We start from the raw sequence: 72,089 nt of genomic DNA on the forward strand, positions 1-72,089 counted from the left end.
TGCTTTCTTTTATCTGGAGCCTAAATCCAACCTTGTTTAAGGGTTACAAGTTTTATCTTATAAGCCTGCACTTGGATGTGAAGGGGTTCTTGGGCTGCCTTTTTAGCAATTTGCATTGTGCCAGGTTGCACTTCAAGCTACATTTTTAAAGATGTGTGAAGGAGCTACTTAATAAACTAGTTCCTTGATAATGGGCTTTTACATAGAACCTGCTAACACAATTCTTTCAGGAAAACCTGAAAGGAATCTTATGTAAATTCCAGTGTATTGATTCACCTGAAAATTTCTGTTGTTTGCCCTAACCTCTCCAACCTGTGTGCATTGACATTGTCTTTCACCTTCATTTTCTGTACTGTAAGTGGTCAAATAGAAAAAACACTCCAGACTGTAGGTCTTCATGATCACCTCGGTCCAGACCTCGCCCCCTGCCTTTTAGCTTTATGTGGTCCCTGAGTTTCTATGTGTGTTGTGAGAGGGCTAGTACAAATCTCAGTCCCTGGGGGAAGGATCTTCTGAAATGCAAATCAGCTACAAAGACACAAAACTTCTGCGCTAAAAAATGGCAGGGAGTGAAAATGTACATTGCTCCTTCACCCCTCATCTTATAGCTTTCTGCCATAATACTTCCTCAAGAAAAGTGTCTACACATTGGCCTCCATCAGCACTGGCTCTACTCAGTGTTAAATTGTTTTAATCACTTTTACCTGTTGAAAGTTCCATTTGTTAGTAGCTTACTCAGTTCCATATTTAACAGGACTTTCACCCTCATGAAGAAAGGAACCATTATGGAGGCCCATACAAATATCAAGATGACTTTTTCAATGTTGTTTGTAATTACACTGTTGATCCGCTGTTATGCAGTGGGAGAGAAGAGGCCTCTGCACAGGTTATTGTAAGGTTGTCACTTGTTGGGATTTTTTTTTCCTCCTCCTTGGTGGCTCTGATATTTGTCTCAGAGTGAATTATCAGCTGATACCCAGTGCTCTATAAAAACTCTGTAAAGAAGCTCTTGCCATTACATACTGTTCTAAGTACAGGCTGCTTTTTTTACAGAGGGCAACTATTTAAGGTGGGCCATAAAATTGTCAAGAGTTATAAATCTCTGGAGTTAGTACTGTAGAACATTTCATCTCCAGAGAACCAGCAATATCTGTAGTGGGCATAGCCATATTCCATAGAGACTGCATACAACATTACACGTGGGATAAGCAGCCACTTCTAGCATGGTTCAGACAACAATTTACTTTGTGGAGCCCACCCAGCTTCACCCATGTTCTTACACAAACAGAATCAATAACCTCATTGGAATTTAGATTAGAACATAACCAGATGTGAACCTGCAGGTACCTAAACTCGTCAACTCTCGCCTAGTCAGATAAACATAGACTGCATCTTTTAGAGACAAATATGACTGTCTCAGTCTCTGTCAAATTCCAATAATGTGGTTTTAGTGACTCACTTGTCATTTTCTCTGTCATCATGCTCTATGGCATGAGCAGCCAGAGGGGAAAAGAAATTGCTGCATTTCATTGAAGCTTACTGTTCATCCCTTGTTTAGTCTAAAACAGGTAGTTTATAGTGTAAAAAACATGATGCTTCACTTATAGTATTTCACAGCACCTTTTTATTCAGGCTGAGTTGTGGGACACCTGTAATGATGGGTGTTTTTTAACTAGGAATCCAGAAAAATCCTGGGGAAATAAACTGACAGCTACAATTGTGTACAAAAATATAATATGGATTATTAAATGAGTCAGATTTAGAAAAGCCCTTTCAGATTTTTGCTGCATCCTTACTTTTCAGTGTTTTTCTCCCCACTTCTTGCCCTATTGTCCATATGTCTGAAGTCAAGCACCTGTATCTTGGCAGGATCACAGCTCAACTATTTTTTTCTCTGAACTGTTTTCGTGTTTCTTTTTAAATATGTTATCATCACATTGGGGAGCTGAAACCATAAAGCAATGTTGATGTTCCTTTTGCTGATAACCCCATTAGAAGGGTCAGAAGTTCCGACTGCCCTGCTACTTGAGGAAAGAGATATTTGGCTTTCTTTTATAGGCCCTGAGAGAGTGTCATGGATCATGCTCTAATTCTTAACAGAAAAAAAACCTAGATGATGACAACATAGAAAAAAACCCCAAACACAGTGGAGCTATTTAGCAAATTCTTCAAAAAGCCAACGAAGAGGGGAAGGAGACTCATGGGTGGTGACTCCATAGACCATCCCTTTTTCCTGGACATTTTTGTTGCGTACAACGTGCTGGCTGCCAACAGAGATTGGGGCTTGTTCTAGTGTGCCAGATTCTGTGCTGTAGCTGACAGGAAAGCACAGAACATCCCTGCCAAGGACTTGGAAACCTGCCAAGGTTTCCATTGGGCTGAGTACAAGATTCATGGTGCATACCTGCCTTCTGCAAAACACCACAAGACACAATTTTCAGGCAATTTTTTCTCTACCCATCAGTCCTCATTGTAATCAACTGAAAAAGAAAGAATCTTAAAATGTTGTTGAGATGGGAAAAGAGATATGGTTTTACTGTTTCAGACAGTGCCACTAAAGAAAAATCCTTCTGAAAATCCCCCATTTTTCCTAATCTAGGAATATCATGAGAGACTGAGACTGACTTTGCAGGGTGGGGGAATATGCTCTTATAGTTCTTGCAGTTGAAAATGCTAGTGAGAAAGATGTACAACCTAATTATGAATGTTCTGTTAAAATGAGAAAAAAATAAACATATTAAACTTATATGTTCATTAGGACATTTTTAATTACAAGGTCTTTTTGTGTTTGAAAGAACTTGCTGCAGGGAAACACTCACAACTGGTCAGGTATTTCTACCAAACAAATTGTTTTTGTTAATCAAATAAACAGCAGAGAAAAGTTGGACAATGGACAATACTTGACCATTGGCAATAAATATTATCATTGCCTCAGCACTGTGCCAGTCCATGAGGAATTTGCGATGTCTCCTAACTCTAATTAACAATCCTCTAACTCAAGCCTCTTTGCCACTTATAGGAAAACTTGTACAATTTTTTTTAAATGTAATTTTTATAGTCTTTAAGATTAAAACTATGTTTCTAATAAATGTCAAAGTGTATTCTTGCCAGCAAGGAATGAATTCATTCTCTGAACATTGCAATGTGAAAATACCATTATAATGTTGTGATAGGGAAAACTTTATTTTAATTATGTTTTTAAGAGGTCTAAGTTGAGTCTGATTGGGATGAGTAGCACTAGGTAAATTCCAATTTATGTTAATGATGCCTTTTGCAATAAATACCTATGTACTTAAGCATAGTTTCGTTCTGTACAAAGGGAAAAACAAGTTAAACTTCACTTTTTTTCCATATTGCATTGCCCTGTTTTTGGTGAATGAGCCCTCTCTATGTTCTTTGTCGTGTTTTCAGGTGTATATATACTCGATAGTTGAGGTTGTGATTATAACATGTTTTCCATGTTCCATGTATTTCAAGCAGGTTGCATGTCATGACTGGTTTGTCCCACCCTCATAACCAATGGAAGGCAACAATCACATTCCTCAGTCTGTGTTATAAGCTGATATGAAAAAGTTCACTAATATTTTCTGGATCTTCATATGCAAGCGAGCTCTGATTCAGCTTTTTAAACTTATATAAAGTGTGACATTGACTTTAGTTTTATGTCAGATAATATCCCTCTGCCTGGATGGCCTTGCTGTCTTCAGAGTGACTACACAGTTTTAAAACTGGAGAAGAATTTAGTATGTGTTTTTAACAAGTGGCAAAGATCAAAAGAAATTAGAATATCAATTTCCAGCAACATCCTCTACTGCAACATTTTTTTCCTATGAGGGTTGTGCTTTTCCTTTATATCTTGTATCTTTACATTCTTGTTTGTGAAGTTATTTTGATGAAAGGCAATTTTTCATCTTGTGTAAGAACTAGTCTCCCATAAAGAAGAAATGGATAATATACTATTGTTTTCTTTAGGATAATGAAAAAAAAAAGATTGTGGAGGTTTGTGGTTTTTGTAAATCTTTATTTTTTGATGATTTTTAAAATTTGTTTTTGTTTTCCTTAAAGCAAGATATTTCCTATGCTTATATAGACACTAAAAGTCTGAAATGAGAAAAGAAAATTAAAAACATTAATTTTTTGAATCTGTGGCTAAGAAGGAATGAAAAACAACCCATAATGCTTTTTCAACAAATAAGGTCATCTTTACCCTCCCATTTAGCTTTCTTCTCTACTATGGCGCTATTTTCCCCCTGTATTCAACTTTGCTCTTTCATCCATTACTGGTCCTAGTTCAAAACCATTTCTTTAAAATATAAACATAATACCAGTAAAGATGAAAAGTCTGCTATAATGACTCCATTTGCCTGGAGGTGATTACAGCCAGCAACAAGGAAAGAAGAGGGAAAGCAGATGAAAAGGCCAACAGTTTGTTGCCATGATGTAGCCAATAATTGTGAAAGAGATATAAATTAATATGTTCCCCTAAATAAGATTCTATATTAATATGATTCTTGTAATATCCTTACAGGCTTTCTCCTCATCTTTTTGGTGAACATTTGAGACAATGTTGCACTGGCTGTGGCAGAAAATTGGAGGCTCAGGTAGAGTTTGAACATACAGCATGGTGGTAAGTAGATACACTGGTTACCAACAGATAAAACTTAGCCAAAGCACTACCCTAACAGTTATCCTTCCACTCAGAGGTTATTAATATACATGAATCTCATCTGTCTGGAGAATTATTTTAGTTTCCTAGGTCTTATTAGTTTTCCTTGAGTTTCTTCTTCATTTGTTTTCCCTTACTAGCAGACTTTTTACCTTCTCCCTTTGTGAGTGCCTTCATTCTGTTTCCTGACTTTTCTAGTCTCTTTCTGCACAAATCTGGAACCTAGAACTGGCTTCCAAAACCCTTCTAAATCTTACAAGTAGCAACCTTTGCATTTTAACTTTGTTACACTTTACATGAGTCAAAATCAAGAATCCACTTAATCTTTTCTGGCTCTTCATTCCCTCTTTGCCATGTCTGGAATATTGCATTATGTAATTAATTGATTGGTGTTCTATGGACCCACCAGATGGGAATGGCAGCATTTTGGTCACAAAAAGCTCCATTGCAGGAGGTCTGCATGTACATCTCCCCAGACCATAGACAGAGAAACTCTAAATAGTGGTATTATTTGTGAACTATATATTGCACATACGTGTGTATTCAGAAGACACTTTTTTTATCCCCTTCTGAAATATTCTTCTTGGCTTTACTTTTAATTAACACCAGAAAGGCAATTACTGAATTCATAAATCTCAAAGTATATTTAGTTTTCCAGTTAGCAGCACTCACCTCTGTTAAGACATATGAAAATAATAACCTTGAAAACTGCTACTTTATACAGACAAATGTATCACAGGGATTTTTCTTGTACTTCATATGGTATCTAAATTATTAACTTTCCTGATGAGGCTCACAGAAATTCTTTTGATAAGTTGCTGTGATATTAACCTTTTGTGTAATACAAAAAATTGTATTTAATGATATAATTAGGTGTAAATGAAACTATTTTTAATTTCTTTGGTTTTAATTTGATGTTGCTGTAATCCAGCTTTGAACTGTAGAAATGGTGAAATTTGTTTGTGACCACAGTTATGACACTACAAACAAAACAGACGAACACACCTTTCAAGATGTGAACTTGTTTTCTTCCTGTGGACAAGAGTTCTCAGTCCTCTCTGTCCTTTTGTTTTTTGTAATGACACGTAGAAATATTTACTTTATAACAGTGGGTATGACAACAGTCATTTCAGGAATTTCTTATCCAACTGCCTCCTACTTTAGTCTCTCTGTGCATGTGGTCAAAGGATATTTTACTTTCATTTCTACGTGAAGAAAGGATAATTAGCACAGTGCTCTGCACGTCACAATGTCCCTGGATTCTCGGCTCTGTGCTAACTTGAAATACAGCTGCACTCCTGGGATAAAAGATTACAGAGAACTGTGGAAGGCAAAGACGTCACTCTGGCTTGAAAGTCCTGACCCCGAGATCACTGGTGAATGAGAGTTTATTCTGGACCTGAAATACTTATGTGTATCTGATGTTTCCTGGGTTTATGCTGCTGACCACTACCTGAAGGAGGCCCGTGGCCTAACTGACCCTTTGCTATGACCCAGTGTGCTCATTCTGCCTAACAAAGTGCCCGCTACAGAAGCCATGTCCTTCACACACCAGCTAAGGTATTTCTGTATGGCACTTAGCCAAGTAAAGAGGCATTAAATGAATCACTCATCTTGCTAAATCAGGTCACAGGAGGTTGCATCATGTGAGATGTAATAATGAGAAGAGACCTCTCTTGCTTGTGGGTCCACCTTGTCCTTCAGTGAGATGCAAGTGACAGGCAATCCTTTTATGAAACTTAATCCTAAAATGAAGAATTTTTGGTCTTTGTCCCATGCTGTCTGGCATCTAGCACACTTCTGCTTGAGGAGCAGGTTTAAAAAGTAAAACAAATATTTGAAGTTTTCTATCATGTTTTTTTATGAGTTGGGGTGTATTTTAGTTTCATTTATTTTCCTAGGCAATTGCAGATTATATCCATATTCTTTAGAGATGTTTGTGAACGAGCATATTAAAATCTGTGTAACGTTTAGTATCTCTACTGTGTGAGAGACTAAAAACAAGGAAGGATGGATGATTTCCAGGTTGCCTGGGGCATCCAGACTCCTTAGAGTCCAGTATACTGTCCTAGTTCTTTATATGCAATTTCTATTGAATTCTGCCTCAGAAAGATGAGGAATATATTGCCCAGGACTTGAAACAGAATGCACAGAAGGAATTTTTAGTAAAATATTTTACTATCCTCTATATAAATTTGTACTGAAATAGTTTGATTTTATTTGTTAATTTTAAGAAAATTACTGCTTCTTAGTAAAAGTTATCATAACATCATGGCAGCAATTATTTCCTAGATCTCTCAAACTCACAATTCATTTAACAGCATTTTTTTGGACATAACTGATAGAGAGATATCAAAGTATAAGCACTTTTTGGTTATGGAACCTGCAGTAAGGATTTTTGTTCTGGAAGCCCTTAGTGATGACCTGCCCTTAAGTGTAATTTTTCACAGTTTTGCAAAAATTTTACTAGTAAGCCTGGAATTTTCATTTCTTCCACTATATTTTTGAAATACATAAAACAAATTTAAAAATTAAAAAGGTTCAATACATGAAAAATGAACCTTGTTTGTTTTTAGAGAATGAACTTTAAAGAAAAATCATTCAGTTATGAAGTGATAGAAAACACTTCTTCATGTCAGAAAGATCATCTTGTTTGAGTCAGATACTATTCTAATGGAAATATAGCCACATCTAACAGTCCAAAAGAGAAAAGAATCCTTATTTCCTTGGTGGGAGGCTCTGAATGGCAGGCAATAAAAACTCCAGACACGCTGGACTTTGGCCTTGACCATAGTTTTTTCTATGCATCTGCTCCTTCTGCTTGGCAGAAGCATCTAGAACTCCTGGTGTAGGATCTCAGGCAAGTAGTTCTCCAATAATCTTCCCATTGTCCAGACATCTGGTGAGCAAGGAAGCTGTTTCTGATAAGGAGAGAGGAATTGCAGGATTTCTTTGGCCAGAAATTTTCTGTCCAAAACAGAGAAAAGTCAGATACTCAGGGTAAAATCAGCATTCCTGAGGGTAGCAGCAGAAGGTCACAATCCAGGAGAAACCTTTGGCTTAAGACCATTACTTTCAATTTAAAAATGTGCTGAAATTATTTATTCATTATTAATACAGAAAAAATATTTAACTTTTTTACATCTAAGCAAGGATGAGGGAAGAAGAATTCATGGACTTTATCTTAGTATTGATTCCTCACCGTTTTTCCTAAATTAGGTATTCTGTGGGAGTGTTATATTGCAGACTATTCTCAAAGTGAGCTATAGGTTAGGAACATGCTAAGTGAGTGAATGAGTATTTATCAAAATTAACCTTTGATTTGATGGTTCTAGCCCCTCCTTGAAAAGATGTAGAAAGAAACACACACAAAAAATAATCCTTTTGCCTCCTAAGAAACAGGTGCTATGTATACCGAGTTAGAATGCCACAGGTACAGCTAACTTGCTAGTACACACAGCTGCTTAAAAATACTTGGGAAAAAAAACCTAAACCTGGTAGGTGAGTTCAAATTGCTTACAGAATAAACATTGAATCACTTGCACTGAGGTCTAACAGTGTTAAATGCGTATAGCACTAAGTAGCAGGATAAGGGGCTGATTATTCTCCACAGGCAAAGGTAATTGTATAAGACACAAGAATTCATAAAAGCATAAGGAATTTTCAAAGCACTGCTTTCCACTGGAGGAGCCAATCCACTCTTTATTGACCTAGTGTAGCTATTAACCCCTGGGGTTTTTTTTCAGTGAGAAGAAACTCAAAGCAATTGCAAGAATGTTTCTGCATGCCCTTTAGTTGGAAATTAGATAGAAACGTGAGTATCTTCTGAGGAACAAGGAGTTAAGATTCAATTGTCTGAACAAAATCTGTCTGAAAAGCTAAATAGAGAAATTGCATGTCCATGAATCTATGGCTGTCATGTGAACCCATATAAATAATGGTTTTAGTTTGAGCCATTTCCTTAGGTTTATCTAGTTTTCCTCCTTGTTTCAGGGCAAGAGGTAAAATGTCATGAAGGTCATGGAAACCATGATTATGTGCAATGCAGTGGAAAACCAGAGGTCTTTGTGGGAACTTCCAGTGTTACTGATAGTTGGCAAGGTACCTGTCAATTTTAGTTTGGATATAATGAATTATAAAGAAGAAACCAACAGTACTGTCAAAGGGGATTGAAGATGTTGCAACAAGTTCTGCAACCCACATGGGATGAAGTGAAAAATATTATTACAATTTGTGTTAAGTTATTGTTACTATTAGATGTACAGAAATGAAGAGGTATATATAGTGTATATATATATACATTATATACTATATATATGTATACTATATTAAAAAAATTAAGTTACTTCATACATAAAAGAAGATTCAACTGCTTTAAAAGGTTTTATAATGCAAAGTTTTTGAAATCGTCTGAGTTAGGAAATGCATGCTCTTGATATAATATTTAATTTTACATAGTTGCCAGCATAGGGCAAGGTTAATTCATTGTTCCAGTAGCATAAAACAGCTGAGAGCAGCCAGATGTATAATTCCATGCCTGTTAAAGGAAAATTAATATCTTCACTGCATAATTGTTGATACTTTAGAGATAACATAGATCTCAATTTGTCTGCTCCAAAAAGAACAATAGGTATTCTTCCGTTTGAGTTTTGGAGTTGATTATACACTATGATTTCCAATCCAATTGTTCAGTGCTGCTATTGATTGCAAAACGGAGGCTATTTTTGTAGAAGTAAATCCCTTTGTCTGAAAAAGGAAGGATAAAAAAGGCTGCCTGTTACTGGCTACTGTTACTGGCTACTGGCTTAAGCAAAAAATAATCTCTATGCACAAATTGTAACCAAAAATTCATATTATGTGTTACTGGAACATTGAAAAGTATGTCAGGTTTTCAGGTTTGGCAGTGATGCTGGCTAGCTGGATTTTTAGCTTTATGAGCTTTATTTTTCTGTTTCTCAGAAATTGCTGTCTGCTGTATTTTTACAAGACTTCAAAACTGTGGAAAATTGCCAAGAGATGTGGAAGTAGAGTTGCTACATAAAATTGGATACCATGGTAATTGCCTATGGTCTATAAACAGGTGGGTTTCAAGAAGACAGAGAGGTGTCTCATGGATAATCACTGAGCCCTGAAATACTATGGGGCTTGTATCTTCTACGTGATTGTCTTGCACTTCCGGGAAGTCAATATTTATCTTGCAAGGAAAGACAACTAGTTGAGAATTTTGTCTCAAAAAACTACCACTGCCTTGGTGGAATGGAACTATTACATTTGGAATGGCGCTCTAATGTAATCTTTTGTGGCTAGCAAGTAGCGGGCAGAAATACAGAAATTCTCTAATGCCAATAATTATTCTATATTCCCAACTATTCTATAATGCCATTGTATTGTTCGTATGTATTGTTCTTGAATGCTTTGTAACCAGTTATTTTTTCATGCATTTTAAAATCTATCAAATGTATGAACAATGCTTAAACAAAGTTTGTGTAAGTGCCCCAGATTGAATACAGGGAGAACTAGCGGTGTTTCAAAATATCATCTGAGGAAGCTGAAGATTAATGTATTTTTATGGTCTAATAAGGGTAAAAGACATACATAGACCATATTTTTTTGAAGCTGCACAATGTCAATTCTTTCTCTAAAACTTCAGAAAAAAGGCAAGTCTTTATGAGATAAAGACAATAAACTGTTGGCATTTCTGCCTGTCTTGGCATCCAGGTCAATATTTGCTCATTCATTTAAATGGAGTGCTAATTTTGAAGCCAGTTGTTTTGAAGACATATAATTTTGTTCCAGAAGTGGGTGGTGTGGAGTCACAAAGAGCTCTGACTTCTATTGTTTCAGCCTTGCTGTAATAGGATTTTGGCAGTAGGTGAAAAATGTGCAGGCTTCTTCAGGAATAGTTGAAGTGATCCTATTCAGAGCTGTGAGACAGAAACAAGGTAGTGGTCTCTTACAAGACAGTGGGTCATGTAAGGCAGGACATCTGACTGTTTGAATTGTTGCAGAAGGCTCTTCAGTGAGTGTAGAGTCATAAACATCCTGGTTCTCAAAGAGCAGTGGTCTTCTGTGTGGAGGAATGGCATGTGGTTTTTTTGCCTGTGTTGTGAATTGGCAACTTCTCCCTACCACTGACCCCATCACACTGCCCATGAGGTACAAACTACTGACAGATATAATTTGACCTTGTACTAAAATCTGTTTAGTAACTTCTGGAATTCTATTTCAATACGAATCACTGAGTTTTGTACTGTTTTAGATTTTTTATCTAGAAGAATTTTTATTATGCTTCAGTATATTCACAGCCTAATCTCCCAGGCTTGGCTAATGTTCTTCCAATGGTAATCATTATCTATGGCTGTCTTTATCTTCTTTCTGTATTCTAATCCCTTTATGCTTTATTTCCCTTTCTTTCTGTGACCTTTTTTTTCTTTGCTGAATTTATTGCATGCTTTCCCCTGGCAGCCTCTGTAAATATGTGCATTACTATTAGTTTCATCTCAATGTGTATGGGATTTATGCCTATACAGCTTGCCCTCCACTCAATTTAATCACAGGTTAATTAGATCCTCCACTTAGTTTGATCAAAACCTTCCTTGAGCCAAATCACTTACATTAAGAAGACTAGTGGTACTTTCTACCCTTTAGTTTGATCAATATCGATCTTTTTAAGCAGGTACTTTGGGGTAATTCAATCACTGGCTGTGGATGTTTTTCATTTAATTAATAATAAAGAACAACATCCTTAATGAAGGGAGAAAATAAACATAGACAATATCTGCAGACATGTGAAACAGTAATTTTTTGGCGTTTTTGAGGGGGGACAGTTTTTCTTTGTTTTTGCTTCTATCCTGAAGCAGTACTTTGTTAGCAACATGGTCAATTCTCCTGTTACAGTGGGGTGGGTGGGGTTGTACTGGTGGCTGTGGGATCTCAGCACACCACTGTGGATGTGCAGAGACACCAGGGGAGCCCCTGGGGGGGCTCGGAAACCCTGGAATGTTGCCAAAAAAAGTGTTTGGTGGCTTGATTTTGACCCATCAATGAAGACCGAAAATCTGAGAGTCCAGACTCATCCTTCGCAATCATGGCCGCCCAGAACCACCTTTCCCCGTGTTGGGGCAGAGACACATAACAGCGGACCCCGTCAGGTGGCAGTATTAATGAATAGACAGAAATAATAGTAAGGAATTTTCGAATATTATTGGTACATTCCAGCATAGCACAAGTTCACTGAGAGTCCTGGTATATTGTATGCGGGTGATTACTAATCAAATATTAATTCTAAATGCCAGGCAGCAGGATGTCAATGAAATAATTTATATATCTGTTATGTGTGTATAAGAATATTAGTGTTGAATGAAGTTACAGATAGCACAGTTCTTTTCTGAAGCATGGTGCTTGCTGTATTTAAAAAAAAATTCTAATCTTAATTTAATTTCTCTAGAGAGGTCATTTACAGACCGTAAAATAACCATGGAAACTGAAGGAAAACTAAATGCTCAACCTTGTCTTTTTCAGGAGCTCTGATTGATAGGTGGCAACCTTCATGTATCACACTGTAGATTAGTTATTTTAGTGAGCATTTGTTGACAGTACTATTGCCACTGGTTTCAGGAAGAGTATTTGCATTATTTCTTACAAGTTTGTGCTGTCCAATCTGTCTCAGAAAAATGTGCTCAGATATGGATTATAGTTGTGAAATATACCTCTACTTGAGCTAGACTTTCAGAGGCGTGTGGTTAGCAGGTTAACGCCACCACTGATGTAGAAATTCCAGTCCTCCAGACGAACGTGTTGTTCTCTCCTTGTCTTTATCAGCCACTAAACCAATCCCTGAGTCTATTCCAGCAGTTTCGTAAAGGTTGTAATTCCTAAACCAATACTGCTACCTATACTGGTGAAAATAACACAAGATTAACAGAAATTGCTAACATTTGAAATCTGGTTGGGGAGAATGACAGAAAAGAGTTAATTTCACCTAATTTTATCCATCAAAAAAATCAGGTATCTAGTCACCTCTTCTTCTCTAAAGCTTGTGTGGTCCCTAGCACACTTGGTTTTATTTTATTTATGTGGGTTCTTTCTCTGTGTTGATGTTATAGGAATCTCATATTTCTAGCTTTAATAAGACATTAAACTGTGAGACAGCTGAAATCTGGCAACGAGAATTTCATCCTTCTTATCAGCTGCTAATACCAAGAACCATTGTGGCCTGTGTTAAAAAATATTTTTAAAGATCTGATGAAAATCTCTTTAATATTGATGTTAGGCTCTTCCTTTAATGTTGATTAATTGTTCTTTCTTACTAATATTCCAAAACATGCAAGTCTCATGAGTCTTGTATTAGTGATCAGAAATTAGAGCAGAGACAACTAAGAGATTTTAATTCTAGAAGTCAAGATTTCATTAATGGTTTTTAATATTTGGGACTAAACTGGATTAAAATGAAGCTGCCATCTGTCTTTGCTTACCTTAATGTTTATAAATGGACTCTTTAGACTTTAAGAAATGTAGCTTGTCCACAAGTCCTACTTGGTACTCTGGTAAGTTCAAATATTTCTCAAACAGCCATAGGTTACTGAAGTTTTAATGAGTACATATGATGGGTTTATTATTTTTTAATTTTTTTTCTTTTTTTCATTTGGTAAAGCTTGTTCCAGGTCTGAAAATTCTTGTTAGCAACAAATGGTGACCTTCATGGAGAATTGTATCCTTTTCCTCTGTTTTGACCGAGTCTCTCAATTAGGATTGTGGTTGTTCCACGCTCCCTTTACAGTCAGTAGATGTAAGTGACCATGATGGAAGGCTGATTTTTTCCACCTAACTGGTGACCAGAGGAGACATCCAGGTCTCTCTCTCTGGATCTAGGGTATACCTATGCGCTCAGTGCAGAAGTCTGACCGAGATGCCAGAAGCACATGGGGCTCAGGTTGGTTTTACAGGTGTAACTTTTTATATGTGCATTGGCGTCTTGATTGTGATGGGAATTTTTGCATGTATAAATTTAAACTACGTTTGTGACGTCAAATGAATGAAATAGCTTCTTCAAAAAGACTACTTCAGTAGAAAATGCCCTCACTTTCAAATATCTGCTGACGTCCTGTGACGGTGCTTAAAAAGAGGAAAGGAGAGAGAAGCAGAAAAATAACTGTGTTTGTGCTTTTGTTTGGGACAAAATTGAAGTAATTTGTAATAAGAACTTATTAATGTTGAAGTGTGTGTGTTGTGATGGCTTATTATGTAAAAAAAATGTAAGATATATGTGACTATGAGTGAAAGTAAAGATTTAGAAGATGAGGAATTTTGGCAGATCTTTCGACTCTTTCATGTTGCTGTTGGTCCATGGCTAAGCAGCAGTCCTGGATTTCAAAAGACTTTGCCATCACTTCCATTTCCTTTGAAGTCAAAGCAGGCTTTGTTCTGCTGGAAATATGTTTTTGCACATATGCGGAGAAAACATATGCGATTCTTATGTTAACAGCTCTGACACAAGTGGTTTATGATTTTCTGGTTTCTATAGAAACATTAAAAGCATTTGTAAATCTTTCATTTTTAGGTAAACGTATTCTATTTTATAACAAGCCAGATGATCAGACTGTTACCCTTTTTTATTTTTAACATTTTCAAAGATTATGGAAAATGGTACTGGTAATCTATACTGAGACAAGAAGTAAACAATCATATCAGGCAGTACCTTTCAAACTGTTCTTTCATAATTATAAAGTTAAACTGCAAAAACTTTATGCTGTCAAAAAACTCCTAGGTCTTGTGTGTAGAAAAACAGACTAGGAAGAAAGCACTCCTGCATGGATAAGAAACGGGTCTGGTATAAGGAGACCTGGTTTATATACCCAGTTCTACTACTATCCTTCTGGTTTTGTCAGAGCAGTTCTCTCATCTTTCATGTGGCATCTCAAAGAGTGATCTAAATGACACTTAACCATTTTACTGAAGTGTTTACTTATGTGTTATAAAAGTGATACAAGCAGCTATATGTGTGATCACACCACCATCTTGCTGCCTAAGTGACCTTGTGCTGTTTTACCCAAAACACCCTCATTAAGAACACAGACCTCTGATCTGGTCAGTGGAAGAGTTTGTACTCACCAGAGGGAGGGATTAGGTTGGTGTGGTGTGCATGGTCTTACACCTGGCTTCTAGCAGGAATAGTATTTAAAACTCTGAAGAGGCAGGAGGGCTGGGTGAGGAAGTTGTTAGCAGGGACGCTGATGGGTCTCTCAGCAGTTGTTTCCCACAACAATGAGGAAGTGGACAATGATAAGTGTAATTCAGATAAAGTGTAATTCAGTTTTTTCAAAGCAGCTGACATTATATATGTTTTTCTTAACTTCTCTTCTTACTACTTTTTACCATGACTGAATTATTTCTCCCTCTCACCTTAGTTCAGAGAGGATATTAACGAAAGGTGAAGTATCCCAGAAAACTGATATGGGATGGAGGAACTGGTCAATCAGTGGCTTTCTGTTAGGTGCTGTACAAGACTGATACATATTTCTGCAGCTGAGTCTATGTAAGGCTAGCAAGGTCTCTTGGGTCAGTAAGACCCCCCAATAAAGTCACTTAAATCTAAATGCATTTACCTTTCTTTTGGCTTCATAGACAAGTTTTCATGTCAATCACAGCTTTTTGTTTTTAATGAGGGCTCTCTCCCTCCCAGCCCATCTCCACCAACCATTACCATTTTTCATGCAGAGCAGATATAGTGACATGGCAATATTTTTCATTGTACAAGTCATTAAGGGTGTAGACAGCAACTTGAAATTTGTAAATATTCTGACAAGTTGATTGCCCCCTGCCCATTTTATGCCCATAATCTGCCACGGAAGACCTGCCAGTGCAGACAACATTATCACTAACCCAGCATGGGCCATCATAGAGTGCTATCTGGCAGCATGTTAATAAAAGACCAGAAGAACAACAACAAAAATGCATCTCAAAATTACAACTATAAACAACCTGCCAGTCACAATAAAAATGTTGCCGCTAGGAAATTAAAAATTGTACACCACAGTGATCATAGCCAATGCATCACTATTCCAATGCATAACGTAAGATTAGGACTTCTGTACAGATGAGTCAGAGTGTGAGGTATAGCAGAGATACTTTTTTCTCAAAAATTTAAAACAAATGCAAATATGCATTATTCTTGACAGATTTTGTGTTTTCTTGTCATGTTTTGTTTTTATATTTTCAGGTTTGCTTTGGAAGAATTTCACTCTAATGAATGTGCAGAAAGATAAATTTAAAAATACAGTGATATTATTATTAGGTACATTCCTGGTGCTTTGAGTAAAGAGAAAGCAGAACAGATGCTGTTTGATGTAATCAAAACAAATTACAATCTTAAAAGATCATAAACATACACTGTGTTTTGGTGTTATTCCATTATCTCACTGTTGGAAAAAATATATTAAGTGAAATCTTGAATAGTTAACATTTAAAGTACTATGACTAATACACTCTTTGCACTGGATGTCTACATGTTTAGCTAATGATTTTAAAATCATGTTTAACTTCCTTTAAATCTCTTGGCAAACTGAGATCTTCCATCCTGTTTTGTACAGTGGGGGAATTGAAGTTCTCACTTTTCCTTGAGTTAGAGAATATGCTCTTTCCTGTCCCCAGCGTGCTCTCTGTGCTTGGAGGGTCCCCTGGCTTCCCAAAAACCTGTTGTCATTGCTGAAAAGTAGTTAATTTGCTTCTTAGATTGGAGCTGGATTGCTTGGATTGGGCTGGAATGGCGATTGGCTATTTGATTATTTAATCTCGACCCTGTGAGAATGTTGTAGGGGAACACTGAGATTGTGTGCTTTGTGGTTCTGGGGTTTTTCTTGCTCCTTAAATCTCATGTTCTGACCAAAACAGAGGCAATGATAAATAACTCCTTCTTACATGCTAGAACACTAATGACATCACTTTTGCTTCTGACAGACAGATTAATATCCTGCCAGGTTACTCATGGGCAAGAGATTGGTTTTCTGACCTCTCCATCACCCTGTGCCTTGGATGGTTCACAATGGGGATGGCTCTTTCTCCAGACAGATGCTGAAGTGAGCTTTTTGATGGCTCTTAATGGTACTTACCAGTTTTGAGGAGCTTGTGTAGAGCTGCTGTCCCCTTTCTATAGTATTTAGAGATGGGCAGGGCTTTTATTTGGAGCAAGGGTGAGGCTGAAATCAGCCACTGATTGGGATGGTGAGCTATGGGCTGTCCCAGGTGCTGGCAGTACAAGACTAAATGGCAACACAAGCAAAGGTGCCAGGTCTTGGGTACAGCTGCTTCAGAGGACAGGAGGGAACAATGCTGAGTGATTAAGTGATGCTCATGTTCTGAAAGTGCCAGCATTTCTGAGCCCTGGTGTTTGAGTAATATTCCTGTCTCTTCAGATTTTGGACAGGACATATATTCAACATATACAATGTGAATTTGTAGTAGAATTTAGCCTAGGTGCAGTTTTACAATAAGTTTTTATCACTATACATGCTGGAATGCAAACTCTTACTTCACTCTGGTGGGCAAACACTTCTACATTGAGACCCACTGGGCTGGGTCTTGTTCAAAGGCAGCATTGTGAGGGATTTTCCACTACAACATCAGTTCTGTGTTCTGTGAGTGTCTGTTCAGATTTGGGTGGTTGCAACGGAGTGTAGGTGTTTCTTGTCTTTTCAAAGGGATACAGCATTCATTCTGCTAGCAGTGTAAGAAATTGAAGCAGTTGGAAACTGCCTGGACTTGGTTACCATGTGAATCAGTGAGTCCTTAGCTTTACTGTGGAGGTATATTTCAACACATAGTACCACTGCTATATGTCTCTTAAAAAGTAGTATTTTCCTATGGATAAGGCCATAGATCATAACTCAGCTATGCTGGGCAGTTATTGCCAGTTTAGGTTGGAATATGAATCAAACACCCTGTAATTATCATGTGGGCATTATTTTGCCTCAAACTGATTTAAAGAAAAAACGGATTTATTATCTTTCTGGGTTAGGTATTTATTTATGAAACTACCCCGGTGCTATTTCACTGTGCTAGAAAACTAGCTGAGAAAGACAGACTTTCTGACTGAGGAGATCTGATCCAAATTTCCACCTCAGCTTTGGGGACTGACTTACCAAAAAACAAGAAAAAATTGCTGTGGCTTGGTGTCACAGGTGGAAGCATTAAACTGCATCAGTCAGGACCCTAGTGAACAACAAGCAGGGAAGAACAGAGGGACTGCTTCATCTTCTCTTGCTTTCATTATTCATGTAGGGAAAGTGCAGGTTCCTAGCTTCCTAGCTTAGGAAGAATAGTTAGATGCTTCAACTTAAGAGTGAAGAATCAGTATCTTAATCCTTGTGCTTTAATTCTTCTTTATTTCTTCTATCTGCTGTTACATATATATGGATTGCTGGTGCACCCTCACTCACAGTAGCACAGGGAAGCTCTAATTGTCAAGAAATTATTATTAGGAATGAGAAGTTAATGCCATTTAGCAGTCAAATATTGTTATTTTCTACACCTATGTTTTGGTTTTTTTCCCCTGCTTTTGTTCATGCATCTAGAGGATTGTCACACTCCCTGCTTTTCATGTCCAGGTTCAAGGTGATGTGAGCTTTTAATCAGCAGGCTCCCTAAACAGTAGCTTCTGAGTTCTGTGGCCATCAATCAAGTGCCAAAAACTGTCTTAAAATGGAGAGGTTAAAATTTTAAATATTTTCCATTGTTTCCTTACCTTTTTTGGGAACAGGTAGCATGATTTGGCCTCTTTGCAAAGAGATTTTTGAAGGTTTTTTAGATGTAAATATGGAGTTTTTCTTGCCAAAATTAATTTATGTGAGTAGAAATGGCAGTTTTATTCTAAACATTTAATTGCTTTTTGAGTAGTGTTTTATGATTGTCACACTGCCACGTTTAATGGCTGACCTCTCTGCTATCACTGCAGAAGAAACTACAAGCAGGGAGTGTCTTACTTCATAGCTGCTGAATAATAACCTCAGTTATTTTCCTGAAGACACAGGAACCCAAGATATTAGTACAAGGGATGCCTTTGCCAAAGGAAAGCAGTGGCTACTGTGATTGCTGAAGCTTTTAATCTGCCTCCTGTTCCTCAGAACAAGTGTGTTGGAGGTGGCAAGAACACCAAACAGAGCCAAGATTGGTGCTTGTGTCTCCCTTTCCCATTCCCATTTACCTCCTGAGCAGCCTTAGGCAGGATGATTCATGTACAGGCTCTGTGCCTTGGCTGACCGGTGTGTACAATTCCATGGTAGAATTCACTGATCGTGGAGGTGTCTTTTGTTCTTTCAAATAATGTATTTGAACTACTTGGACCTTTGCATGGGAGATGTTCTGTATGTGCCATATTCCAAAATCTTTCAAATTTCTAATGTTCTCCACTTATGGGATTTATAATATTGTTTATATATTTAAAGATATTTTTAAAGCTATACAGTCTTGAGACTAACACCACCAGAAATTATTTGGATCTTTGATTAACTGTGTGATTAGCTGTTATGTACAAAACAACAACAACAACAACAAAAAAAAAAAAAAAAAAAAAAAAAAAAAAAAAAAAAAACAAAACTCTCAAAAAACCAGATTCTACTTTTTCCAGACAATGATGCTGGAAAAGTTAAGTCTTTCTGGAGAGTGATGGCTGCTGTAACCAGGCCAAAAAAAGGATGTTCTTAGGAAGACAGGAAAAAACTCAAGCTGACTCTAGCATCTAGATCAATAATTATCAAGTAAATAATGCAGGCAGAATCACTACTAGGAAGAACAGAAATGGATTCATGTGAATTGAAGGTTGGCTGAAGTTTGGTTTATCCCAGTGTGTCAAGAAACATCATGAAATGAATATACAAGGAATGTGGTGAATGAATGCAGCTATGGGGAGCAGCTGTAGTGGGTTTCAAGTTTTGTTTAAGAGTAACCAATTATTTCTGGGCAAAAACTAGTCCAGTCAGTGTCCAGACTGTCTTTCATTTTGGAATAGGTATTTGAATTTCTTATTCTGATGTAAAATAGGAAGTTTTGCCTTTTTTTCTCTTTATGGCCAGATGGAAGTTCAGTGGAGTCTATTGGTGGTCTGACTAAATTTATTTGAGGTTTGTTTGTTGCTTTATTTATTTTCATTTCCCCTTTTTACTAAGGGATACTTTCTCATTTAGCATTTTACTTACTGTGGTCTTCACCAGGATATCCAGGAAATCCTGGGTATCTGTAATTTTGGAATGATTTAGATTCCATGTACACTGGTGCAGTCACAGGTCCATTAGCCCAGCTGAGTGCAGGCAGTGTTTTTATTTTATTTATTTTTATCAAAACATAAATGAACGCACTTACATGTATAATTTCTGGCAGAAAATCTCCTAAGGGAATGATGAGACTAAAAGAATCAGAAGCCTCGTGCTTCACTTATGTTTTCAGAGCTGAGAGCCCTATGAACCTTGATTGAAAGACAGACAACAAGGTGAAGCTCTCAGAGTAGGAGATTTGAGAAATTTCTCTTTTTTAAGGGAATTATACAAGTTAGCTGGAAACTTATAAGATCTCGAATGGCATTGTCATGGAGTTTTCACAGAAGCTTCTAAAAACTGAGATGTTGACACATTTTAATGAATTATATTTTTGATGGAAATAATTTTACCATAAGAATTTTGGTCCCTTTTAATTGTATCTGCTTACAAATTTCTACTGAAGTCCAGAAATATTTCAGTTACTTTGTTTACAAAGCTATAGCTTCCATCTAGAAGCTTCAGTGTAGGTCGTTTGCAGAAAGAAGTCTTCTTTGTCCTGAGTGCTGAGTGATCGGAATTACCATAAGAAATAAAATTCTAATACCAAGTTTTGGGTCTCTTGGTCATAAGGCATTTTTGTGTAATGAAATGCCACAAGGCAGGGTGACAGCATGTGTGTGAGAGGCAAAGCAAGTGATGCAGAACTCCTCATTTTCACAGCTGGAGCCTTGGACTGACGTAAGAACAAGTGGCTTGGCATGTAAGTAACAATTCTGCACTTTTAAGTAGCAGAACATAACCTCCATAAATTGTGCATTCGGACTTTTCCTACAGAATGGCCTATAACAAAATTATTGCTGATTCTAATAGATAAATGGCTGTTGAGCTTGGATTTGATCTCTGGAAGCCCTTGTGAAAGAATTCCTGCATTGACACCCAGTTTTACCTAGTTCTGCAACACCTAAATATCTTGCCAAAATTTAAACAGATGTGATATTTACAATGTGAGGTTTTCAGCCTAGCTCAAGAGGTGAAGAAGCTGGCTGAGCCATAAGTGTCTAATACACTTTGGTCTTTCTGAAATGATTCTGATTTGCATAAAGTAATGCAAAGCTATTTAGAGCACACTGAGTCGTAGCTGCACTAGTGAAGCTACTTGGAGACAGAGGGCAAAAAACCTTAAAAGCCTGAAACCTGTTTACAACAGGTTTCTGCATGCTCTGGAGGTGTCTGGCTCCAGCAGAAATCTGCACTTTGGCTCTGTCTTTTCTGCCCTGTTCCATTAATTAAGTCAGAAGGTGACCCAGGTCTGATTTGCTCCCTCTTGGCAGTTTTTCTGCTCTGAGCACAATGGAAAGTGGCTTCTTACTGTGCATTTCACTTGTGATGAAGAAAATTATGTTCTTTGTTATCTGTTTCTGAAGTCAGGTGATAAGATAGCAAAAAATACTGTGGAAGCTGTTAATCCCAGGTATTGCTCTAAGTTATTGAATGAAGGGCTTCAAATCATGAAAGTATTATTGCTCTTGTTTTCAATCTTAAGACTGAAAAAGAGGAGGAATTCAGATTATTGATAGAAGCAGATGCTCCTAACTCATCTGCAGGAGGCATCCTAGGCTGATAAAAATTCTGCTTTTGAGATGTCAAAGCAAAAGAAAGGCTTTGCCAATAGCAGCATAATGTTCTTGCTTAAACCAAGCTGAAATAAATCCATTATCTAATGCAGCAGAATTGAAATAAAGAGTGACTGGAGTTCTTATTGTATAAAAAATTGCCTCAAATTAAAGAACAGTGGGTACAGATACACTTGGATCTGCTCCATCAAATAATTTATTTTTCCTGTACCAACTGAAATGAGGAGGATGCTAATTCTGTTGAGTAATATTGAAATACACTATGTGTCGCTGATAACTAAATGATTTTTTCTTGGATGAGTTCTGTTTAATCTGGCAGAGCTAAGACTTGGTCTGCTTTGTTTATAATGTCTGGTACCCCGGTAGTTGATTTGTCCAGACTCTCTTGATGTATACATATCTATGAGGATGTTTATTGGGCAGAAGAATTGCAATTCTCAGGTGATTCAGTAAAGAAGAAAATATGAGTGTACACATGCACGTGAGATAGTTTGATTCCATAAGCATATTATGGATATAACATCGAGTGAAGATACATGATGTGGGAGAGAATAAGTCCGTGAAAGATATTGATAAATTGACATATCAGGCTAATGTTTTAATCAAAGAACTATTTCAATGGGATTTGAAATATCTAAGTGGGATTTTTTGTGTGGATTCATGGAGCCATTTTTAAGTTTGTGTGCTCAAGCTATGGCATGGCAAGCCCTGAAGAAGTCCATAATGAATTAAAACCAAAGTTGCCCTGGTGTCAAAATTGATTGAAACATGGGAGAACTGTCTTTTCCTAAAAGTAGTGTGATATGGTGTTCTTTCCTCATTTTATTACACAGTGATGTCTCTGTACATTTTTTCTCCCATTTTCTTGAAGTCTGGTGAACATGAGAACAGACCAGCCTCCTTAGGGACATGGGGAAAAAAGCCAGACAGACAATAAAACCAAAGGGCAGCAATAGAACTAATAAAAGAATTACTATTTTTTTTTGGACTAATGCATAGTCACTGTGTCATGATACTCAGAGCCCTAGGAGGTCAGCCAAACAAATCTTGTAGATGCATTTGATAACGTTAGAATCATAAATAAATTTTACAGTTATGCAAGTTAAGACAGCAACTCAAGCTTGAAGCTCTTCATTGAATGAGGGAAATGCTCATTGAGGGAGCAGGAATTTTCCTATACATATATGTGCATATAATATTTCCAATTACCAGTCAGTCTATTAAGGGCTCTTTGTCTTTCAAAACTCTGCTAATCCTCTGGTAACTCTGTGAAACCCAAAGGCCAAATGGAGTAATAATCTGATCACATGGGGAGGATTGGTCTAGATGTCATATGTCTATCTGCTTTTTTGAATGATACCTTGCAAGAATCTGCTAAATGAAAGGACTCCCTGCTCCATGTCTGATTTTGGAACCTCTTGAATTTGACACAGTTCTACAGCAATAAACAGAAGCATCCAAATACAAGATTGTTCTTTCCTTTTCTCCCCACATCCCTTCCTGGTTCTACTCACGTTAGTAATAATGCTAGTATGTCCACGAGAAGTGACAGAACACAGAGCTGTTCATGAGGAGGAGTTCAAATTAAAACACCATCCCAGCCCCAACACACACACTCTACTGCAAACCACTGCATTTTACATTATAACTACATTAATCCTCTAACTGTTGGTGCAAAGGGTTTTATCCTTCCTCCATCCTCCTGACTTGCGATGGCTCTGGCCCAAATATTGATATGACATATGACTGAGTGGTGTGACAGTTCAGGTAGCCAAACTGGAAGAAAATGCCATTAGGATAATTTAGCTATATCATGAAACTGCACTCTTCAGGGCTATTTTGTGTTTCTTCCTCACATCCCTCATCTAATTGTCAAATTAAGATGTATAAAGTGCTGTAAGGTACACATCAGTGGTTTAGGGCCTTTATACTTGCTAAGAGATGCTTGATAGTTCTGGGAAGTGGGGGAGGATGGGGAGGGGAAGATAATAAAAAAGAATAGGGGGAATGAAGAAGAAATAATTTAAAATAATTCTAACCCACTCATCTGGTCTTAACAGTCTGTGCCTTATATCAGCTTAGAAATCTTTGCCTCCAATTCCCTATATACAACATCATTGTCTTACTTAAATACCTTCAATTTTGTTCTGCATGTACCTTATCAGGTTTGAGAAATTATGAAATGAGACATTATAACTCCCCTTATAACAGCATATTGTTCCTCTTCTTATGTACCAGAAAAGCCATTTCAACATATTTAGCTACATCTTATTGTGATCTCATTATGAAAGGTATTCCTGGTATTCTTTATAATTTTTGCTATATTTTCCTTCATTTTATCTCAGATTTTCCTGTTATTAACCATATTTTTTCTTAGCACCAACCCCTTGGTGCTTTGTCCTTTCTATGATATGTGTTGCCTCATCATTACTGAATTTAAATCTGAGTAATTTTCTGAGTAATTTTTCCTCAAGTTGCTTCTCAGTTAAGCTCCAAAAAGGTCAGAGCATCTTCTAGAGTTTAGATTCTTAATCACATTCAAGTAACTTTAAAGAAAAAGTAATTGATTTAAAAGCTTCCCATTATAGTGTTTGTACTCACTAGTAAAATATTTCAGTCACTAATGAGGTGCACTTAATAAGGAGGCTTTACTATACAGATAATGGAAATTTAATTTATTATAACAATTTTTTTTTTTGCAATGGAATATTTGTGACTGACAGTCCCAATGTCTTATTGCAAATGCCATTAAGATTGGATGGCCTATGTACACCATTAGTATGTTCAGATTACTTCCTCTCTTCAGAACAATGACAGTCCCTTGGGAAACACCACAAACATTTGAGATGTAATTTGGAATGAGGAGGAGTCTAGTGGAAACAGCATTAAGTTACACCTTAAAGCTATTTATTTCTCATTACCTGTAAGACTTGGTTTGTACACTCTCCCAGAGCCTCTGATAGCTTTATGTCTGTGAGGAGGTGAGCTTAACAAAGTTTATGTGAAAAAAAAAAAACCCTAATCTCATAAATGTTTGCCAGAATTAGAACCTGTGTTGCCATCTGCACTGTTTGTAAACCAGCAAACACATGGGTTTTACCACAACGTGTGCTGATTGTGATACTGCAAATTCTTCTTCAGCCTGGATTACTGCACTTTATTCATGCTAATGCTACATAGCTCGTCTGACATTTCTTATATGTAGGTGGAACTTGGAAGACGTTACATAGCACTAATCAATTCTGAATCTGTCTGAAGGTTGTGAAAATCAGAGCTTTGAGCTAAGGATCAGGCATGTAAATACAGAGCAGCAAAACCTTTATAGTAGTTATCTGGTAATGTTGCATAAAGAAGAAAAATTACAGGGATCCACTTCAAAAGTTCTAGAAATTGGGAAAATATAAAGAAGAAATGCATAGAATATTTAGTTTTAACTGAAGGGAGCCATTCTCTGCACAAAAGAAACTATCTGCAACAGTTAATACTTTCCTGTAGCCCACTGTGCCAGCCAGTAATTCCCAGCAGTCCAGAATCAATGTGCTGCATCTATTCGATAATATCACACCAGAAGTTCCAAGGGGTAGAAAGGATGATGTGCTACCTAAGAAATTATGTGGGAAGAAAAAAACAGATGATTACAAAAAACCTGAGTAATTCTGAAAGTCTAGTAATGGCAACTACCTCACTTCAGTAAGGAAAACAACCCAAAAACTTTCATACCAGTAGATGAAAACAGGCAGTATAGGGTTTGGTCTGGCCAAGCATATTATTGGATACTGTCTGTATTACCTTTCTTTGCCTTGAACTTTTCATAGTCTGAACCGAGAATTTTGCTTTATAATTCTGTGTTTCCACAGTAGTAATGTCAGAACCCAGGACATCCCTCTGGGTACCCTGGAGCCCCTGGCAGGAAACCAGAGACACTTGGGACTTCATTTTTAACCCATGGAGTAAATTACCAACCTTGTATGAAGAATCACAAGTCACAGAAGTTTAAGTACAATGATAATGAATTTATCACAGGGTGAAAAGTGGCATTTTGGGGATTTTACTATAGGGGTCTAGGAGGCAAGTTGGAGGGATTTGGGCATTGTCCTGTCCTTCTTCCTTCTTCTTCCTAGCCTCCATCTTCTGTGTGATGTAGGTATTTTTGGACTGGTTTAGAGTAGAAGTAGGCAGTCTAACATAGGTGATAGGTATTGGAAAATAATGGTAAATAAAGTCCACATAGTTCATAGTATAAAATGTTGACACCAGCCCAAGGGTGCGCAGAGTGTGTACCTTTGACAGACCTGCTAGACAGAGCTCTGCGGGTCAAAAAAAGAATGTTTTAGATAAGACACAATAAACAACCTTGCAAACCAGAGCTGAGGAATTCTGGCTCTTTTTTCGACCATTGGGCTAGGTAAAAGGACTCTCGGGATCATCCTGGCAACAGGAAACCCGAGAGTGATAGAGTTGCTGTAGCTGCCATAAAAAGGCTACTGTGTCTAAAGCATTGTGCTTTTTCTTTTCCAGTTAAGTTGGCCTTGCAAAAGTCTAGACTAGACTGGAGTAGAGTACTTAAGTTGGAAAGGACCTACAGTAATCATGTAGTCTATGTGCCTGAACAATCTTGAGCTCAGCAGAAGCTGAAGCTTGTTTTTGTTAAGGGCTTCAGTGGTGCCTCTTATGTTCCTAAAAGAGAAGATAGTGTTAAATGATCTGTATTCTGGAAAACCTTTTACTTCTGTTGCTGTTCTGAAAAGTGCAAATTAGAACCATCCCTATAAAATGGGGGTGGGAATATGTATTCAGGGAAAGCTTGCCTATTATTGTGTTCAGCAGAAGCAAATTAAATTTGGGGATTTTCTATTGATAATATTGAGCATTTTCTTCTAAATTTTATCATTCTACTAACTGTGTGGTGCATTTAACTTCTAGAAATTATGACAAAATATCTGTGAAAAAAATGTCATCCGCTCACTATTGACCCAACTCATCACTAGAGGTAACACTGGCCAAAACCCCTGCTGACTGGCACATTCTGTGGGTGAGCCATGCAAGGGCAGTTGTTGCTTACAGAAGGAGAGGGGAGGCTTGAACTCACCATCTCCCTTCCATGCAAGTGTACTTTAATGGCCAAACATCCCCCTTCAGCCTGCTTTATTCCTCTATACCCAGTCTCATCTCCCTTGCCTTCCAGTTTTGTTACCTTTCCTGGCAGATTCTGGAACTCCACCTGTATCCATCCTTTTGGTCAGAAAATTTACCTAGTCATCTTCTTGGATTGTCTACATCCACTCCTGAGTTCCTCCTCTGCCTTTACCCAGGTTCTTTTCTTTGGCATGACCTGCAGAATTTGCTTTTCTTCCTGTAGACCCTGCTCTTCATCCAGTTAGTTGGCTCATTCAGGCCTGGTCTTGCACACTGGGGTCTTATTGAGTACATCCCCCCTACAGCACTGACTCCCATTTCCCATTTGTCTTGTATAGGTGATCTCAGTTACGTCTCAAAACACCCTTGGCCTGAAATGCACAAAATCTACATCCTTTCCTCTAAATCTTTCAGCCTTATCCAGTCAGTGACCAGATCTCTTTGGCATAGCCCAAGTCATAATTCCTCCAGTCCACATCTCCTCCCCACATTTATTTGTAACATTGGATGCTCTCCTATCCAGTTCTTGGGAAGCTTCTGGACTCTGACAGTGGTGGAAAGAGAAGTGCTCTTAGTTCAGGTGCTTGCAATTGCAGGGAAACTTCACTTGACCTAACATAGAACATCCCATGTAAGGAGTGAAAAATTTATGGTTTTTTTTTTTTTTCTTCTGTGAGGAAGAGTGTTATTTCTAAATGGTGAGCTTCTACCATATCAACTGTAACTTTTTAAGTCCAGCTAAGCTTTGACTGACTTCCCACAAGAAAAAGGCTCAGCACTCGACACAAGGAACCCAACACCAACTAACTTGTAATTGCAAAAGTGGTGTCCACAGGAGTAAAGCAGTCTCTCTGAGTAGATTATTGTGTGGTTGGTGTTTTGTTTAAACAGTTCATTTTTAAGCCAGTAGAGGTAAACTTTAGCAAACCAGTGAGCAGTGAAAAGCAATACCCATAAAAGGAGATGTTAAGAAATTTCAGTTGCTGTATTTTTCAGACAGGCTGTATTTCGTAGCTAGGCAATTACTCAGTTGTAATTTTCCAAGCCTAGAGTACCTAGTAGTGGTTATTGCACGTAGCCCTCAGAATCTGTAATACTCAAAAGGTGGTTGTATCCTGGGCTAGGTAAGTCTCATGTCAGTGGGTGCGCACAGAGCTTGTGCAGGGTGTTAGTTACCTTTCACAGAGTGGTCTCAGGGAGTTGCCTTTCCCTGAAGATTCTTTGTTTATTTCAGAGGTGGAGGAACAAAAAGGCAGTCATGCTGAGCATAGGTTGTTCAGAAGTGAGTGCACAAATTGCACCAGTTCAATACCTTTTGTTCCTGTGTTTTGTTTTATTTTTAACATTCGAGGTTCATCATGACCTATGCTGTGTAATCCTCTGCACTGTACCATCCCACATCATTGCATAACCCTGGCTTGCAGAAGGAGTTTATTTTCGTGACAGGCATCAAGCTTCATAAACTTAGGTGTATACAAAGCCACAGAGCACAAATGATGAGGGACACAAATGAGCTATTTGCAGTTCAGATGCACATGATGATATTTTTTATTTTTTCTCCAAAGGTTCTGTCCATAATATTTTTTACTCTGCTATGGCTCATACAGTAATTTGTATTTCTGTTGAGGAGATCAGAGTCTTCTGTTTCTCAGCAAAATTTGATTTCCCATCTGCTTCTGACAGATTTCTCTATTCAGCAGACTCTGAGAAAGTCTTGTCATTCTTGACACATGGGAAGTTATGAGCATAACTCATGCCCTTTTAATGTTCATGGGTGTTATCTGAATAAATCACTGACATTAATGTCTTAACCCTTTTTAGTCTGAAAATTGACATTTTCAGAGCTTATTCTCTTTCTGGCTAATGTTTCTCTTGTTCTGCCAGATGTATGCAATGTCACTCATTTCAAAACTGTTTGCACTGCGCCTTGGAAGCTGTAACATCTTTAAATGGAAGTAATTACAGACTTATTCAGGGGCTGTCATGCTCCCTTTGCATCTTTCATCACTGTTACCAGTGGCACAAGGAAGCCAAGTAGAGAGGGTTCTTTTGTCAGGTTTTGCTTGTTTCTTTCCAGATCAGAGAGAGCCACTCTTAATATTGTGCTGGAGGCCAAGGTGATAAACTGCAGGTGATTCAGCCAATGCATGACCTCTGAATATCACTCCATGTCATATTTTCTTCCCTCAACCCTCATGAGTTATCACTGTTAAGATGAACTCTCTCTAATCAGTTTCTCTGACTGTACTTGCTGCTTCAGTTCCCCATCACTCTTGATTATTTTAAACTGAAGAAGAGCCATTAGATAACTGAATAAAGCTTTATTCTTTTTATTTTGTTTTGTTCAATTGCTTTTTTACCATTCAAATTTATATCCTAAATTTTAAGTATCCCCCTACCTCTTTCCCCATAAATATAGATGGTACTTGCTGTAAGAATTATTCTGCTAAATAAGTTATGTTCTTTCAAAATGATTAATTTAAATGAGTTAAGAGTCAGCCAAGTTAAATGAACAAGCTTCTTTGATATTGATTCTTGTCAAAGTTGTCTATGAGTATGATGCAGCATGATAAGAATTAACTAACCAATGACTTTGATGGGTAAGGAAGTGGGCTGTGGGAGTGAGCAGCATTCAGATCTTTGTATATTGTTAGCAGAAATTACTTATGGAACACTCACTCTCTAACTCTTTAGTATTCTTCATCATCATCATCACTTTAGGCTGAAGTTGTCTCATGCTTCTGTGACTACTAAGTTCAGTAAAAAAAAAAAAAAAGCCTATTGCTGTGGAGGAGCACCAATGGGAGACCTTAACTAGCAGTAAAGCTTTTGTTTTTCACTTATTTCTAAAGAATACGGCCTGCCCACTTTTCTGTCTGCTGCCTTAATGTCATCTTGCAATACAAAAAAAGATCATTCAGAAGTTAAGGTACCAGTCTGGGGTTAGGGTAATCTGTATTTAGCTCCCTGTCATGACAGCTGTGCAAAATTATTTTTCAAATCTGTGATGAAGATAGGATGCAGATAAGACTCTTTCCAGTCGGTGAGACCTGTGCTCCTACAGTTTCCTTAAACAGAAACAAGCAATAAAAGAACTCATTAGTCTTTAAAAACAACATTGAATAATCTGTTAAATGTGAATAGCATCATTTCCAGAGGCATGTGGAAATGAAGACATTAAAGAATTTAAAGCACTTAGGTGTTAAAGTAGCTGGTGACACATCAGTTCTAAAAGAGAGGGGTTATTTTCTCAGAATGAGAAAGCAGGAGTTTATTTTTCCAAGGAAAAAAACCTACCTGCATACTAGTGTTAGCTTGTTCTTTGGAGAACATAATAAGTAATATAATAAGCAGCATACATAATTTAACTGTACCATCTTCTACGTGTACACTTTTGTATGTAAGTCAATATAATATTTCCCTCTCTTTTTACCACTCTATTTTTCCCTTTCTGCTTATACAATATGAAATGCTTTTTTGAAATCTATATAAAATTCTGAATATCATATATTTTTATTATACAGTCATTCTGGGTTATATATTCCATGCAACCTAAACTCTTTTATTGGCAACATTTGATGCTTGGATGATGTAAGGAGCTCTGCACTGGCAGTCAGATTTTTTGGCAATAGCACAGCTGAATTTATGTTTCTCTAAACTGTTCTGTCACTTTAGATCTCAATTAATGGTTCTAAGTTCTGTTTTAGTACACTTTGTGCCAAAATCTTGCATAATTTTAAAATCTAAATAAAAATAAACCTCAATAATGAATGTTTAGAGTAAGTTTTCCAATTCTTCTTGTTCCATTGCTCTCAGCCATTTGTTTGTTTAAATTTTACTTTAGCGAACCTTTTTTTTATTTTTTTTTTTTTTTTTTTTTTTTTTTTTTTTTTGCTTTCTTTGCACTTGTGCTGAGTAGGTCATATTTCATAGATGTCATGTCTATGTTCTTTTCTCATCCAAAACACACCTATGCTTCAATTTACTTCAGGAAGAAACATCCCTGCACAGCAAAGTAAGCACACCATATGTAGTCACATCTCTGAGGAATTCTTGATGTCCATGTAGGATTGGTGCTATGCCAGCACAGGATGAGGTGAGTGCTCACAGCTTTTCACAGGTTTTGCTGCCTGCACAGTCCTGGGTACCTTGTCATTTGCTTCTGTGCTGGCTTTTTTTCACACTTGGTCGTGAGCATTTGGCAGAGCTTAACACTGCTCTGAAAAATGTTGCTGCTTAGAGCAAGAGTTGCACACCTTTTTGAAAGCAGGGCTTTGCATCATTTTAATAGCTGCAAGAAAGAAAAAGAAACACATGGGTTACCGTTTAAGAGTTATTTGAAATACTGGGGTGGCAGGGAAAGTACCTAGTAAATTATCATTTTAAAACTGAGGGTTTGATCTGTAGTAGTTAAAATGAGGCAAAAAAAAAAAAAAAAAAAAAGAAACTGCATTAGTTTGGTAATACATTTTTGGGATATATGTGAAATTCTGTACCCAGAAAGGAATCTTGTTAATGTAAATGTTTCCAAATGCCAACCTCAGATGGATTTATGTTCTCTTTTTGGGCTTTTTCTCCTGTATGATTTCATGTTGGTCTTGGTGTTGTCCTGAATAAGCTGCAGCTGGCTCATCTTCAGTACCCTTCCTAATCAGAATCATCTGTACTTCATATTCAGCAGGGCATTTGGATATCTTCATATTTGGATATCTCCATTATTGCCAATAATCATACCTTGTTTCCTTACAAAATGTCATCACGGGCTGTCAGAGAGTTCAGCAGTGTGAAAGGGGTCACAGAGGGAGGAAATCAAGACAAGGAATCATGGGCTTCCTGCTTCCATGCTAGAAGCCTGCAGGGTGAGTGGAAACAATGCCAGGAGTCAGGGTATTGGAAACACCAGACTGATCTCAGCCTGTGGAACTCCCTGTTCTGAGATGAACTGTTGTTTGGGATCGAGGTGAGGGCCTGGCAGGACACTACAGCCTAGCTGGGAAACAAACCCTTCATTAGCGTTGTCTCTAAACTAAACACTTTAGGACTTGTAAGCATAATGCTGTATCCACAAATGTCTCTCAGGACTTCTTGGACAACATTTAGCAAGACATTGCATGTGGTCTTACATTGTTACAGTTTTATAGAAAACTGTCATCCCACTTACTGGAGAATGCTCATAAATCATACTCAGTAATTTGATCAATAGAACATTGCAACACAGCTACAGTACTTTATTGAATAACACAGGTTCATTACAATTTCTATAAGAGCCATGTCATTCATTTTCAGAAGCCTCTTGAATTACAAGGGAACCTTTTGCTTTCCTCCCTAGTATTCCTTATAGGCTTTTTTTAAAGAACAGTTTCTGCTTAGCTACGTGTTGGTGGTGCTCTAGTCTCTGTCTCTTTATAAGGCCAGGAATATCAGCAACACTCCCCAAGTGCTGTGGACCAGATCCAAAGTACACTCCACAGTCAGTGAAAGTATTTTCATTTATTTAAAGAAATGTTGGCTCAGGCCCTGTAATAGTAGCCAACTTTTTCTCTGTCATAATGGTCATGATATGCTTTTAAGAAGTCTGTCTTTTTCTTTCTTGGTAAATGGACCATATGCCAGCATCATAATTGGTTCAGAAAACACAGTGTATATGTTCAAAGGGCACTGAATTGATCTGTGTATGGAGAGCTATCAGACGTAGGAGGATGTTTCTGCTGAGCCATTTAGGCACATATTTACTGTTGGTATTCCTGTCTCTTCCTGCTATGGTGATAAGTTCACTAATATTCTTTTTTTTTTTTTTTTTCTCCAATGTTGCTCCTTTTTTAAAGTTATTTCTGCTTTTGGATCCAAAAGAGCATATCTAAGATAATATATATAGGATGTTGTGTTTGTGAATAATATATAAAGAATTAGCTACCATCTTCATTATTTTTCCAGTATTTCTACTGAACACAGTTGTTTACTCATTTCCAATATAATATTTAATTTATCAAAAGGAAAATGCAGTAAAATTGTAATGTAAAATCTCTGATTAGGAGTGTGAAGCTGAAAGCTTGGAGTTTTTGTTTGTTCTCATTATTTTTACCCTGAAAATGAACTCATTTGTTATTCTCTGAGCTTGCTTCTAGAGTCTGTGCAAAACATTGTATGTCAGTCCACTTGGTGGACTCTCTAAGCAACTGTGGTTTAAGTACAGCATTTCTTCTGTATTGTCCATGGTATTCACTGCTAGAGCCATGGAAATAATAATGTTACAGTACCTCAACCAGCTTCAGTATTTGGACCTCAACTTAATTTCCCATGGATGCAAAGTTTGATGAACCCAAAAAATGAAATAGCCAGGTGTATTTAAATAAATCAATAAGACCACCTAATGCATGATACAGAAGGCAGTCTGACTTGGCAAGGATGGAAAACTCCCCAACTATTTAATGAGTCCGAACTTTGGACAGCTTGACGCTTTTTGCCTTTAAATAGAATTGGGTTAAAAATATGGATTTGAGCCAGTGTGATGATAAAATATAATGGGTAAGGAAGTGTGCAACTTATATCTATCTGGATTTACCTTTTTGTATTGTGATGCACATGCTCATGGTTAATTAAATTACTGTGTGACACGTTGGTGATGTGCTCTGTCTCAGCTAATTCACCTTAACAAACTTTTGATTAGTAGTTCACCCCAAACAGCAATGTGTGGGAAAGATGAAGGGCACTTTTTGGAATGTTTAGTAGAGATGCACTGAAGATGGATACTAGGTATACATCAGAAGGAGGTATTTTAATGAACAATAAAAGAAAAAAACGTAGGCAGAATATAGGAGACAGTACCCTTCTGATACCAAGTAGCCCTTTGGCTACTTGTTGTTCCCCATGCAGCTGCTGACAGGGAGGAGCTCTTGCAAGCAAAATGTTTTTTTTCCCTCTAGCAAGAGTTTTCCAGCCACTGTTGCTGGTCTCTCTGTCAAAGTGGCTGTTCATGTGCATGAGGCTTGGATGGAGGCTATAAATTAAGTTGCTGTCTTATGTTCACACAAAAATAGTGCCACGCTTATATGCCTTTAGTCAAAACGCAGCATGGGTCACTGCTGGCTATCAGCATCTGTGTTCTCTAAATTTGGCTCCTTGAACATGAAATATCTGACCACTCTAGAGCATGAATGAATGTTTGGATGAGAGTTTTTCACTGACAGCTTTTACAAAAGTAGATTTTTTTTCCCCCTTAAATTGAACCAGAGTAGCAATGGTGACTGACACATTTTGCTCTCAACTGAGAGAGATTTTTAATGCATCTTGGATTAGTGGGGTGCAAAAGTTTGATAGTTTCTTTTCACTGAATGCACAGAGGAGCAAGAAAGCTGCCTTTTATCTGCTCTGTTTATTTGTTCAAGCTTTGAGCTGAGCATTTCACTTCAACCTTTTCTCATATAATACTTTATGGTTTCTCCAATTCCCACTTTGTTAAGTGCTGGAACTTCCTTGATAGGAAAAACACAGTTTTGCAATCCCAATATCCAGAAATTTGCTAATTAACGATAATGAACTGGTCCTGGAAAAAGAAAAACCCCAATCTATACATCTTCTCAAAGAGTGACATATTACCGGATTCTTGGAGTATGACAGATGATTCTTATTGTGAGAACTGAGAATATTCAGGTAGTGAGTCCACTACATTTTCATCTGGCTTCGATTTTTTCCTATCAAGAAATACCACATACTTCAGGCAAGGCTTATCAAAGAAATCATGGTGTGACCAAAGCTTTTCTGCAGAATGTCAAGGAAGGTCTTGTAAACTCTTCCTGAGCTAAACTTTCTACACTCTTCATAAATAGTCTCTCAAAGTTTATCCATACATTCTCTGTATTTTTGCATGCTCTCACCCTTCTTTTTGATAATTACTTTCTGATGTAGCATTCTTATAATTTCCTTTTATTTGAAACATCCAAGGTGAAGACTGATTTCAGAGGTTTTCATTTACATATCTTGTGTTTGGCCAAATTTTCTTTTGAATTTGAGATTTATTCTTTTTCCAGAACCACTATCCATACCCAGACCAGTGGGTTTTTGTCAAATTGTGGCAGTTTTTGCATAAGCTGCTACTCTGTCTCAAGATAAAATTTCTTCAAAGTGTTTAAAGGTTGGACCAAAGTCCCTGTCAGCTTCAGAAAGAGCAGATCTGGACCTTGATATTCAAAGGATTACAGGATTATATGGTTTTGTCATATTTGTTATTTATTGAATAAGTAACATTGATAGTGACATTTCCCTTCCAAAAGACTCTCAATTTATAATGGTGTATGTTAAAAAATGTGGTCATCAATTTCCTGTCACAAGATCAAACCGCCTTATCTGCAGGCTCCCGAGGTCTCATTACCAAGTCCTGTTCTTACATTAGACCCATCAGCTTGGAAAATCACAGGTTTAAAATGTGAATGTTGGCAGAAGTTGCACAGAAAACTATGAAGCAGAGTTTCAGTAGGCATCTTGGTGATTCCATAAAGGTTATAGAGAAAAAGTCTTTCTAAGCCTCTAAAACTTATAAGACAGTGCTGAGGCCAAAACCAGAAACATAATGCACAAAAAAACCCCCAAATTTTCTTTCAGAACCCCCCACCCATTTCAAGTGGTAGTGAGTAGCATGACTTAATAATTTTAATACATTTAAAATGTATTTGGATTCAACTATTTTTAAATCATACTGGTATTTTAGTAAACCTGTTAGCAATGTGAATATAGAAAAAGGGAAAAAAATTAAAGAAAGGAAAATTAAAATATTTAGAAAGTCATTAAAGAAAAAGAATTGAGTCTTTGCAATGCAGATTGTGCTCTACAGATTCTTAGTTGTCATCCTAAAGTAATGCTAGTAGGTTAAAAATAGTATATTAAATATTTCTGGAGTTCCAAATTGAAATAATGCATTTCCTTAAAACTAAGACAAATCATAGCAGAAAAAAAAAATTAATTTTGTAAAAATACTAGTTGGTCCTATTCAGTAAAAAACTAGTTTTGATATGATTGTCTTAGGTTGGAAATGGTGAGGGGAGGCTCTGGTTTTCCCTGGTAGACACCTGTCTTTTCAAACCCAGACAATGGTCAAAGCAATTGTCCAATGCTGCTCTGCCTAGACATTTTTGTAATATTTTTCCAAAATGGAAGATTTTCTACTCTAATCTTTGGGGTACCAATACAGAATATTTGGTTTCACTTCAACCCATTCTTAAAAATCTATGGCTTAAATTTTGGATGTTTGCATTAACACATCTACCACCACATATCCACAGGCAAGATGTTATTAACCCGCTGCTGGCAGACCAGCAGCATGAAAACAGGAAGGCCATGTGATGGAATGCAGAGCTAGTCCCCATCTGGGGCAGTGGAAGTGGAAGCTTGAGGCTGAAGTGATCATCCTGGTCTTTCATAATGGCACAAAAGAAGGAGATAATATAATGAGGGAACCAAGAAAGGTATCCTTCACATGACTCCTTGCACTTTCAGCTTCATCACTATAAATAAAATTTCTTGGTTTATTTTTGATTTATTTTAACTATCAGCTCACACATTCCTCTAATAGACTTTTAGCACAAGTGTGTAATTGTAATTGATCTGGTTTTGGGGTGGATTGCCAAAGGGGAGTATTAGCTAAGAGTAAAATTGACTGACTTGTATTCCAGATGTCATGGCATCACTATGAAAATACAATACCAAGGCTTCTTTTCTCTAAATTTCAGTTCAGTAGCCCTCAAAGACAAAAAATAGAACCATCAGATGTGGGCATCAGCTTCACTATCAGCCAGTAAATAAATTTATAATACTGAGATGTTCTTGATCCATCACAATACAATACTTGTGTTACTCATTTCAGGTGGATTGTTTTAGAAACCACTGTGGGGCCTGGGTGGCTAAAGGGGGGAAAGGGAAATATAGATGCTTCCTCTTTTTTTCTAATCAAGATACTGAATTTGTTATCTCAGGGGAAGCAATGCAGTAACGGCTTAACTCAGGGCAGAGAAAGCAGTAAGATGCTGAGGGTGATGTTAGGTTCCTTAGGGTAATGGCAGAGGCAAAAGGCTGAAGGGGTGACAGAACCAATGAAAAGCTATGAGCAAGATCCCTGGTACATGGAAAACTCATTCTGGAAAAAGGAAACTGTTTGGCCAAGGCTGAGGGGTTTGTGCAAAAAGATTGGGAGTTCTTTATGTGACTGTGTGTCACAGAACATACCTCAGGCTTTAAAATCTAACAGTTTATGTAAGTTGTACGCACTGTTTGGTTTGAGGTTTTTTTTTTTTTTCCACCAGTATAGGCCAGACTGGGTGAACTTGCCCTGCTTCTTAAAGCTCTTAAATGTCTTTTGATAGATGTATGTAATATCTTTTATTGTCTGTGAACAAGAGAGTGGAAAGACAGGGGAAATATAGGAACATAAATGAAATAAGACTTTTATGGAAGCATCAACTCAAACAATTTAGAAAGATTTGTGTTATTGCATTTAATTTCCTCCAGGTGTTCTTGCAAAGGGGGAATTTGGATTAACCTGAGAAGGTCAATGGAAAAGGATATTTTCCTGATTTTCAGAACAGGGGAGAAAGGACCCTTATGGTGTTCATCTGACACCTTTACAATTACCAGAACAGTCATTTATTTTGCCTGCAGTGCAGGGAGGAGGAAAATTTTTGGAAGAAGCACCAGCAAGACAGCTATTAAAATTCTAGGAACTTTCCTGCTATTCAGAGCCCCTGAAAAGCCAGTGGGGAAAATGGGCCTCTGTGTTAATATTGGATTGTTTGCATTTAGTCTGGATTTCATGTGACTAAATGTTGACACTGACTGAAAGAGAAAAGGAACAAAGAAAATAAGAAAATGCTACCACCAGAAGTTAGCATCCTGTTTGACAACATCAGCAAAGTCTGAAGTTTCTTACCACTCTTAATTGACTGTTATGCAAAAGGTTTATCTTATGTGGAAAAGTAGATTGAGAATGGATTTAATATGATAAATGTGGTGGGAAACCTAGATGGCTTACAGAAGTCACATGAACTAATGTGGTGTCAGATATGGTTTTGTAGCCTGGGGAACTAGAGATACATTATCTGTGTAAATTGTTTATTTGAGTAGTGAAGATTGAATGTATGGGGTTTTTCCCTATCTTGTCTTGATCTCTATTTAATCTTTGCTAATGATTCTTCTGTTCCTGGAAAGACCAAAAGCTGCTGACAAGATAGTGAGACAGGTATCTGTTTGTGTAGCTGCTTTTCTGCTCAGTCTTCACTGAGACAAACTGAATTGTGAAAACCTATAGGCCCAGAAGGGCTAGTAGACAAAAAAATTACATTGAATGTCTTCTCTAGAACTTTTCTATGTCTCCTTAGCCCACCACTCAGCTGCCTTTATAAAGAAAATTAAAAATAAATACCATACCAAAACACAGAGTTGAGCTGCTGGAGAAAATAAGTTATTGTCAAATCCATGGTAGTGAGTGGCTTTCCTGTAGAAAGAAGATGATTGTGAAGTTTTAGATAATTTTTCACTATCTTGTCCAGTGCAGGGAAAGTGCCAAGGTAGAGATGTATGCTAGACTTGGTGTGCTAGACAAGCATTTCCCCATGTCCCTTTGCTTCAAAGAAATAAGGTTGAAGACCAAAAGTTCTTTTCACCTATAGTAAAACTAGATTTTCCCAGATCTCAGTTTGCATGTCTGCTATTTTGCTGCCTTGGCCATTTTCAGTAAAGTTTACTCAAAGAAATATGCACTAATTAAAATAGAAACTTACTTCCCTCTCTTCCATTCATTGGTCCCTATCTTCCACAACGGAAGTAAGAAATATTAGTCATTATTAAAAAAACTAAAAGGCAAGAAGTTTTCCCATGGTAGTTTAATGAAATTTTTATTTTCCCATTTATTTGTTTGTGCTTTTGCTTCACATAGTTCTATACTGAAAATAAGTACACCCTAAGATTTACTCATTTACTTTCCACTGCCTGTGGCTCTTCTTTCAAATATAATATCTTGTTTTCTTGGCAATGTACTGCTTTTTGCAACTGTTTCCATATGGGATGGGAACCATATTTCTGAGTTTCATTTAGAAGTAAATAGTGATGGATTTTCTTGCTATTTGATGAAAATGACACTATGTATTTGTGAAAAATCTTAATCTTATAAATGTTTTCAAAAATTACTATGAAAATATATAGGAAACCATCATCGTAGTCTGACTGATAACCATTCATTAATGTAAAAACAACTGCACCCAAACCCAAAAAAAGGAATTAAATATGACAAAAATGAGACAAAAATGTATATGCATCAATTGATTGGAAGGGACACTTCTCTAATCTGCTTAGACTTCAGAGTTGTTAGATTGGAAGAGCCCAGGGAAGAGAGGGCAGAGAGTGTCAGTAGGAATTGGCAGGGTTTCTGGAAGGCAAAACGCAGAGCCATCAATCGCCATCATATTTATCTGTACCAGTCTGTCTTCAGTCACTACAACACAAGGGAGTCAGATTTGTGTTCCAGTGTGAGCTGCTCCAAATATCATTCCAACTCTTTTAATCTTTTTAATATTTGCTTCTGTGTATGAAGGTGAATTTAAATACTCTTTTTCTAAATATTTCTAATTATTATTACAAATATAATTTTTCTAAATATTACATCGTGGAATTGTTAGGGTTGGAAGGGACCTCTGGAGGTCACATAGTCCAAACCCCCTGGCAAGGCAGAATCACCTAGAGCTGGTTACACAGTTTAATATCCAGGTGGGTTTTGAATGTCTCCAGAGAGGGGAATTCCATGACATCCCTGGGCAGCCTGTTCCAGTGCTCTGCTACCCTCGATGTAAAGAAGTTCCTCCTCATGTTGAGACGGAACTTCTTGTGCTTTAGCTTACGTACATTACTCCTAGTCCTGTCACTGTGAACCAAAAGAGTCTGGCACCATCCTCTCAGCACCCACCTTTGAGATACTTCTATGTGTTGGTGAGGCCCCTTCTGTCTTCTTTCTCCAGACTAAACAAGCCCAGATCCTGCAGTCTCTCCTATAAGAAACATGCTCCAGACCCCCCCATTACCTTTGCGACCCCCTTGCTACACCCTCAGCAGTTAATCCTTGTTTTTCTTAAACTGTGGAGACCAGAATTGAACACAATACCCCAGATGTGGCCTCACTAGGGCTAAACCTGCACTGTTCCCAATGCATCCCAGGATCTCATTGGCTCTCCTGGCCATGAGAGCACTGGTGGCTCACAGTCAGCTTGCCATCCAGCAGCACTCCCAGGTCCTCCTCAGCAGAGCTGCTCTCTAGGTCAGTCCCCAGCCTGTGCTGGTGCTTGGGGTCATTCCTCACCAGGTGCAGGACCCTGCACTTGTTGAACTTCATTAGGTTATTCTTTGTCCAACTCTCCAGCCTGTCGAGGTCCCACTGAATGACAGCACAACCTTCAGGGGGTCAGCCATTCCCCCCAGTTTTGTATCAACAGCAAACTTGATACGGATAAGAATACGGATACTTGATAACTTGATAGGGTGCTTCGTAGCCCTTCATCCAGGTTGCTGAAAAACAAGTTGAAAAAGACTGGACCCATTGATCTCTGGAGAACGCCACTGGCTACAGGCCTACAACTGGATTCTGCTCCACTCATCTCAACCCTCTGAGCTGCGCCATTCAGCTAGTTCTTGATCCACCTCACTGTCCATTAATCTAACACGCATTTTCTGAGCATACTTATGAGTTTGCTATGGGAGACAACACCAAAAACCTTACTGAAGTCAAATAACATCCCATCGACCCATCCTGCCATGCCATCATAGAAGGCTATCAGATTGGTCAAGCATGACTTCTTGGTGAATTCATGCTGACAAATCCTGATGACCTTCTTTTCTTCTATGTGCTTGGTGATTACCTCCATAATGATCTGTTCCATCAGATCATTATGTCCTTTCCAGGACTGAAGGTGAGGCTGACTGGCTGGTAGTTTCTCAGATCCTCCTTGTATTCCCAGGTCCAGAATTGATCAAATCATCAAAATGGGCTAAAATAAGATTCTCTCTACCAAGTATATCCAGTTATGGTGGGAATAGATAACTGGGATTACCTAACTCTCTCCTGTGCAATGCAATAAATGCTCGCTATCACACCAGACAATGTTTTATTCCCTCTAAAACATAAGTCCTATGTAATCCATATCCTGACTCTGAGAGGGAAATGAAATAACAAACCAATGGTAGATATTTTTCCACTTCTGATTCAGTTTCTATGCCAGTGCCCAGTGACTCTTCCAGTCTATCACATCTTCTCCTCCAAGGATCTGCATTACCCGAGTGAAAAGCTATCTTTGCCAGAAATGTAGTTAAAGCCCTTGAACACAATTATCAGCTCTTCACAGCCTTCCAAACTCAGTCTTTGTGTGGTAACCATTCACTACCAAATCATATTGATGAAAACATTTCCCCTGTGGAATCCATTTTTGTGCCATGTGTGTCAACAGCCACTGTGTGATGACTTCAGTGGGTGTCGCTGGAGAAGACTGATTAGGGAAGAAGTAGAAAAGGACAAGGAAACTGAAGAGAATTGAGAAAAAATAAAGCAAAAAGTAAACCAGAATCAAAACACAAAGCCTTCTGTGCTGTGCAGAAACCACATCAGGCACATGTGAAATGGAGAGAACTGAGGGTGGTAGAAAGCCTTGGGCTCAATGCTACTCTTCAACTCTCAAACTGCAGTTTTCCAGCCAGTGCCTTCCTGTTGTTTGTGATGATTTGTGACATGTGGGTTAAGTGTAGCAATTGGTTTTCCTTGGAGATGCTATGCATTTTTGTGTGGTTTTAAGCTTCACAGTTGGTCATCAAGGGAAAAATAATTACACTTTTGGTTTTCTGCTTGTGTGCTCAGCATAGGCAGATATTATGATAACATAACACAACAGCTTTGTCTTTAGTTGATGTTTTTCCCCATTAATTTACTTTCTATTTTTTTCCTAGAAGTATCTTGGGCAGCAGTAAGAGGACAATTATCTCCCTTTTTCTTACCACAAGTGTTCACTGAACCACTTTTGGTTAAGAGAATGTATATTGACATGCATAACGTAATCAGGCCAGGGACTTGAGATGAAATTGAGTGCATCTCTTCTATACTTATTTCAATTTATGACTGTTCAGATGAAGATGGGTAGAGAAAAGGTTTAATTTCAGTTTATGTTGTTAGCACAATCCTTATAATGTAAGCATTAACTGAACATACTTTGTGTTGGTGTGGAGCAATCATGCGTGTCCAGTTTTCATAAGTGGGGTTTGGAGGTCAATTTTCTTAGCAGGTTCCAAGCGTGCTAGTTACAGAAACATATTTACAGTTGATCAGCTACAGTATAAAAGATTATGTTGCTGGAAATCCAGCACTAAAAAAGTAAAATAAAAGGTACTGTGGAATAGCAACATTTGCGTAAAAGTAGATGACATTTTTAATTTTATGAGTTATGGAGATGTAGATGTGACATGATTTCTTGCTACTGTTCTCTGCAATCTTCTTTTTTGGTTAGGTCATCATGGATATTCTTGTAAACTCAGGATTTTGCTTCTAATATTCATTTATCATGAAAATCTAAATACACCAAGTTGTTTTGACCTGAAATCCTCATGATAATAATGAGTTACACTGCTTTTTCAATGTTTGTGGCATGCAGCATTCTACATCTGCTGAGTGATATTCTCTACATCTTCAGCCAAGCAGTATAGAGGGTTCTAAAATCTATGATTTGTTTGTTAAAGTGTTTTATTCTTTTAATGATCTTTATTGCTTTCCATCTTGTGAACAAATCTATTTTTTTCTGGCACACTGAATCATGGGTATATGACACATTTTCTATCACCCTTCTTTTCTCATATTCACATCACGATTTGCAAGTGTTTAGATCTTGAATGGAAAACGTGCAAGTAACTTTGCATTTTGTCCAAAAGAGTAGTCTGATTTATTTATTTATTCATTTGCTTACAGGGGAAACAGACCATTAAGATACACATCTCATTTCCAATTTAGATACCTCATAAATTCTGCTTGGTTGATAAATTAATGGAGAGGTCTAGGGATTTCAATCTGGGAATTTCTGTCACATAAAACATTCCTCTTTCCCCTGGGATTTTATTGACTTAGAAAGAAAAATACAACCTCCCATTTCTGTAAATCTACCTCAGTGGGTAAGGGCCATAACTTAAAAGGTATTCAGAATGGTGCAGCAAAGTACTGTACCTTACAAAATATAGAACAATAATTGATTTCTTAGTTCACCTGTCAAATAAAAAGAAAATGCCACCAAGTGCAATTGGTTGTAATTAAATCAAAAATAAAGATTTTCCTTTTTTTTTTAATAAGGGGAAAATGTTTCAAAATTTCCTTTAGTGTCAAAGTCCCTGATTTTCCTTTAATTGTTTATTATATTTTTGTTTTCATCTAAGAGAGGCAGCAAATAACTTGAAACAGGTAGTTGTCATTCTTTTACGCTAAAAAATTATTCACAATTTGGTTCAAGGCTCCTTGATTCACTATTCCCTTTTTCCTGCAGGCTGTGTGTTTGTGTTTGCTCAGAGAGGCCATGGACATGCAAGGGGGATGGCCTCTCTCTCATTCTGCATTGCTCAGGCACATTTTCTTTCTCCAGTTTGAAAGAGAAACACTCTAAGCTCACTGATTTTAGCTATGCAATGAGCATACTAATCAAGGTAAGAGAGCAGGTCGCTCTTCCTCACACTGACACATGCATATCATATGAAACAGTAACATATGCTATAGCTTATCAGACAAGATGCACTCATGGAAAGCGGAACATGACGGCTCAAACAGCTGCAATAGGCCATCAAAGTTGAATTCAGAGTTTCTTCTGACCTTTTGCCATAGCCAGCAAGAGTTTGTGACCTTTCATTTTTTTCATGCTACAGAAAAAATTTTCCCTAATTTTTAATTTTTGTGCTCTTAAATGTGAGAAGAAACATACAGAGGGATTTTTTTTTAAAAAGTTCTTGACTCTCTAATTCCTATTGAGTCAGAAGACATTCAGGAATTTAGACTTTTTAAAGTTCTCATAATGCTTGACATCTGCTTAAATATACATACATGTGCATTTTAAATATCACCCCAAAGTATTTTCTTGAAAAGGAATTTTTGTGAGTGAGTGAAATGGAACTTCCTTGTAAAATCATGATGTTTTCTCTCTGCTAATTGTACATTAAGACAGAGACATGGTAACGTTTAACCAGACTCCAAATCAAATTCACATTCAGCATATTTTTCAGTGTTGATCATAAATGTCAATATATCTTGATGATATGCCTCACTCCCACCCGTACTCTTCCTGCCTTATGTGAATACATCACATGACAGACAGAAGGCGGCCCACTCCTCCTTTCACATGACCAGCATGGGATCAGACCACAGTTGTAGAGATGGAAATTGGAGAGTCTCAAGTAAGTGGAGGAAATATACGTGAGAGAGCAACCAGCTCTTTCCATTTCTATCTACTGCTAAGGTGGATGAATGTTGTTCAGGCCTGGGAATCTACTCTGCACAGTGGGAAGTTCTACCCTTCAAATTCAAATTATCTTGAACACAGCTTAAATGTAACTGGCAATTACTAATACTCAGTGTATATGTCCATTTTCAGGCACGGGGTTAGGCGAAGGATTAGGGAGCATGCTTGATTCTTTCTGCACACAAAATTCCTTGGTCCGAAATTCATTTCTGGTGTTAAATTATTTGAAAAACAAGAAAAAAAATTACCCTATCATTTAAAAGGACATATATTAGAACAGACATGGTGTGATCCGTACCTGTGTCAGGTGATTGTTTGTGGCTGCCTGCAGCGGAGGATGACAGGTTCCTTTTGGGAAAGGTGATCCTCAGTGCTTGCAGTTAATGCTTGTGTTTGATTCTCATTGACCAGTGACTGCCTACATTGCAGACCTTGTATTTAATGGTGCTTTAAAACACTGAGTCAGACCAGCTGCTCAGACATTCTGGAAAAGGTATCTCTTTACAGTTCCTAAGAGATGTACTAAAATACCATATACTATCCATCCAGGGATATCTAATTTTATTCAAAGGAGGTCAGATCAACCTCTGGATATACTGCTGAATGAATATTCTTTAGGATAAAATTACTTTCCTTGTTATTTGTAATTTAATATGTTGTTATCTCTAGAGCAGTGGTAAACTCACCAGACTGATTATATCTTCTATCTTTTAAACTGTGTCATACATTTTGCAGTTTGTTTTCACTCTCAAATAAAAACCTTACTCTCTATCGTCCTTCATGGACTGGTATAAATCAATGTCTCACCAGGAAATCGTCTAAGGCAGTTGGCCTCTGCAGACTCAGCACAATTGCATCATCTGGGCAACCAACTCACACCTCATGTTTCTATGCTTTGAGAGCTGACATAGCTTCCCTGTAGCTGGCTCTGGTGAAGGGTTTCAGTTTTCATTTAGTTTTGAATATCTCTAAATGTACCTAAAGCTGTTGCATTGGAAAGGACCAACATGTTCAGGGCTCCTGTCTCCTGTTCTGTTGAGGCAGAGAGCATGATGGGGCTTGTCCCGTGGAATTCCTTTTGGGGGGATCCGGGTATGCATCCACATCACGCACAAACATAGAGAAGGGTGGTGGGAAGAAGTGCCCTGGGCATGTGTTGACTTATGCGAAACTCCTAAGATTTATTGTAAAGCTTCTGGAATATTCAAATGGGTACTTCTATGAAACAATAGATGCTTGATTTCTTCATTGATTTATCTGCATCCACTTTCACAATGAATACTAGAAAAATTAATGCAGTCAATACTAAAACATAAACAGACAATTCTGTGACTCAGGAGTGAAAGAATAGTTTTACTGAATAACAGTGACAGTGCCATTAAACAGGTCTACGTATTCAAAACTCATTTTGTGAGCTGGCATGACCATCAAATTGTCCGAGAAAGTATTTAAATACAGATTTTCAGGCAGGACATTTATACTAAATTTTATAATATTGCTGCTGTTCATCCTTGAAAAAGGTATCTATATAATTCTTAATTATTTATAGGAAAAATTCAGTGCTGATTTAAGAATTTAAAACTAGGCATCTTGACTGTTTTTCTGATTTTCTAAATTGCTTTTTGACTTTTTGTGATAGGAGTGGTTTTCAGTGGTTTGGTAAACTGAGTATCTTTGAAAGCTGGTTTAAATAATTTTGTAATTAAAATACTTGCATTAGTGCAGAAGGCAGATGGGATAGGGCAGTTTATCTTAGAAGCAATAGTCCCAACAGTAAGCACTACCAAAGACAAGGAATATGGGCCACAGACAACCAGCCTGCTGCTCCTGGGAGAAAGGCAGATAGATCAGCACTGAACTGATGCCAGAAAAAACAATTCACTTTGGCTGGAAAAACAGAAAAGTTTCAATTTTAGAAATGTTACCAATTTAGTTTCAATTTTTCTTATGAAAAGTGAAGGGGTATGCTTTGTTCTGTTTGATTTATCCTAAATCCTAGGGACTGGAATTTTCAAAGAGCTATGATATCTGTTTGTGGGTCTTTGGGGTGGAAATTCATGACAGAGAAACCAGTCTGCTTACAGGCTTTTAGTTTTTTGTAAGATGATGTTAAATAAATGCAATATTTTTTGTTAAAGAATTTGTCTGTGATGGGATCAGTAGTAAGTCATACAAGCAGCAAGGATGAAGGCTGCTCTTCCAGAATAGGATGGGAAAGGGGAGAAAAGTCACTTGTTTGTTTAGAATCTGACTTGTTCAGAAAGTCCTCATGTCTTTCAAACAAAAACAGACAGAAAAGAGAAACAAAACCGCTGTAATCTGGAGTAAATGGAGAAGTTATGCCAGGTGTCTGTGTGGATTTTTGTTTTGCTCATTAAACAGGAACAGTAAGGAGAAATAGCAAAAGGGCACCAGGGTCTCACAAACTAGATTTTCTAGCCATAAGCAACCATGAAACTCCTCTGCTACTTTGGGTTCTTGCAATTTCTAAAACATGGAGATTAAAACCAGGCGGTGGAGGAAAAATTTCTTTCTAAAGTTCTTAAATGAAATTCTTAATCCTGAAACATGCTTTCTGTAGGGATATGTTTAAAGCAATACTGAAAAACCCAACTTTCAGAATACAAATTCCTGGAAATCTAGAGCAGGCTGATAAGAGAACTCGTGTTTGATAAGAATGTGTTTGTTGATTTGGAGTAAGCACAGCTGTCACCTGAGTAAGCAGAGCTGGCACCTGATCTCTACAAAGCGGGAGGGGAGGGATACTTATCTAGAACAGAAATTTAGACATACTTTTTCTCCAAATGGATTATCAGCTTAAAACGTTAGTAGAACTGAAAATTCCATCTTTGCTGCTTAATATAGATCTCTTTCATGAGGGTTAGCTAGAAATACTTCAAAGATTTTTGGAGTCATGTACACAAATACAATCCTCTCTGTAAATCACAGCGTGTTTGGTTTTGACGTGAATATTGAAAAGCTCAATCAATACTATTTTCCTTTTTCTTCTTGCTCTTGTGTTGAAAATCATTGTACGGCACCATGTATGACATGTCTTGGAGGGGTAGAGGTGGGGTAATTTTTGTGCATGTAGCCACACACCAAACATTTATCTTTTACCTGCACCTCAAACTAAGGCTCAGCACTGCTTTTGTTACAGTCAGTCAAGAAATCCATGCTGACAGGGAGGAATTGAGACATTCAGCTCCACAGGCAAACCACATGGACAGACCCTCTACAGAGCTTACTGGAGGAAGGAAAAGACAATGCTAACAACGAATATTTTTTACACTCTTCATGTGCTTAATGGATGTGATGGACTATCTAATGTCTGTGAGAAATAAAAAAAATCTTGTCTTTTGAATAGCCTAGCATTAAAGCTGGCAGTTTTCTAAGTAGAAGGGAAAATGCTAGTTTCAGGAAGATGAACTGTGACAATTTTATCAATTTTTTAATTTCTATTATAAGGAGTTCTTAGTCCTTCGTATTTGAAGCTTAAAAAGCCCTGTTCATATGGTTTAGCATATCTAAGTTAATGTATCTGAACCTGTCTAAAATTATTTGGATTGGAAACTGAGATGGAAATTTCACAAGAATGTAATGGGAGAAGTTTTCAATAGCTCATTAGACCCAGCACTGGTGAGGTCAGCCCTTGAGTTCTGTCTCCAGTTCTGGGCCCCTCAACTTGGGAAGGACACTGAGGCACGGGAGCATGTCCAGAGGGCAGCAACAAAGCTGGTGAAGGGGCTGGAGCAAAAGGCTGATGAGGAGCAGATGAGGGAGCTAAAGGAGGCTCAGGGGAGACCTTATTGCTCTCTACAGCCACCTGAAAAGAGGGTGTAACCAGGTGGGGAACATTCTCTTCTCCCAAGCAAACAACAACAGGATGAGAGGACACAGTCTTAAGTTGCGCCAGGGAAAGTTTAAGTTGGACATTAGGGGGAATTTCTTCACAGAAAGGGTGATTAGACATTGGAGTGTGCTGTCTGGGGAGGTGGTGGAGTCCCTGGAGGTGTTTAAGGAAAGACTGGACATGGCAGTCAGTGCCATGGTCTAGGTGACATGGTGGTGTTTGGTCATAGGCTGTTCTCACTGATCTCAGAGGTCTCTTCCAGTCTAGTTTGTTCTGCAGTTCTGGTATTAGTTCTGCCTGTGTTGAAAATAATGCAGAGAAGAGCCTTCTTTTCTCTCTGGCCTAAGAAAAATTGAGATTTTCAAGGACAGGAAAATTCAAAGAAATAACTTTGAAATCATAAATTCTGTGAGATGATTAATTAAAAATTATTTTTTATTTTATTGAAGGCAATTGATTTCCCTCTTTTTATTGATGTAATGATGTAACTGCAGAGCTTGCCCACCCTTCTGTCATTCTCCTAATCTGTCCATCTGAGAGATAAGGGCTTTGCTCTTAGTGGGCAAGTTGTTCTATAAGACCAAGATAAAATACATAGATTAAAATTTTAATAAGAGATTACAGTGCTATGATAAGTGTGTGATAATTTAGAGCAGAAATTTCTTCTCACTGTGGGATCTTCTGTTTTGGGAAGCAGAACTGAAAGTATAATTTGTGATGTTTTGTGTTTTACTGATACCTGCTGGTCTGTTGTAATACATCAAAGCTAAACAGAAGTTGAGCAAAATATAGACCTTAGATTAGATTTAGCACTCCAAGGAGTGATCATGCGTGATCATTCTTTGTACAGAATTGTTCAAGACTGGTGAGACATTCTCACCAGACAAGAGAAGCTTTGTACACTGCATTTCTGTAAGCACTGTGTTTGCCCTAAAACATACGTGGAAACTATAAAATCAAATTAAAGTTCAGACATGCCCATTAGAAATGTTATTCTATGTTTTGCTTTTCTACTCTTGTCAGGAATTTCTGCTGAGATAAAATGCTACTATAAGTCTCTGTGAATCCTTTGTTTTAACAGACTAGTGGACTATGTTACCATGATAGAAGTACCAGATCAAATATATTACACTTAATAGTTCAGTAGTGATGTCCTGACTAATGTTATTTTGAAAGGAGACATTAAAATATGATAAATAATTCTAGATCTGGTCTTTACAACTCCTTTTAAAAATCTACATGCTGTTCTTTCAGATTTAAAGCTTGATGATGAAGACTGTTCTTCCTTAACACAATAAATATTAACAAGTTAACAAACTCAGGCCTTTGAGGATGCTTGGAAAAATATTATTTTAACTACTATTTTGTGTTCTAAGAGGAAATAATGGGGTAAAAAAAGTCAGTCCTCCAGGTTTTACAACTAAGATTATAAACATTTTCCAGTTTTATTTTCCTATTACACTGATAGACCCTTCTTTTGGCATGAATTCTAAACCTCTAAAACCATTGGCCATGAGCAGCAAAATTTTGTGAAAACTGTCTTCCTGTAATTTCTGTGATGAAGCTCAAAGAGGTCACAAAGCAAATGAATTGTATAAGTCATGTCTTAACCTGACTGTTTCTGGTTACTAACTTTTTTGTCCCAGAAGATCAAGCTGTCAGTTAAATTTCAAAGATTTTTCTGAAGTCTTAAATTCTTAAAATTCATCACCTTTGCATAGTCTCCTGCTATTTAGCAACCTCATTAATCATAGTACAAGTACCAAAAGGGTCAGCCAGTCAAAATGCACAAGGTAGAAGCTCAAGGCATCAGGAAGGTTGATGCCAGCTGGTGCCTATTGCTGCTCCATGCCAAGTCAATGCTGCCCGTGTCCTTAATTGTTATCACTTATAAAAATCATAACCCTATTGATTTTGGTAAGGTTTTTAGATTCGATAGGGATCCTATCCATATTACAAATCTGTGTAATATGAGTAATATGTGATTAAATCTAATAATTTAATCTTAATTGTGCTGATGAAAAAGATGGCATTAAGACAAGGCAGAGTTTCTTACAAGAAGTTATTAAGAAAATTAAGGATTAGAGAGTGAGACACTGATTATAACAATTTAGCAGGGAGGCAAAAAATACGTATCAGGAGGAAATTATTACTCTTTCAAAATGGTACAAGATCAGAAGAGTAATCTCTGATCTCTCTTAAGACTGGTCCCAACTCCTGGGCTGTGCATCTGACACAGTATTTGAGAATTAGGTTTTTCTACATCCAGATTTTATCGTAAAGGTCTTGTGCCTTAGTGTTCTTTGGTCAAACAGCTGGTTCCAGGTAAACAGGTAGTTTGTCTTCTTGTGTAGGTAGCTCTAAAAGCGCAAAGCAAAGGGGTACATGTGTAACAGCACATATGTGGATAATTCAAATTAGGATTATTTCCATGCCAGACAGCCAAGAATAAGATTCAGTATCTGCTAGGATCTCTGCCAAGAAAAATAATGTTTTACAGGAACTTCTTCAAAATATTGGTTACAATGTAGCTACCCCAAAGCTTACTACTTTTTGGACAGTCCATCTTTTAAAAAAAAGGTGAACGGATATGGAAAAGAAAATACATTTACACTGATTATTGCAGTAAGAGTAATACAAAATTGTGTCACAGATGTCCTTCCTTTTCTTGCTTACAGTGTTGTGTTTAGCCTAATTATTGTCAGAAAAGGGTCAGAAGTCCAGCTGTATAAGATGTAAAGATACGTTAGCTTCGTTTGGATCACAATCTTCAGCTTGCATTGAAATAGCTTAATTGTCACATTTTCTGTCATGTACTAATGCTTTGCTCTTTTACACATAAACTTCCCACTTCTGGGCAAAACCAAAATTAAATTTTTGTATATTCATGTAATCGAGCACTGGTGATCAGTAAAATAATTTCTAGATATAAGATAAAACTTACTCTTTCTACAGTATTTAGTCTTACAGTTTAGGTTTCTTCAATATGTATGTATGTGCCTATTAAACTTTAAAGAATAGATAAAAATCTACAGACCAGTAAATTATTTTTTTTTATTAGTAGGGTGGACATTACAGCAGTGGGAAGCTATAGTTACTTGAATTACTTTAATAATAATTACATTAATTACATTGCACTTCTGCTACTCTAATGAGAACCTGGTCATGTGTGTCCATGCAAGTAAATAGAGTATTTCTCATGCAAAAACACTGAAGGTGCACCACTACTGAACATAAACTGAAAATGATTGTTTCTAAGGCAGGGAAAAGTGTAGAGGTTTGGATATATTTTCTTTTTAAAATACATTTATCTGTATCAGTGACCATCATTAAGTTGAATGAAGTACGGAAATATTTGTGACCTTTGGGCTCACAGCAACTTAATTTCTAATAACCTGCTACCTCATATGAGCTCCAGGAAAAACTGCTCCTAAAGAGTGAGCACAGTGCTGACTTTCCCCAAAAATCTCATTTTTATCTAAATGCAAACAAAAAGGGTTCTCAAGAGTATATCAGAGCGGTGGGGCCATTGGTATTCTGATGTTTGGTTTTTCCACCTAACAGCAAATAATTATATATTGGCAAAAGTAATTTGCCATATTTATTTTTCAGTCTTGGGAAGGGATTTCAGCTTTCTAAATTTTTAATTTAATATTGATGTCCATATAATGAACATCATTATGGTCTGCCTGGGAAGATGGTAGAGTCACCATCCCTGGATGTGTTTAAGAATGGATGTGACACTCAGTGCCATGGTTTAGTTGAGGTGTTAGGGCATGAGTTTGGCTTGATGATCTTTAAGGTCTCTTCCAACCTTATCATTCTGTGAATTCTGTGAATAACATCAGACCAATAAATAGTGTATTTTTCTCATTCAGGAGCAGTCCATTAGAAAAGTTTCTCTATCCCAGCTTTTTGGTTTTTGTGCTGTGTTCTGCAGGATGTGACAGCTTGGCAGTTTTCCCATTGGTTTTGATGATACTGTAAAAAATATATTATGAAATATATATAATGCATCATAATAGAATAAATGTTATATATTATCTTGTAATACCTACGTATAGTCTTTAAGAGTTAAATGTGTGATGCACATTCATAATTAATAGTCAGCATTAACTGTGGTGTGATATGAAAAAAATTCTGAAGAACAGAAGCAGCACATGTACTCCCCCAAAACCTAATCTCTAGCAAGAGGAGCTATTAGGCACAATAACTATTACAGGTCTGGAGACAGTACAGAGCAAAAGAGCTTTGTGGAAGAGTGGAGTCAGAATAGTGCTTTTCACATTGTTATCAGGAAATCATTCTTTCAAGTCAACGAATGCAATTAAACCTCCAGGATTTTATTTTCCTCTAGAAGGCTATTATGCATGTAGGATAAGGAGTCTTTTTTATTTGTTTCTGTAATCACAGTACACCTAATTATGAAATCTGTTGCCTCAGTACAGATTTCTCTCCTTTTCCATAGGCTCAACTTTTGCCCTTTTAGTGCAATGTTGCAAAAAATGTACTACACTGCCAGCTTTCAATAATACTTTAGTGTAAAAACAGATCTGTGAGTTATGTATCATTGCATGATTTCAAAGGAAAGAAAGGCGGTAGAGGTCTTCTGAGAGTTGAAGTCTTTTCTGTCTTTTAATGAAAACCTGTACATTGCGTTTCCTACATAACTGACACCTTTGCACACAGTTGCATCTAAAATGATGTTACATGTACTGTATTTGAAGTAGATCACAAGACTTTTGGTGCCAGAGACCTTGTGTTCTACTGTATTTCATAAAGAATTTTTTGTGCTTACTGTATTCCCTAAATAATAAGTTTAAAAGGTAAAGAGCTTTGCAAAACCTTCAAATAAACATGAATGAGATTTCAGTCTATCAATACGAAAGGACCTCCTGCTGAGGTGTGAGACTGCAATAAATTATTATTGTGAATTAATAGGGATTTTTTTTGTGTCAAAACAGGTGTTCAAAAAAATTGTACAGGCCGTTTTATCTCTGGTTGTCAACACTGCAGAAGCTGAACACTGTAACACTAATGAACTTAGAAAAACTGTGTTAAGCAGTGCAGCCTACAATGTCTGTTTTTTAATAGTGAGTTAGGTGGGCCATGAGCTGAAAGATAAAATGTTCCTGCTCTGATTTTCAAGAATTACTGAGTACATAAAGATGCTGAGATGCTCATCTCGTGCTACCTTGGGCCAAACATTTGGTGGGCTGCCTCAAGCCGTGCAGAGGGGCCATGGCAGGGTGGGGATTGTTTAACCTACCTGGAGCTCCATCTTAGCATCTTTCTTACAAGGGAAGAGGACATTGTAGCTTACAGCAGGAGGGAAAAGGCAGCTATTCCTTAACTGTGAACAGCAGAACCTTGAGGACTCAGAACTGAGGTCAAGAGTCTCATGCTCCACATTACACAGCAACAGGAGGAAACTCAGACCATGTGAACCTGGCCTAGCAAAGAGCAAGGAGTGAAAGGAAAACCAGGGGCACAGAGGAGGGAAGAAATAACCACAGGTCATGGTGCAAGTCATTGATAGATATGTATGCACACTTCACACTAACAGGAACCATTTTCCTGCTTTGCTGTTCCTGTGAATAATTGACCAGCTGAACAAGATGTGTTTAAACAATTGCCAGCTTGCTCTGATCTTCAGCACACAACTGGCCAAGTGAACTCCAGCTGTGGGAACTGAACATCTCATCCCATGTTGTGTAAATTTCCTGTATCAGTAGTGTATAATTGACAGTTGCCTGTTTTTCTCTTTAGATTAACAGGATGAGAAAAGATAATTGTAGCAGCTGGTTATACAAAAACAATCAATAACCAAACCTATTTTTATTTGAATTTCTACTAGGAGGTAGACCAGTACTGTATTTTTTTTTATTATTAAGCAGTGAAAAAAGGGATGAGTGTTTTGAATTAGGTAACTCTGCCATAGAGAAATCATCACTACTTCTGCTTACTTTGGTGGAGAAAAAAGAGAGCTGGTTTTTCCCTTCAAACAGATCTTATTCCCAGACTGCATATGCCATTTGCCTAGAGATCTCCTGGATGCTGCAGGTGATCAACATAATGTAACTCACAACAGCAGAAGACTTGGAGTCAGCAGTATCCTTCAAAAAGATTGGTGGGAGAAAAAATGAAAGTAAATAGTGATATGTGCAAAAAGATTTCCTTGTGGTTCTTACTCCTACTTTCTCACATCTACTGCTGCTCTGCTGATGACAAAACTCACAAGTTATTAAAATTTAATGTTATTCAAACCATCTTTCCCTACACATTCCAAGCACTTTTCATTTCTCACACCTGTCCTCAGAAGTACTTCCATTCCTCAAGAATAGCAGGGGAATAAAATATTTCTACAATGTATATTATGTTTAATATATGGTGGCTGATCTTTAGTTGTGTACAAAAATGTCACATAAGATCAATTGCTGGGTATTTTTTTGTCTCTCTGAGGTACTTAGAGATTTTTATTCCATTTCCAAAAAACTGTATGCTTATGAAAACGGAAGATAAGGAATTATGCTATTTGAAAAAAATACTGTGCATTAAGGATGTGAAAAATACTCAAAGACACACACTGTGCCATCAGGACTGCAGCAGCAGCTGCTCTGCTGCCCTTTGCTCTCTCCAGGGAAGAGGCTGGAAGCAGGGGTATTCATGTGGGTGTTTTGTGTTACAGCTTGGAGCTTGGCCATGCCTTTGGGTGAGAAGTGCCTTGCTGTGCTGGAGCCCTGAGATCATGAATAACTCAAGCAGAGTAAAAGGAAGATGCTGTGGCTGTGCACATACAAGGTAAGCAGCACAGTTTTAAAATACAGAAGAAGGGGATGTATGTGTCATTTGCCTTCCCAATCAGGAGAGTCTGTCCCTCAGCTCAACTAACCTGCTGCAGCTTTTTCTCATGTACATCTCATTAGGAATCCTGGACTTTGTCCATTTAACACCAGGGGTTGTATGCTGTGGAAAAACCCCTTGTGGATGCTCGCTTTTATAGTGCGTCTGAAGTCCTCCAGGAGGTACACACAGATTTAATCTTCCTCTCCACGATTTCCCTCTTAACTGAACTAAATATCATTTCCTGACAGGTGGCAGTCCTCTCACTTAGTCCAAGTGCCAGTACTTGCCCAGTTAATTAATGGCTCTTTGCTTTGAAAAGATAAAGGTCTCCCTTACACAAACACACACACAGAGTTTTGTGAGAGAGACCTGCTCAGCGGCCGCTCAGGCTGGTCTGTTTGAGGCTGTCATTGCTCTTTGTGCTCCCTGGCTGTGTGGTCCTGCTGACTTCCCTGTGAATGTGCAGTTGCTGTTCAGGGAACGGAACAGCTTGAAAAATGATCTTCTCTTTGTTTTGCTGGGTTGCTTTTGACTGGGGTGGCCTCCTTGTGCTGCTACAGCGGAAGGGATAGTGCCATCCTGCAAAGTGTCAGAGCAGGGAACAGGACTGTGGCAACTTATCTGGCTGTGGAGCCATTTGAATTGTCACTTTTCACTGGGATGTGTATTCTCCACTGACTTCTTTTAGGTTTTATGTTAGTGCAGACAGGAACAAATATTTTGCATATGAACAGGTGGATGGGATAGATGATCTAGCTTATTATTAGCTCTTAACTTCTGTCACATACTACATAACCAAGCTTTTATAGGTGACAGTACGATTGGGATATTGACACCCCACCCCCCCCCCCCCAATATTTTTCTTCATTGACCTCTGTGGGAGTTACCAAATTTGAAGTGACCCTTTTCCCATGACACGGTAGGCAATAGGATTTCAGAAATAATTTTGACACTCTCCTGTTGCACTTTGCTATCCCAGATCTTTTTAGCAGCTTGTACCTCTGTGAGTTTTTTTTTCTGAAGGAAACATACAGGGAATAGAATCATGCTTCCAGATATTAAATTTTCTTCTATCAGGAAAATTAACATAATCATTTTCATTATGAATTTAAAATATTTTGGTTTCTTGAACAAAACAAAAATATTTACTCTTGAGTTACAGAAGATTTTTTAAAACTCTTAAAATTACAGTGTGGGTACTTGATCGCTTATGTCTTTCACCCATAGTTTAGCTGTGCCATATGTTAACAAGACATATGACACAAAAGTAAAGGATGGATTGGTAAAGGAAGCTAAAAACATCAATACTTTACCCCAAGATAATGACAAGTAAAAGGGTAATTGTAATTTAATACCAAAAATATTTGAAAACAAATTTGTCAGTTAGATTCAGTAAACCAGACCACTTCCATACAAGAATACTGACATGATTATTTCAACTTCAAGTGTTGCAGTGGAATATTTTGCTCTGTTGCCTTAAAAACTTGCTGATACTTTGAATCATCGAGCAGGTGAAGCTGGGAGAGACCCTTAGTGGTCTCTGGTCAGAAACAGGGTTCAGGCTAGAACAGGTTGCTCAAGGCAACATTCAGTTGGGTGTTGAATATATCTAAGGCTGGAAACTCCACAATTTGTTTGGGAAACCTGTGCCAGTCAGCCAGATCACTCTCACAGTAAACTCTTTTTATTGAATTTTCTGTCTGTATGTTTGTGCCAATTGCCTCTTGTCCTCTTGCTAGGCACCACTATTTCCCTCTTTTCAACTTGTTCCTGTCCCCTCATTAGGTATTTGTACACAAAACAACTATCAAAATATTAGAATTTCCTACCAGAAGAGTATTCCAGTTTTGTTTAAGAGTTCTTTAAACATTAGACTGAAGATATGCAGGCAGAAAAGACGAGGAAAATGCAGAATTTTCTGGGAATGAGCTAGTGTGCATAAAATAGCTCCTATTCTGAATTTTTTATTAGATATAGTAAGACACATATAGGACACTCAGTAACATTTCTGTTCTGTGTACACCAAGACAGATCATTGCAAAAGCCATTACTGTTTTTATTAGACCCATCTGAATAGCGTTGCAAAGGACACTTGGGGCTGCCTTTTAATTTATAACCCAGACTGGGCCATAAGTATATGTGTACAAAAATGCCTCTTTCCGTAACCCTAAAAATTAAATATCACCACCACAAAGCTGCAGAGATCACATGCTAGTCTTTCCTTGCATTCAGATGCAAGCAGTCTCTGGTTTATTTATCTTTGAAGTGCAGTTGTGTATGGCCTAGGAACCAAGATTTCCTAAATGTTAATAATTTTTTCCTGAAATTTTAAAGCAGCTAGTATCCAGGGTGTAATTTTCTCCTTTTTTTTTTTTTTTTTTTTTTTTTTTGCTTCAGTGAATTGCATCTGAGTCCTGGGTTAAGAGGAACTGTCTTCTACAAAGTAGGAGATGTGCATCTCTGTAGAAGAGAGATGTGATGTGATGTGATGAAGGGATTGCTGTGATAGAATGGAGCTCATGACAAACACTCTGACATTACTTCAGTGATTTCTCTCAGTGGTTGATACAAGACTCCTGACCATTTGCTGGGAGCAATGGGAAAACTACTGGGGTATTTTGATATTGTGTCCTTTTCCCCAACATTAAAGCATTCTCTTTTATTCTATTCTTTTCAAGAAAAGCCAAGATGCAAGTCTCTCTCCAAGGCTGGCTAGCTACTGGGAAAAATAAGAATGCCCATTGAGTAGTAGCAGGCAGGAGTTCATTCTGCAGCACCTGAGTGCAATAGTGCTGATGTCTCTGTGGACCCCTGTGTGAGTTTTGGATAGAGAAGTAAAAGTTTCCACATTGAAAAATTCTCCTGTACTCAAGCCCCACTGTTCCAACAGGAAAAGGCAGGGCAAGAGGGCAGGTGCAATGTGGGCCTATGCATAGGGTATTGTACCTTCTTCATTGAATGTGTCCTCCACTCCATGCACAGCAGATATATACTGATTGCCTTGCAGTGGGGTTTATTTTCCCTCCTTGGAGCATGCTGAACTTACCCCTTTTTATGTACTGCATTTGCAAATGTCTTCCATATGAAGAATCTCTGCTTGATAAAGCATTTTCATGGTTCTATTGAGCAATGTGAGGAAGGAAGTTGAAATTTAAAGGGGACACTCATCCCATATATTTTGACTCTTGTCCAGACTGTGACAGTAATTTTGAATTCTGTTAACCCTATTATTGTTATTAGGTGGTCTATAGGAGGTTACAGTCTTCAGCAATCTTCAGAGGTTTCACTTCAGTCCATAAATGGCAAGACTTTGGCTGTCTTTCACTTCACAAGACCAAGGGGAAAGGGGAGAAGGGATGCTGAAGACATTCTCTTACAGAGGTAATCAGGGGACAGCTGAGATGAAAGAGGTTTTTCTTTCAAGCAGTATAATGCAGGTTACAATCATTAACTCATTTAAAATGCCTCTATTTTGTGAATGTATGCCAAGAAAATGGAATGATGGACAGAAAAATTCAGTGGCTCAAGTGAAGTTGGCAGCTTTCCATATGCAATGGTGTTTGTAAGCATCCATAGTAATGAGAGAAATGTGAATAATATTGCAGGATGTTATATTAATGTTACAAAGAGCTATATGTAATTAAAGAATTACATACATGTAAATGATCTTAAAGCTGGGTTACAATTAACTACAAGTCTACAGCATAATGATATCATGTTGGATTGGTGCCAGTCCTAAGGGATGCTTACCCACTAACTCCCAGTCTGGAAAATTTCCCCAGCACAGTAAAAGGGTTCTTTGTGCTTCAAAATTACCACACAGATAGATTATCACAAGTTATTTTTTCTTCATTTGTGATGTATTCTGCTACAAAAAAACAATTAAAGCTGTGTTTCTAAGAGAAAGAAGGAGTTGACTACTGTGGATTACCAATTTTAATCACCATTTAAACCAGAAAACAGGAAAATTAGTTATAAATAATCAATTTTAATCTTGGTTTGCATTTTTACTTATTAGTCACCTTCCTAAAGGAATATTGAACTCTACTGATTAGCAACTATGGGAGGGTGTTGATTTTCACATAAATACAGCTTGTCTGCTAAATAAGCTACTCATTTTAGTGAGGTGAATATATTATATACATTTAGCCAGGGTATAGACTGATATACATTTAGTTGGATTATGATTAGAAAGTAATTTAGAAAAATGGTGATAGATACATTCACTATTTACCCTCTTATGATAATGCTTGTATTTGTGTTTCTTGCCAAGGTGCAATTGGATGGAATTTGCAAATCAATTAAAAGTGCAAACCTAGCTTTATAAAGTTGTTTGTTTTAGTTAAATTAAATCACCTTAAATAGCTGGTTACTTAGGCAAAACATTCATTTATTGAAATGAGTTTTGAAACTAATTGATTCATTAAACAAAGGAAGTATTGTCCGCAGTTAACAAATTGTACTAATAGTTTCTGATCATCATGTCTGTCATGATTTTAGAACTACCAGATCTCATGCTGTTACACCTCATTTATATTTATGGATTGGAAGAGGGATAATAAGCTATCCCATTTTCAGCAGCCAAAATTGTCTCAACTATGAATAAATTAGCCACTGAATTTAAGTAACTAAAGGAATAAAAATGCAGAAAATATTATCCCTGCAGTTGCAGAGGAGTCTATAGCTTTTTAACTCACTCAAAACTTTTGCAGATTCAGATCTAGGACTCCATAGCTCCTGAATTACCTGGTTCATAGCTTTCGCTTTACCAGCTCACATATACTACAGAGTTATTAATGTTTATTTAATAGAAATATTTTCATTAATTACAGTAAATGCAGGCTTGGATGTCAGTTGCTAGTATTTACGTTTCAGTTTTATATATGTTTGCTAATAAATGTATGTGGATTTTAAATTAGGAGTCTGTTTTTAATGTAGGCTTCCCCTCAGAATCCTCTTTACAGAACAGAAAAGAAAAAGTTGTCCATCAACAAGTAGCTGTTAACAGAGAATGTTACAAAAATCAAAACCCATCTTGTACCTAGACTGAAGCAGGACTGTTTCACCTTAAGTGAAACAACATTAATGATCAACTCACACTTCTAAGGTATGAGAGAATCTCCCCTGGACTAATACAGAAAAAAATATTATTGAATGATGCTAAATCCGCTTGAGAGAGAGTGTTAGTATGGCTTGTTGGTGCAGAACTAACTGCTGATTCATCCTGACAGTCAGGTCAGGCAGGCCGACTCATTAACTCAGAAGTATAAAACATTGAGCTTTCTTTGAGGCAAGAGAAAGAGAGAAGGGACAGCAGAGGTCTTGCAGGCAGAAGTCATAAGAACAGTCAATTCAGGAGGGACTTGAGGACTAAAGCTTATGTTTATGAATACATTTCTGCCTGCAGCCATTTCCTTTACTGGAAATACAAGAAAGTCTATATCTGAACTCTGTGGGAGGACAGGTATGTAGATGGGTCCAAGAGGCAATCACGGCTCAAGAGCTCAGCTGTCCTGGGCTCAAGAGCACTCAGCAGCAGCTTGGCATTCCTGCTGTTCTCTGCTGCTGCTGCTGCTGACAACCTCTTCTGGGGCTCAAGTATGCTTCTGAGTTCTCCAAAAGTACAGGAGAGCTGAGAGCTGTGAACCCACAGCCCTCTAGCAACATAACAGTGGCATTGTCTTCCTAAAACTGACTCTTTGAGTGCCCATGGCAAAGCATTGCTCCATGGATTAGAGTCACTAATGCTGATAATTGTCCACACAGCTCTTGCAGGCTGTATTCTGGATGTTCCAGAGATGGTAGTTTTAAACTATCAAATGGATGTGTGAAATGGCAACAAAATCATGGTGTTCCTATCATCTGTCTCCCCTAAAACCAGTGATATGGTTTCTTTTATCAAGTGATTAGTAAATTTTCAGAAAATGTCCTGAAAAACAGTGTACAACATTTCCATTTTGAATCAGACACATTTGTTTCCAAAACCAGCAGCGTCTCTTTCAGCAGATTGTTCCATGGTGGGGTGGCTTAATTCCACTTGATAATTAAGTCCCACACAGCCGCTTGCTCACTTCCACCTGCCAGGATGAGGGAGAAAATATGAAAGTAAAAGTGAGTATACTTGTGGGTTGAGCTAGAGAGCTCAATAGGTAAAACAAAAGTCACACAAGCAAGAAAAGCAAACCAAGGAATTAATTCACTGCTTCCCATGGGCAAACCGGTGTTCAGCCATCCCCAGGAAAACAGGGAGTATTACTTGGGTATACAAATGCCATGACTCCAAATGTCCCCCCACCTTCCTTCTTTCCCAGCTTTATATGCTGATGGTGATGCCATATGTTACAGAATATCTCTTTGGTCACTTGGGCTCAGGTCCCGGCTGTGTCCCTGTACAACTCCCTGTGCATCCTCAGCCTACTTGCTGAGCAGAAAAAGCCTCCACTCAGTGAAAGCCCTGCTCAGCAAGAACTACAACATCCCTGTGTTATCATCACTGTTTCCAACTCAAATTCTAAACTTTGTCCCATACCAGCTATTATTGTGATGAAAATCAACTCAACCCAGCCCAAACAAGCTCACATAGATAAGGGGCTACTATGGATGGGGGCCTCTCCTTCAGGCTGGGAAAACATGAGTCTGTTTGAAGTACAAAGGTACTAAGTCTTGTCATGCGTTTCTCTATGCTGCTTTTGCAAGTTGCCCATTCTTTGCGAGAATTTATAATTCTTTGTTGCTTCCTGTAAACAAAAACAGGATGCCAGATATTTTGAGGCGTGTGTTGAAAGGCAAGGCATTCACACCACAGAAGGGCTGTTTTCTAATGTGGACATGTGTTAACATCTCTACAGGTACCAAAGGAACGATATGAAACTATTGACTAGCTTGTTTCCAGGCGTCAGTTCTGATCTCACTCCTACAGCTTTGGAACTGTCTGGGAGGATTAACAAAGGCCAAGATATTGATGGACTGCATCTGACACACTGCAAAGGCGATTACTTGTAGTGCTTTCCCATGATAGTGATCCTACAAGGTATTGAAAGGTCCACAGAAGAAACAGGAAACCTTACTTAAAGAAAGAGAAATATCCTTTTAATTCACTGGATCACTAAAGTCTCATAACCACTCAGTGTTCCAAGGTATTGCAATGACAGAATGATGAGGGACAGGAACAAGAGTTGAGTTGCAAAACCATTCTGGCACTTTATTCCATAAGTAATCCGGGGTAAAAAAAAATGAAAAAGGAAAAAAAAATTAGAGAAAAGCAAGCCTAACAGGTTAAAAAAAAATCAAAAATTAAATTAGGGGACAGGGCTGGAAGGAGAAGATTGGCTCTTCAGGTAAGCCTAGTCCAACACAGCTTTACCTTGTCTTCTTGTAATGACAGATAGTTTAGGTAGGCTACCTGAATTCATCAAAGAAAAATACAAGCAAGCACACTTTGCTGGGCAAGACCTGTATTTTTACATTATTTAGAAAATAACATAATACTTATTCAAATTGACACACAGCTAAATATTGCATACTAGATTATTCTATTTTGCACGGAAAATTATTGCTTCACAATTCTGAAATATCTATTAAATTAGGAAAATTATTTTTTAAACCACTGAATCTTTTTCAATATTTTTCTGAGCCAGAGGAATTATTTTTAAGTATTGTTCTCCTCACTTCTTTTGATATTAATGAGCTACAAAAGTCAAATTCAGTCTAACCCAGAGACCATTCATTACACATTCATGAAGTAAAATAGATGCAAATGATGATTTATGACAAAATATTAAAATAAGGGAGTTTTTGGCATAGGCCACTTATAATGAGCACTAGTGTCACAAAATATTCCCAAACCCAATCATGCATATTCTGCTTTATATTAAATATATGTGTCTCAGAGGGCTGGAAAGGACTCAGTAGACCTTTTCAACAGGACATTGAGCAGACAAAGCACTTGTTAGATCAAATATACATACCAACTTGTAGATAAGTAAATGATGCTGAATGTACCACTCACCATGTGGATAGAAAATCAAAAGAGAAGTTTTAGAGGAACAGAGCCTTCTCTGGAGAAGCTTGCTGGATCTTTCCTGACTGAAAAGACTAATTCATGTGTAGACAGTGCCAATACTTCCAAACTGCCAAAACTATGGGAAAAATCTGGGGTAAAGTAGTAAAATAAGATAATGACAGCCAAAAGAAAATGTGAGAGGGTAAATTTGAAAAGGTGCTGTGCCCCCATGCCCATCTCTTGGGATAACAACTGGTCTCCCCAGTGGTTTTTCTCACATCTGTATTGGCAAAGTCACACTTTTTCTCCCCTAGACACACTGCAAGTAGAAGTGCAAAAAAGGGATGTTGTCTGTTGGCTTCTGGCACCACTTCCCTGAATGACATCTTTTGTCTCATGGAAGTTGTGCCAGCATAGCAGAACTGGTTCCATATCCCTCCCTGGAAGCAAATCCTTGTTGGCCAAGGATTTTGGGTTTTGTCATCCCAGAAGGCTGGACAAAAATAAGACATTCATCCCACATGCCTTGCTCAAGCTTGAAGGCAGCTGGTGTCCTAAAATATAAACCTTTGTTATTCCCATGAACTGTCTTCCAAGAAAATAGACTGCTATTCCTGAATTGGAATCATCAGCAGCAGCTCTAGTGATTTACAATTCTGTCAGGTCTTTCATCCAGAAATACTGTTCATAGACTGTTGTTGGTTTATCTTTTTCAGGCCAAACACAGAATTTTTAGAACGTGGCTTTTACTGAGTGTCGGATGGATTTTGGCCAATATTGACACCATGAACTGAGCCTTTCACTGTCCTTTCAGAACACTGCAGAAGAATGTGGCATAACCTATAGATCATTTATCCACAACTTGCACATAGCTCTGGCTGAGTTCCAGTATGTCTACTGCCTAACAATCAACACTGCCCATTGTTTTTGCCAAGGGGAAACTCATACAGGATATAAAACTGCAGCATGAATACACATGAGGATTATAAAGCTAACTGCACTGAACTGAACTGAACCAAACTAAAACAACTCTGTCTTCTTTTGGACACTGCCACCTTCTCAGGTTTAGGAATGGCATGCCAGGATTCCCATAAACTATGAAGCCAGGGGAATAATACACTGCATGAAATGACTGTAGAATGCTCATAGAGAACTCAGAATCAGTTTTGAAGTACCTTATAGCTGACCTCGAAAATAAGTGTGCAGGGAATGAATTGCATTTGTATATTGAGAGTGGGCTTGGAGACTATGAACCACTGAAGCTGAGATTCCAAGAGAAAGAGGAGATATAGAGGAGGAGGAGAAGAAGGGATGGAGGATGAGCAGGAGGAAGAGGAGGGCTAGAGGATGAGAAAGAGGCAGAAGAAGTGGCTGAATCAGTCTTTTGTGGGGGAGGGTGGGTTTTATGTTCACAAGATGCTTGATGACTTCTAAAGATAGATTTGGGCAGGAGGACCCTCAAGCCAACATACTTACACCTTGGTTTCCCCCCGACCCCAAACAGTATTTTTCATTCCCAAACCTTGAGTGGCTGAAGAAGGAGGCTGTGAGGAAGATGTTCCAGAATACCCAGGCAGGTGAGGAGGAAGCTCTTCCTCTCCAGCTTTCCCTCTCTCCTCTCTTCCATCTTTTATTGGAGCATCAGCCTCAGCTTCTGGCCATCACCCAAGTCGGCTTTCCAACATTATACAAAAGAAAGGGAAAATGCCTTCTCTAATGTGACTTTGGGCCTTCAATTGGATAAGGTGACACTGTTGTTTGGGCTCCTCTGTACAAGAGAGACATGAAGCTGCAGCAGTGGGTTCAGCAGAGGGTGGCAAAGCTGATCAAGGGAGACTGGAGCAGCTCTCTGGGGGAGCTGGGCCTGCTCAGCATCGAGAAGAGATGCTGGGAGGGGACCTCATTGGTGTCTAAGTATCTGAGCCCAGAGGGGCCCAAGAGGATGCAGCAGGGCTCTTCTTGTTGGTGCCAAGCAATAGGACAAGAGGCAATGGGATGAAACTGATGCACTGAAGTTCCACCTATAAGGAAGAACTTCTTTACTGTGCAGGTGACTGAATGCTGAAACAGACTGCCCAGAGAGGGTGCGGACATTTCTCACTGAACCATTTCAAGAACCACGTGGACACAATCGATTCTGTGCTCTAGGATGATTCTGCTTGATTAGGGAGGTTGGACCAGATAACCCACTGTGGTCCCTTTCAACCTGATTCATTTTGTGATTGTTAAGGAAGCAGACATCTTTCTGCTAGGAAAATTAGAAGTTTAAGGGGATGTTTATTCTGTCTGTGTAATATTCCCCAAAGACACTGTTGTGAAAATGGTAGAAAAGTTCAGATCTGCATATTCTTCGCATACTTTCTTGCACTGAAATTTTTCCTCCTCAGGAATATGGTAGATGGAAAGGTTATGATGTTCTTCAACACAGTGCTCAGATGCAAAATATCAGTCATGCCAATCATGATAATGGTTAGGGCAAATAGACAAGTAAGATCAACATCTACTTGGTCTGCGTTGTGGGACATAGTTAAAGAGTACATCAGCACAGGTGAGTAATGTCCACTAAATCCCACATTCCCATCTGTCACAGTGAGGTGTCCTCTGCCGAGAGCTGTGGCTGCCTGCCACTTCTTTGGAAAGAGTAGAGAAAAAGTAGAGGCTCATCATCCCAAAAGGAGATGGATGCTCTCCCAGAAACCAGCCTATGTAAAGGGCATTCCTTACAGGCACCTTTGCTGTCATCACTACAGCACTGGACTGGACTGACAACAGCTCAAGGCAAGTAGATGGAAGACAAACAATATGTCTGCCCACAAGCACATCAGTTAATGAAGCTATTGTTACACCTTGCTTCATTGTCTAGTTGGGAGTCAAGAGTAGTTATTAAACATTTCAAAAAGAGGAAGGATTGCTATGACAACAACATAATTCATCTGAAGGGGAGACGGTACATACAGTAATAGAACAATTGCTAAAATTCTTATTACAGGATTTGTGTGCATCAAAAGCAATAATAAAAAAAAAGAGGCATTTTAATCTATGCTGTCTTTCTAACTGCAGCTTAAAAAACATCTGTCATTTGTGGTAGCTTGAATAATACAAGCTAGAGTACAAAGTCAGCAGCTTCTTCTTATAAATAAAGAGCAAGGGCACAAAACCCCCATCAGTTACCCTCTCTGAACATTGATGTTTTGGGTGTCTGGATTAAAATTTTGGATTTTGTTTTTGCTATAAATGTTGAGCCATAAAAGTCAGGGACATGACCCAAAATATAATAAAATACTATAAAGAAATGTTCTTTAGATTAAGTTCTATTTCCATGGGAACTTTTCAGCCTCTTCCAGAAAAATTTAAAGGAACTGGGGGAAAAGTAATTGTAATATAAAAGTGAAAGTGGTCTCATCCTCTCCATTGCTTTAAGTATCATTCCAATCTCTTACAAAGAAGATTTTGCCTTGCATTTTTTTGATTCTCTTCAACGTGCAGCATAGTATTTTTAACAAAGCATGAGAATTCTCACTAAGAATATTTTTCAAAAAAGAATGGTTCATCTTTCCTTTCTATAGAAAAAGGACTATAAAGATAGTAATCCATAAAGTAATTAAATAAAAAAACCAAAGCTACCTTAAATTCATCTACAAAAGCAAACAGAGTAAACATCTGAAATTAATTTTTTTCTGGCCTGTTTTCTCCCTCTGGACCTGAAGTAGAAGCTATTTTGGAGACTGATCATGATGCCAGTTCAGGCTTTTGTCTCTCTTGTATCATGGAGAAGTGTGCAACCTGCTTACCATGTATTCACACACAAGAAAACCTAGATGAGATCAAGACAGAGAAAAATCTGTTCTGAGTCTAAAAGGAAGGGAAGATCATTTACTGTTTTAAAGGCAATAGTATGTGAAGGTGATTGACAAAGGAAGAAAGAAAGGGAAAAAAACCTAGGATATTTGTACCCAGTAAAATAGGAATGTATCCAGCTCTGAAATCTTAAACTATAAGCCTCCTCCATGTCTCTGATTACATAAATAAATACATTAAAATAGAGCAACATAGATTGGGTTTTAAAATTATATTTGCATAAATTAAAGTAAATTTGAATGATAATGCAAATATATGATTAGTTTAATAAAGTTTGATACCTGATACTGTTTTCATAGAATTAATTTAGGTAGCTTTTTTCCTGCAGTATAAGAACCAGTTACTGTGGCTACGTTGCTGTATTATTATACTCAGTAAAAACGTCCTTAGGATTTTTTTACCATGTGACATAAGCACACAATACTATCACCTAAACTGATAAGAAAAAAGGTCATAATTCCTTTGTCTGCTATATGGTACAGGATCTGAAACAGATCTACACAATGTGCCTGAAAAATCAGCTCTGTAGAAAGTCTTAAAGCTCAAATTCATGATTACTGATCACTTTTTAAAATTTTCTTTTCCCAGTATGAACTTGCATAGAAACTAATGTGATTCATTCCAGAGAAGCTCTCAAATTCAAAATAATATTTAAAAGTCAGGTGTGGACTTACTGCAGCACTGAATTCCAGAAATAAGTTATAATTTGCCTACCTCTATGAGGCCTTTCATGTGATTTGGATTTACATTTTACTTTCGGTCTTTTTACCCTTGTATTTTGAAACAAGTTTAAGAAAACTCCTTCTCCTTTACCTTTTCCACATATTAAATGCTTCTTTTCTTCCCTTTCCTTCTTCCTTGATGAATTAAGCAGATGGAATAAGATTACATGGAAAAAAACCCCAAGAGAAGAACAGGTAGTTGCTCGTTTCATATTGCAAGGCAAAACTGCTCAAGATCAGGAGTCACTGATGTGGGCTGCCCACACCTGCAGGCACGGCAGGGATGTGCAGCAAAGTACAGCACATTGCCATGAGGAAGAATAACAGGGTTACCAGGCCAGAGAATTTAGGTCCAGTGGCTGTGGAATTCATGAGACTTTGTGTGCGATATGGGAGGCTCAGGATTTGTTCACATAGCAAGATCAGTGTCTGAGATGCAGTTTCTTCACTCTCTTGTGGGGACTCAGGAAAAAGGTAAGGTTATTACAGAAAGTAAGTATATTTTTGCAGCAGCTAATACAAGAAGAAATCCTATCTGTGCACAGAGTGGCTTAATGCATGGTTCAATCCCATCAGGATGGAGCTGTAAATTATAATTAGACCTCTGTGTTTCAACAGCTGAACTTGGCTATGTAGATTCCACAGGTAGATTTTACAGGTAATAACAGAACTGTGAAATGGTATCGCCTCTTCACCTGTGTTCTCTCAAGAAGGAATGTGCTGCCTGGCCCAGATACAATCACCTTCCAGAATGCAGCTTTTCTGAATCTCCAAAATGCAAATTTTCTCTATGATTTCCTCTGTAAAGACATGTCTATAATTCCTAATATGTATTGAGAACAGAAATGCAAGTGTCCAAATATCAAGGAGAAAGCTCACTCTAGGGTTGCTTCTAACCCAAAGAAAGTGTAAATCTCATTGATTTCAATAAGCAATGATGGAAAACAGCTAACTTACAAAATGACCAGAAGGAGTGAAATGTGAAGTTGTACAAGCCATGCTAACCTAATGATATTTCCAGTTCATTTGTGCACTCAAAATATTTAGATAGTCCAGGACAATACTTGAACTTTATCTGTGAATATGCAGCCAATATCAAAAGTGATTTATTCACTCTTTCTCTGGAAGTGCTGTTGATCTACATGGTTATTATGCTTTATGGGAAGAAATCAGAAAAAAAAAATGTGTCAATTCCCATTTAGTTAGTTGAGTTAGTTTAAATTATCTCAGTTAACATTGCCATTAATGTCATGTAATACTGTAAAAGCTTTCTAAAAATGCCCTTTGAAACTTATATTCTGAGAAGCACAATAATGAAAGAAGTGTCCTTCTGTCTTTTTTTTTTTTTCATAAGCCCTTAATTATAGAGTAATCTTCCTGCCTGTTGTGAAGTTGCTAGTACTGTTTTTATTGCAAATAATGCAGCAGTTTCTCTCAACACATAGTTCACATTGTTTCTCTCTCTTCAGGGAGAGTTTGGCCAAGTACGTCAAAAATAGATACCCAAAGTTAGGCTTAAGTTTGCACAGATCATTTAGCAGCTTCTGTTAATGTCAATTAGAGTAAGAATGTGCATCACCTGATCATCACTCAGTAGTTTAGGTAAATTTTACAGACGTCTACACATGTATTTGTTTGTCTTTCCAGTTTTGTTGACAGTTCAGGCTATTGCAGACCTAAGGTCTCTGAGTGGGAAATGCAGTAGGAGAAACTTGGGGTAAACCTACAGCTATTGTTAGTGAGCTTGTCTGCATAAATTGTGAGAAGCAGAAGTGGAAGAAAAGCAAGGTGTTTTTCAAAATCATGTAATGACCAGAAAGGACCATGAGCAAATACACCTCCCAAACATCAGTTAGTAAGTACTCAGTGAAGGTTAGGATCAGTTTTTCTGTGAATATTTATTCATGTTTGAGAATGAATTCAGATTTCATGGTGTTGATTGCAAGCCATTTTTGTCTGCCTTCCACAATTATTTGCGTGCTTAGGGTCTTCTATTACTGTGTAAAGCAAATATCAGCCTGAAATGCACAAACATTTACCAGGAGAATACTTCACGTACTGTAAAATGTCCTTTTTAGACTTTATGCTGGGATGAAGAATTACGCAAATCATCCAGAAAGAAAGAGATTGAATTGTGTAACAAAGCATCAAAGTATGAACTGTGAATGGGGAGTCAGTGGAACAAACTCTTTGCAAATGATCTGTAGGCCTGGAACAAATTGCTGATGGCATTTCCATACAATCTCTATTAAGTCTGAGACTTTTATATTCTGGATGACGATTATTTCCCAGAGAAGAGGATGAATGTACCTGCTTGGAAATTCTTCCCATGACTAATCTATTTATTTGCTCATGTTTTCAAACATACAGGGTGCCACCCTATTACAGTGTCCTATCACAACATGTTGTCCAGAGCAGTCGTCTCCATCCTTGAAAATATTTGATACATGACAGGACATGGTCATGGGTCACCTGCTCCAGTGAACCTGCCTTGAGCAACAATGTCTGACTAGATGACCTTCAACATGACCTGTTGAAGCTGTTCTTTGATTCCTTAATTTATTCCTATGTTTAACTTCATCCTGTCAAATGCTTTAATGATGAATATCTGTTCATCTCAAATCAAGTCTAAGGCAGCCATTGCACTTTTTACACCAGAGAATTGTTGATGGAAATTGTTGATGTAGGTATTGAACCAGAATTGCCCATGATTTTGCATAGTCCAGTCTATGAGCCTAGCACGTTTATGTGCTGTCATGTTGAACTGATGGTGCTTTGCTCTCACAATGCACAGGTGTAGCACTACTGACCCAGCATGGATGGTGACAGTGGACCAGCACTAGTTTTGTATCTCACATTCTCCTGCTGGAAGTGGAGGTCAGTAAGAGATACTCTATTTAGTGGAAATCCAACTATACTGCCCAAAGGAAACTGAATTCTCTCTGCAGCATACAGTCACTTGAAATACACTTTACTTCAGGATATGCACATTGATCTAACTATTCTAGTATTTTTTATAGGCATGATCTGAGTTCTAAGTATTTGAATTGTTCTTCCAGAAATCTCCTAAATAATTTTGCCATTTGCCTGCTTAAAAAAAAAAAAAAAAAACCCTGAAGGACTATAACCAGAAAGGGGAAATCAGACTATGTGGTGGATTTGTCTTTTTTTAAAGAACAGATTCATCATGGACATTCTTAGAAACATAGACTTGTTTGGATTGGAAAAGACCTTTAATATCATGTTCATTTTTTAACTGTGTTGCCATGTCATGCTTAAAAAAGCATGCTACAAGTTAATAAAGGAAGAAGAGCTACTTGAGTTAGTTGATCCTTAAAAAAAAAGCTAAGACATTTAAAGAGGGGAAAGAAAGAGAATTACCTTTTTACTATCCTGCTTACACTATGGTACGTGCATCTATCAACAGATGAGAGGCAACTTAAATCTCAGCAAGTAGAAGCAAAGACATACATGTCCTACTGTGATTTTAATTGTGTATAATTATCTAAGCAGGAAAAAATGAGTACTTTAGAGATAATTTAGAGGTATTGGTAAAGTATAAGGTGGTTAGCATTGTAGGAAATTATTAGAGGTAAACCAATGAGAAGTCAATAGGGAGAAGCAAAACTGTTTTGTTATATCAGACCATGGAAGATGTGCTCATGATCTAGTTGCTGTTCAGGATCTTTTTTCAAAGATAAGGTTGTTATGAATGGAATGCCAGACATGATTAGATGCTGTGCCATATCCTGCTTTAATCATAGAATCACAGAATCTATGATTTGTGTTGAAAGGGACCTTAAAGATCATCTAGTTCCAATTTCCCTGTCATGGGCAAAGACACCTTCCTCTAGAGCACGTTGCTCAGAACCCAGTTCAACATCATCTTGAAATCTACTGATTTATACAGGTGTGAAAAAGGATGTAGGATGATGAACTGGGACTGTAGAAGAAGAAGAATGTAAACAGTGGTCTAAATGGTTAGGTGAGTTACTGATGTTGTCTTCCTTCCTGCACAGAAGATTCATGGCTTCATTTTTTATCCTGAAACCCAGATTCACTCTCAGGTGGTAGTACCAAAAAAACACAGGTAATGAATACTGCTCAGCTAAAGATTGTGTCTTCTTAATGCACAGTTAAATGGATTTAATTTTTGAGTGTCTTTTGTACACAGCTCACTGGATGTTAAAAACCCTGTGAAAAGAAAAATATTGGAAAAATATGGCAAATATTGCTTCTAATTAAAACCTTTGGTCCAGGATCTGGGAATCTCATACAGCCATTGCCACCAGACATCATCTGGAGACCCAATTTCTAAATCATCTGCTGCCATGGACTCTGGGTTATCCCCTTTCAACTTCTTGTTGCAAAGAACCTTTAAGATACCCTAAGAAGAAAACGCAGTCTAAAACTAAGGCCAGCTTTGCTCTCCTAACACATCATGAGATTTGCAAGGTGAAAGGAGGTATGAAATCTAGCTCTCTCTGCAGTGTATATAGCTTGGTGGAAATTCAAGTTAATTAATGTAGTCAGGCTATGCTGAGACTCTTCTATACCTCCCCAGAGCACTTAGGACATGTATATCAGAGAGGTCTTTAGAGATAAAAGAAGTGTAAGGAGAGA

Source organism: Onychostruthus taczanowskii, unplaced genomic scaffold, assembly GCF_017590055.1.
Source record: "Onychostruthus taczanowskii isolate IOZ18803 unplaced genomic scaffold, ASM1759005v1 scaffold21, whole genome shotgun sequence".
Taxonomy (NCBI): domain Eukaryota; kingdom Metazoa; phylum Chordata; class Aves; order Passeriformes; family Passeridae; genus Onychostruthus; species Onychostruthus taczanowskii.